Source organism: Anas platyrhynchos, chromosome 30, assembly GCF_047663525.1.
Source record: "Anas platyrhynchos isolate ZD024472 breed Pekin duck chromosome 30, IASCAAS_PekinDuck_T2T, whole genome shotgun sequence".
Taxonomy (NCBI): domain Eukaryota; kingdom Metazoa; phylum Chordata; class Aves; order Anseriformes; family Anatidae; genus Anas; species Anas platyrhynchos.
The window spans coordinates 4,238,864-4,309,250 of NC_092616.1; the positions used below are offsets into that span (position 1 = coordinate 4,238,864).

Consider the following 70,387-nt stretch of genomic DNA (forward strand, 5'->3'; position numbering starts at 1 on the left):
TTCTTATGACTTACCAACTTGATAGCCTTCTCCAATGAAAAGACTGCCTTGGTAAGTGAGGGGAGAGAAGGGGATATTGTCTGCCTTGTCTTCAGAAAGGCTCTTGAGATGTCTCTCATAAGATCCTGATAGAGAAGCTGATGACGTCTGAGTAGAATGAGGAAGCAGTGAGGTGAACTGAAAAGTGCCTGGACAGTTGGGCTCACAGCCCTGGGGCACACAGTCTAGGTGGAGGTCAGTCACGAGCAGAGCAATGTGGAGTCAATATTGCATCCTTCCAGACCTCAACCATTTTGTAATTTTGTGATCCTGTGATATCTTTTCTGGCAAATCAGAATTGCTGGGCATCTCCCTGAAGTGCCAGGGCACTGATGTGTACAGTGTGTAGAAGAGAAGGAGTAACCAGAGTTCTGTGTGTGGTTACAGAGGTCTCATTTTGGATAGCAGAGATGGTGTGACAGCCCACAAGAGGAGTGCAGACAGGAGTGGACAGGATTGTAAGGCACGGAGGGGGAGCAGACATTTCTATAGGAGAGCAGCAGCAATGCAAAGAGCTCTGCCATGGTGTTGTTGATGAATTCATGGCTTTGAATGAGCAGGCACACCAACATGGGTGACCTTGTAGTTGCTGTCACCTAGAGACCTCCTGTAAGGAAGAAGCAGCAGCTATGGCCTTCCTCAGAAAACTGGAAAATGTTTGCAGGTGCCATTCCTCACAGGGGAAGTTGAAACAACCAGATTTCTGCTAGAATACCAGCACAGCAGGGAACAAGCCATGTAACGGGTTTCTCTAGGTCATCAATGTTAAATTTATGAGCAGTGTTATTCTTAGGCCAGCCAAAGGCCTCCTGGAGTTGAATCTGGCAAGGGACATGAAGAACAACAAGAAAGACTTCTACAGGAAGTGAATCAGTACATCAGGAGTGAAAGCAAGGCTAGAGAAAAGGCAGACCCACTGCTAAATGAAGGGAGGGCCCTGGTGGCAAAGGCCATAGGGAGAGCTGAGGCACTGCTCACTGCCCTCTTTGCTGCACTCTTTCCAACCTTGCCTTCTGGAATGGCAAGCCCATGAGATCCGTGAGAGGGGTCTTATCCATATTAGATAAAGACAAGGCAGCCCAAGTCTTTTCTCTGGCACCCAGTGAGACAGTGGGCACCAAATGAAACATTGGTAATACCATGTGAACACAGGAAAGCACTTCTGTACTGTGACTTTGGTTGATGAGTGGCACGGGTTGCTCAGAGAAACTGTGGAAGCTACATCCCTGGAGGCAGTCAGAACCCATTTGGACATGGAGTTGGACAACCTGCTCAGGCTGATCCTGCTTGGGGTTGGCCTAGGAAACCTCCAGAGCTCCCTTCCAACCTCAAACGTTCTGTAGTTATGTGATACCTGGCAGTATTTCTGAGAATTTTTCTGTGGTACCTTAAATCAGTCTGAGTCCTCGTGTCCATGGAACAGAGCTTGTTTTTAGGATGACTTCACTCACTAGGTAACCCTGATGAGCAGAGGTTACAAAAGCAGGCAATGTCTCAACCCACAGCAGTGTCCCCAGCCACTGGGTCCACTGTGCAGCACCTTCTTCCTTGAGGGTTATGAGTTGGAAGGAACCTTTTGAGGTCTTGGCCTGCCCTCACATGGAGTAACTTGACGGTTAGATCACATTGGACTGTGCTTGGTTCAGCTCTCATGTTCAGAGGTGATATTTTTTCCTTAACATCATTTAAAATTTAAATTTTCCAGTGGTGAGCAGAGAAGTGCTCCATAAGCTCCTTTCCACACCCAGGAAGGGAATAATGCACCCAGCAGTGCTCCTGAGAGAGGTCGGGACACAGGACAGGAGGCACTGTGAGCTGCAGTTCCAGGCACTGATGCTGAGCCCTGGCTTTGGGGTCTCCCAGCAGGTGCTGCCAGTGCCTGCAGCCTCCAGAGTCCCCCAGCCCTGTGGGCGGCACTGGGTCTGGTCCTGACCTGTGGGAGCTGCTCTGGCTCCAGAGGGGCTGCCAGGAGCACTGGGGCTGGTGCTGCCCACCCTCACATCCTTCCCCACGTGTCTCTTGGTCCCTGGGATCATTGCTGTGACTGAGGGGAGAGGCCGGCCTGGCTGGGGCCTGGCAGTAGTTTTGGGGTGGTGGCCTTGTGGGAACTTGCTGCAGTGCTGTGGCTCCTGTCCACAGGCCTGACTCTGGGCTGGCCCAGCACCACTGCCCCACACACAGCCACAGATTCCAACAGGAGGAAGGAGCCAGACATCTCCAAGGCCAGCTCCCACTTGGGATTTTGTACTTTCCCTTTGGCTGATGCCACCAATACTGAGCTTTAAACAGAAAGCTCAGCCATCAAGAAGTGAAAAAGTCCCATTTAATTCATATACAGTTATTACTTTGCTACAAGAAAGTCCACATTGATACACACTTTTAAACAGGCTTGGACGGGCTTCATCTGACACAATGCATGTTCATTCCTTAATATCAGTGGTAGGAGTGAAAGGATTTGGGGAGGGGGGGGGGGAGGGGGGCTGAAAAGCAGAAGCACCAACAGTTAAAAATAATGAAATATGAAAACAAGACAAAATATAATAATGCAAAAGAAGGCAACACAAGGTTTGAATGGATACAGAGGGTCACCTGTGGAGAGATATGGGACATTTATGATTCCTGAAAAATGTCCATAAAAGCACTTTCACAATAGCATCCTTTAGTGCTTGCGTCCTCATGCTGTAGATGAGGGGGTTCAGTGCTGGGGGAACCACAGAGTAAAGAACTGCCACCACCAGGTCCAGGGCTGGAGAAAAGATAGAAGGGGGCTTCAGGTAGGCAAACGCACCAGTGGTGACTAACAAAGTGACCACGACCAAATGAGGGACACATGTGGAAAAGGCTTTGTGCCGTCCCTGCTCAGAGGGCATCCTCTGCACAGTCCTGAAGATCTGAACATAGGAGAGAACAATGAAAACAAAACAACCCAAGAACAGAAAACTACTAAATGTGAGAAGTCCAAGATCCCTATGGTAGGAATGTGAGCAGGAGAGCTTGAGGATCTTGGGGATTTCACAGAAGAACTGGTCCACAGCATTTTCTCCGCAGAGGGGCAGTGAAAATGTATTGGCAGTGTGCAGCAGAGCATAGAGAACCCCACTGCCCCAGGCAGCTGCTGCCATCTGGGCACAAGCTCTGCTGCTCAGGAGGATCCTATAGTGCAGGGACTTGCAGATGGCAATGTAGCGGTCATAGGCCATGACAGTGAGAAGAGAATAGTCCGATGACATCAAAAAGACAAACAGAAATTCCTGTGCAACACATCCTGCATAGGAGATGTCCCTTCAGAGGTCCCTTCTAACCTTAGCCATTCCAAGATTCTGTGAAACCTAAAGAAAACAGGGAGACAGGTAGCCTTGAGATATCAGAAGCAAAGGAGATAAGGGATGGAAGATAAAAAACAAAAAGGAGAAAAACAACTGCAGGTAGATTCCAGACTGACCTTTTGCTCATTAAGGGTCATTAACATATTACAAATCACACCAATGAAAATGGTAATGTATGCTAATGTGGAATATGGTGTTTTCCCCACCTGCCTCCCAATACCCCTCCTCCCCCTGCGCCTGGTCCTTTGTAATGCACAAACTCAGTAGAGGAAAGTTAGGAAAGCTGAAACAGCCAATTAAAAGTAGCCAGAGAGAGAGTTTCTCAAGTTTGCTGTGTGTAAAAAATGGTGATTCAAGCTAGATGTATGCTTGCTTTACAAAAGTTCACTAAGAAACCTGACTCTGCAGAGTTCTATAATTACTTATTTAATTAAAAGACCTTTGTGTGCATTCTGAGTGTACGTGCTTATTGGTGGGGCCAACGGGGCATGAACATACGGACAACAATTGCAGCCCATGGGTACCATGGCAGAGTAGATCTCCACACCACAGCCCGTGGAGGAGCCCCCGGTGGAGCAGGTGGATGTGGCCTGGAGGAGGCTGCAGCCCGTGGAGAGCCCCTACAGTAGCAGGGAATCTGGGGATCTGGGAGGAGCTGCTGCCTGTGGGACAGCAGTTTGCTCCTGACAGATGGACCCCATGGTTCGGACTCATGTAAGAGCAATTATTGAAGAGCTGCTGCCTGTGGGAAGTGCACACAGGATCTGTTTGGGTAGGACAGCATCCCATGGGAGGGATCCTATGCTGGAGCAGGGGCATAGAGTAACCCTGAAGGAGTGGTGGAGATGAAGCATCATGGACTAACTGCAGCCCCCATTCCCCATTCCCTATTCCCCTCAGCTACTTGGAGGGTCTAAGTAGAAGAGGATGTATGGAGGGCAAGGTGGGTTTTAGTTAGCTTGTAGCTCCTCATTATTCTAGTTTGCTGGTGATAGGCAACAAATTATATTAGTTTCCCTACGCTCATTCATTTTTGCCCATGACAATAACTGGTGACTGTGACAATACAGGGGGTTGCAGTTGGACCAAATGATCTTGGAGGTCTTTTCCAACCTTAATGATTCTATGACACTATGATTTTGTTACACTTGGTGGCTGATCTTCTGATCTTACTAGGAGAACAAACGCCGAGCTCTTTTCATCATATTTTCTCCCCCTTTTCCTTTGAGAAGAAGGCGTCAGAGAGAGGTTATGGTGGAGTTGAGCTGCTTAGCAGAGTAAAACAACCATAGAAGGCAAATGGGAGGGGTTCAGCACCAGAGCTGTGGCCATCCAAGGATGGCGTCTCAGCACCCAGGACATGATCTGATATCTCGCAGGGAAATCTGGCCCTGGATTTTCCATCTTTATGAGGATATGCAGAGCAGTGATTAAAACAGCCTTTGGGCTCAGAGCAGCCCTAGCATCAGGACTGTGAGGAATGTGTTAAAAATTCGTGTCCATAAAGAACAATTCTGTTTGAATCCTGTCTGCCTCTGGGTCCTGCACTGGCAATTTAATTCTTGAACCACAGATGCAGTGTGTCCCAGTCTCCCCCTCATTCTAGTCAATTTATCACGTCTTCAGAAAACACTCCTTAAATTTATGAACCTGTTTGCTTTTGTTATTCCGGACTTCTATTTCTAACAGTTACAGCCTTTTTTCCTGTCTTCTTTGAGATTAACTTAACACTGCTATAGATGTGTCTGTGAATGGCTGGGGAAGAATGTTTTAATTACTCGTGAAGCATCAGATAAGAAAGCTGTTTGTGTTTGATGTCTGGGAGTTTCAGAACAACTGGTAACAACTAGTGACTGTTATGGGATACTATGAGGATCCTTGGTATCTGGCCAGGGGGGCCAAGAGATTAAGAGGAAGAAAAAAGAAGCTGAAGGACGGTTGGGAGACAAGACCTGCAGAGAGTGTACAGAGAGTGTTCCATAAACTTGGAATAGTGCCGAGTGAGTACAAAGGGTGAGAGGAAGACTACAAGCCTTCAGCATGAAAGACCCCTAGAGACCCCCAGAGGAGACTGATGCGCATGCTCCAGTAGGAGGAACTGGACCCCGGAAGCTAATTATAATAATCTATTTTTTGAGAATTAGTAATGAATATGTATTAGTCTAGGAGCATAAAAATCAGCTGCTTGATGTAACTGGTGTGCATCCTGGTGGAGCAGAGACTCCCGGTGCACCCAGCGCTGTTTGCTTACCTCTATTCCTTTATATTCTTTTAATAAATCCTATTTTTTTTATTTAATCCTAATTTGAATCCTGAGCCATTTATAACAGGACCCAAGAGTCCTGGCCACCCCATTGTCCCCTGAGCCCAGTGGGACCCTCAGGAAGGGCTCTCAGAGCAGCCACCAGCCCTCTCCAGCCCCCCACTTCCTCCCTCCCTAAGCCCAGGACTTGCAGTTTTTGACAGCTGACAGCAGATAAAGGAGGAGAGAAGGGTGGATATCTTTTGAATCATTTTAGTTCACTTTTTATTTTTATTTTTTATTTTTTTTCTCACTGCTTCAGTCTGTTAATAAATGTTACCTTAATCTCCCTACAGGGCCTGCTTCCATGACTGCAATTGATGAGTCATCTCCCTGTCCCTTGTATAAACACAGCAGCCCTTTCCAACTCCATTTTCTTTGTCTGTACCTTTCAGGAGCAGGGGTGAAAGGGTGGTGTGGTGGAGTTCAGCTGTCCATCAGTGTGAAACCACTGCAATGCTCAGACCTATTGCTGACACCAGCTTTGAAAGAAGAGGCAGGATTTCAGGCAGTGCATTGGAGAGATGCTGTTTTATTAAGCAGATGCTAAAGGAGAGTTGATGCTGACATGCAAGGAGGGAAAAACTGTGCAGAGTAAACAGAGCAGATTAATACTTCAGGAGATGCTGGATGAATAATAACCCTTTTTTTTCTAAGAAAGTAATAAATGGAAATGAAACTAAGGATAAAGATAAAAATACCAATATTCTTAATGAAACAAGTACCAGGCATTCAAATTATATCCAGGAAGTCATTTGTGGAGAAAGAGGGGAAGTTTATCACCATTCAGAAATATCCATGATATTCCTTTCCTAATAGCACCCTTGAGCTCCTTGTTTCTCATGCTGTAAATGAGGGGATTGAATGTTGGGGGCACCACTGAGTACAGAACTGCCACCAAAAGATCCAAGGTTGGGGAGGAGATAGAAGGGGGCTTCAGATGCTCAGAGGGCATCCTCAGCACTGCCCTGAAGATCCACACATAGGAAAAAAGAATGAAAACAAAACAGATAGCAACCATAAGTACCCAAATTTCCCTGAGGTAGGAGTGTGAGCAAGAGATTTTGAGGATCTGGGGGATTTCACAGAAGAACTGGTCCACAGCATTGCCTTGGCAGAGGGGCAGTGAAAATGTATTGGCCGTGTACAGCAGAGCATAGAGAACCCCACTGCCCCAGGCAGCTGCTGCCATCTGGGCACAAGCTCTACTGCCCAGGAGGATCCCGTAGTGCAGGGGCTTGCAGATGGCAACGTAGCGGTCATAGGACATGACAGTGAGAACAGAAAGCTCTGTTGAAAACAAGACGACAATGAGAAAGACCTGTATAACACATCCTGAGTAGGAGATGGCCCTGGTGTCCCAGAGAGAATTGGCCATGGCTTTGGGGACAGTGGTGGAGATGCAGCCCAGGTCGAGGAGGGCGAGGTTGAGGAGTAAGAAGTACATGGGGGTGTGGAGGCGGTGGTCACAGGCTATGGCGGTGAGGATGAGGCCGTTGCCCAGGAGGGCAGCCAGGTAGATGCCCAGGAAGAGCACGAAGTGCAGAAGCTGCAGCTCCTGTGTGTCTGCAAATGGCAGGAGAAGGAACTTGGTGATGGAGCTGCTGTTGGACATCTGATGCCTCTTGGCCTTGGGGCCTGTCCAAAGAGAAAAGCACGTGGAAAACTTTGGGCAGACTTCTTTGAGCAAATCTCTGTCCTTTCAGCAACACCCTTCCCTTCTCACCCACCTCCACAAATATTCACTTTCTCAGCAGCATCTTCATTCTCCTTTCTGGATGAAGCTCTGGTTTGTGCTGGCTGAGCACTGTTTGGAGCCACGACCTCTGCACATGAGCTCCATCGGATTCAGCACTGCTGGGAAAGGTGGTGACCCATTCTTAAATTCATAGTTTCATTCAGATGCAGTGTACCTATAATTCAGAGGGGCTGTTCAACATCCTACAGCAGGATAACTCCAGGAAAACCTCTGCTGGACGTTCATAAACCACAGTGACCTGAACAGAGACAGATTATTTCCCAGCACTAGGCTGGGACCAGAGCCATTTTGGCTAGAACAGCTTGGGCACTCTGCTCCCAGGGATGCACATCCAGAGCAGGACTCAGTATTCTGGTGTTTGAGCTCTATCTTTAAACCCACTCCCCAGGGAATCTGAGGGGAATAGCAAGGGCAGGATGGATGGGAGGGGAAACAGAAAAATGGCCCAGGGTTCCTAGTGAGGGAGGCAGGAAATGGAGTGAGAGATCGGTACTTGGGAAGGGGTTCTTTGTTCTGAGGGTCCTGCTGCCAAGGAGACAACAAAGCATGAGATCCCATAGTTGTGGGGGCAGAGGCTTTGCTGGATGGCAGTCAAGGCAATGGACAGCGTCAGCAGTGCTGGGATGGAACGGAGGTGGCCAAATTCCCTTCTGCCATGGAGTTTCTGGGAGCAGCTCCCTCTCATTCCCTGCCTGTGGTTCTGCTGCCTGCAGCTATTCGTGCTTGCAGCTGCGTCTCTGTCCCCATGCCTCCTGCCTGCAGCTCACAGCCCCCATCCCACCCGCTGGGTGCTCAGCTCTGCCCTGCAGACACCTCCTGGCAGCAGGGCTCTGCCCAGGGGCAGCTCGCTGGGGGCACGTCCTAGAGCCCAGGTCACACAGACCCTGCTGACACTGCACGGGTGGTGGTGGAGCTTTCTATGGGCTGAGGGGCAGGAAAGGGACTTGCTGTGGTCTTTGTAAGGCTTAGATGTAAAAGCCTCTATCCTGAAATAGCAGACCTTATTTCTATTCTCACTGAGGCAAAGAGAAAAATGTAAGCAGAGAGTAAGAGTGAACGAGGAATTCTCAACATTATCCCTGCTCTTTTAAAGTCCCCTTGGATACATCCTGCTTGCACTGTGAAGCTGTGAGCAGGCTGCTCCAGGCAGCAGCCCCCCTCTAACAGCAGGACCCTACCCTGCCAGGGGGGACTCCTTCCACCCGCAGCTTCTCCCCGCAGCACCCTGGGCAGCTCCCCGGGCAGGCTGAGTGCTGAGCCTGGCAGGCGGCAGAGGCCCTGCCCCGGCACACAGCCCCTGGGCCACAGCAGGGACCCTGCTCTGCACCACAGCCCTGGACACCCCTGCCTGCACCCCCAGATTCTCCTGCCTCCACGAACTGCGGCTGCATTGCCCTCCAGCCAGACACTTACCGGGTGCAGGGCTGGGAAGTCTTCTCCCCCGGTGAGCTCTGGGCATCCTGCCACTTCTGCCTGCCTTTAAGCACTGTGTCTCTGCAGGCAGTGCCCCCAGCCCTGCTGCTGCTGCGCTGTGCAGAGGAGCTGCTCCTGGGCAGAGCTGTCTCTCTGCAGCGCTGTCCGCTTGCCAGGAGCTCCCCTTGGGCCCAGGAGCCCAGCCCAGCTCAGCAGCAGAGGCCCAGCCCAAGGCCACCCTTGCTCTGCCCCCAACCAGGCTCCCTGCACATGGCCCTGGGGCTGCAGGGGAACCTGCTGGGAAACAGCCTGAGGAGAGAACAATGAAAACAAAACAACCCAAGAACAGAAAACTACTAAATGTGAGAAGTCCAAGATCCCTATGGTAGGAATGTGAGCAGGAGAGCTTGAGGATCTGGGGGATTTCACAGAAGAACTGGTCCACAGCATTTTCTCCGCAGAGGGGCAGGGAAAATGTATTGGCAGTGTACAGGACAGCATTGAGAAAGCCACTGCCCCAGGCAGCTGCTGTCATCTGGGCACAAGCTCTCCTGTCCAGGAGGGTCCCGTAGTGCAGGGGCTTGCAGATGGCAACGTAGCGGTCATAGGCCATGATGGTAAGAAGGGAACAGTCCGATGACATCAAAAAGACAAACAGAAATTCCTGTGCAACGCATCCTGCATAGGAAATGGCCCTGGTGTCCCAGAGGGAATTGGCCATGGCTTTGGGGACAGTGGTGGAGATGCAGCCCAGGTCGAGAAGGGCAAGGTTGAGGAGAAAGAAGTACATGGGAGTGTGGAGGCGGTGGTCGCAGGCTATGGCTGTAAGGACGAGGCTGTTGCCCAGGATGGCAGCCAAGTAGATGCCCAGGAAGAGCACGAAGTGCAGGAGTTGCAGCTCTCGTGTGTCTGCAAATGGCAGGAGGAGGAACTCGGTGATGGAGCTGTTGTTGGACATGTGCTGCCTGTTGGGTATGGAGATCTGTACAGGTAGTAAAAGACAACGACATGTTAGGACAGGTTTCTCTGAGTGAAGCCTATGCCATTCCTTTTAGACCTCCCCTGCCATACTCAAATGCTTTTTGCTGCTCTGCTGGAATCTTTGGTTTAGCTCCATGACATGAGCTTCCTTTTTAAGGTTCAGTCTCCAATGAGGAACAGGGGGCTCTAGTTCTGCTCTCGCAAGGGAATCAGTCCTGACCAGTGCAGGGAGTACAAAGGAACATGGCAGGAGGGCAAGATTTTACTGTCAGATTTTGTCATATGAAATCCCTTCTTACACAAAAAGGAATAGAATCACAGAATGGCTCGGGTTGGAAGACCTTACAGATAATCTAGTTCCAGACACCTTGCCGTGGGCAGGGATGCTACCCACTAGATCACGATGCCCAGGACCTCATCCAGCCTGGTCCTGAACACCTCTAGGAACAGGACATTCACAGCCTATCTGGGCAATATGTTTCAGTACCTTGCCTCCCTCTGAGTGAAAAATTTCCTCCGAATCTCTAATATAAATCTCCCCTCTTTTAGTTTAAAGCCATTCCCCTGAACCTGTCATTATCTGATTGATCAAAAAGTAGATCTCCATCTTTTTTTATAAGACCCCTTTAAGTACGGAAAAGCTGCAGCAAGGTCACCCTGCTCAGCCCCAGCTCTCTCAGCCGTTCTTCGAAGGAGAGGTATGCTGATCATCTTCATGTCAGCATGTTAACATCTGCATTCCAGTGCTACATAATGTAGTTGGCAGAAAGGAGTTTTAGGGACAATTTTTAATACACATTCTCTTCCCACTCTTCATGCCCAAACAGTGTTCTCTGAAGTCAGAAATCCTAAGCATTTCTGCTGCACTCACAGTGAATGGCTGTGAGACCTGAGAGGCAAAGGGATTCCCTGTGGCTCAGAGCAGAGCAAGGGAGCTGGCTGGACTTGTCCCCAGCTGCCTGAGCTTTTGTAGATGGAGGGCAATCACATTTATGTTACCCTGAAAAGAAGCCAAATGCTGCTGAGACCAGATGAATCCACGGCCAATCTGTCAATGCCCAGCCTTTCTCAAGGTACCTGAACCACCAGCACCACACCTCTAGTCAAGGACACCAATCATTCATTTCACCAACCCAACAGTTGCCTGTAGCATCTCTCTGCTTCTTCCCCGGGTTTCACATAACACAGAGATGCTATGGAAAAGATTTGCAGCCTGCAGGACAGATCACAGATTGAAAGGACACCCAAGGAGATATCCAAATGACCTGGTGATGGTCTTTCATGAAGGGAAAGTCAACTCTCTCCCCAGCCTCACAGATTGCATTGCCCACAACCCCCAGGCAGCTGACCCCCTCTGCAGTTGCAGCACAGGTGGAAATGGGCAAGTGGCTGGAGAAATGCACCTCTGCTCTGCTGGAGCTCTGGCTGCAGAAGACATGCTCCATGTCTGGGACTCATGGCTGTGAGGGCAGAGGCTTTTCTGGGTGGCAGAGGAGGCAAGGGGGCATGCTCAGAGGAAGGGGCCTGCACTGAGTGGAAAAAAAATATGGAGTATTCTGATGAATTCTCAAGACTTCTTATTAACCGTCCCCTCATTCCCTGATCATATCCCTGATACCTAAAGGTTTTCTTTCTGGGAGCTGATTCCCTGTCTTATTCCTGTTTCTGCTCACAGCCTCATCCAAATTTGTGCACAGTAATCTTTGCCCTTCAGAAACTTACCAATATGCAAGAGACTGCTTAGCTGCTTGTGCATCTTTGCAGGTGGAAAAGGACCTGTCAGAAAGCCCAGATGGGGTCAGCAAAGTTGATGCTGTTTCTTTCAATATGAAGAGGAGAGACTGGAGGTACATTTGGGGCAGCTCACAAACATACCAATCATCAAAGTTCCAGTTCAGGAGTCTCAGCAATGCGCTCATATTTACAGCTCCTCTTCGATTTCTTCCTGCTTCCCATCCCTTCCAGTAGATTGGGTAACTGAAAAGAGGGCAGAAAATCCCTATTTTGACCTTGCTTTCTTAGAAAACTTGTTTGGGAAATGCCCTTGATGTACAACGGAGCTGTAAGCAGACTGCCCCAGGCAGCAGCCTCCCACCAGCAGCAGGACCCTGCCCTGCCGGGGGGGCTCCTTCCACCCGCAGCTTTTCCCCGCAGCGCCCTGGGCAGCTCCCCGGGCAGGCTGAGTGCTGAGCCTGGCAGGCAGCAGAGGCCCTGCCCCGCCACACAGCCCCTGGGCCACAGCAGGGACCCTGCTCTGCACCACAGCCCTGGACACCCCTGCCTGCACCCCCGGCTTCTCCTGCCTCCACGAACTGCGGCTGCATTGCCCTCCAGCCAGACACTTACCGGGTGCAGGGCTGGGAAGTCTTCTCCCGCAGGGAGCACTGGGCATGCTGCCACTTCTGCCTGCCTTTAAGCACTGTGTCTCTGCAGGCAGTGCCCCCAGCCCTGCTGTGCTGTGCACAGGAGCTGTTCCTGGGCAGAGCTGTCTCTCTGCAGCGCTGCCCACTTGCCAGGAGCTCCCCTTGGGCCCAGGAGCCCGGCCCAGCTCAGCAGCAGAGGCCCAGCCCAAGGCCTCCCTTGCTCTGCCCCCCACCAGGCTCCCTGCTCATGGCTCTGGGGCTCCAGGCTCACGGCTCCTGGAAGGCAGCAGGGTCTCTCCTGGGCAAAACACTTGGAAGCAGACAAAGCAAACACTGACTGGCCCTCTCTAAACACTGTGCTGACTGATTCCTGCAGCAGGAATTGCTCTACCTGTGTGCAGGGCTAAGGGACGTGCCAAAGTTCCTCTCTGTTGTTCAACTTATTTATCAGTGAAGTGGATGATGTAACAGAGTGTACCTTCAGCAGCTTTGCTGATGACACAAAGCTGGGAGGAGAGGCTGATACCCCAGAGGGCTGTGCTGGCATTCAGAGGGACCCTGACAGGCTGGAGAGATAGGTTGAGAGAAACCCCATGAAGTTCAATAAGGGCAAGTGCAGGGTCCTGTCTCCTTACTAGGGAGGAAAACCCCCAGCACAAATACAGGCTGGGAATGACCTGCTGGAGAGCAGTTTTGCAGAGAAGGACCTGGGATTCCTGGGGGACATCAGGCTGCGCACAAGTCAGCAGTGTGCCCTTGTGGCCAAGAAGGCCAATGGGATCCAGGGTGCATTCAGAAGAGTGTTGCCAGGAGGCCAAGGGAGCTGATCCTCCCCCTCTACTCAGCCTGTACTAGTGCTTGGGGTTATTCCTCGCTAGGAAGGAGACACCACCTTTTCTTTATGATGTCAAATGCATGAGAATCCCAACAGGGTCAGAAAAGTGGCCATTTAGTTGGAGAATAAGTAATAGGGCTGAATTCTCCTGAAACGCTGCTTGTTGCTTGACAGAGTGGCACACTGCCATAGTCATGGTGACAGCCTGGCAGCTTTGTGCCTGCGTATTACTGTGAGATCAGCCATGGGATGAAGGCTTTCTTCCTTGTCTCTTCCGTTGAGAGATGGGTTTTGCCTCTCAGCAGAAGCTATTGCTGCCACGTCACCTGGGCAACCTCTGTGAGTGGCATGCAGCCTTGGGGCCCAAACCTGTGCAAAGACTTGGTTCTCTTGCTTTCCAATATTCACTGGCATTCATTCCAATCCAAGCAACCTAAGGCCTTCACCAGAGCTGGTCATCAGGGAAAAGCACTTCCAGGACTCCTTGCAACAGGCTGCAATAATTCTGCTATAGCTTATGTCAATCGTGAGTCCCTGGAGTGCTTTGGACTCTTCTAGAGGTGACTTTGGAGTATGGGAATGCTCTATACAAACACAAAAGAGCTTTGATATTTTAGCTTGTGCTCAGTGACTTCTGTCCTAGAGCGTGGCAGGTTATTGAATGAAAGCCTAGAATATCTGGAGTGCATCCTTGTCCTAGAGCCACTCACACACTGGCTGACACTGACTGGGTTACTGAAAATACAGTCTGGTGGGGGACTTCAGCTTCCCGGATGTCTTCTGGAAAGACAATACAGCAGAGAGGAAACCGTCTAGGAGGTCTCTGGAGTGGGTGGAAATAACTTCCTGACGCAGCTTGTCAGTGAGGCAACCAGGGAAGGTGCCCTGCTAGAACTTTTTGCTTGTGAACAGAGAAGGACTTGGGAGGGATGTGGAGGTTGGAAGGCAAATCTTGGGCATAGCAATCACAAATTAACAGAGTTTTTGATTCTTGGAGAGGTAAGGAGCAGGGTTAGCAGTATTGCCTCCCTGTATTTCTGGAGGGTTGAATTTGGCTTGTTAAGGAGACTGTTTGGCAGAGTCCCTCGGGAGGCAGTCCAGAAGGGCAAAGGAGTCCAGGAAGGCTGGACACACTTCAAGAACAAAATCCTAAAGGCACAGGAAAAGGTCATCCCCATGTGCTGAAAGATGAGCCAGCAGAGGAGATCGTCCTGGCTGAACAGAGAGCTTTGGCTGAAGCTCAGTAAGAAAAAGAGAGTTTATAACCTTTGGAAGGAGGAGCAGGACACTCAGGAGGATTAACTACAAAGATGTTGTGAGGTTGTGCAGGGAGAAAATTCGATGGGCCAAAGCCCAACTGGAACTCAGTCTGGCCATAAAGGAGAATGAAAAATGATTTTCTAAATGACTTAGCAACAAAAGGAGGACTAAGGAGAATCTCCATCCTTAATAATATGTGGGGGGAAACACAGTTGAGAAGAGATGAGGAAAAGGCAGAGGTGCTTAATGCCGCCTTTGTCTTCTTTAGTAGGAAGTCCAGTTGTTCTCTGGCTGTCCAGCCCCCGGAGCTACTAGACAGGGGTAAGGAGCAGAATGAAGCCCTCCTAATCCAAGAGGAGATGTTTAATGACTTGCTACTCCACTTACACATACACAATGGGGCCAGATGGGATCCACCCAAGGGTAATGAAAGAGACGGCAGAAGTACTTACAAGTAACTTTCCAACATTTATCAGCAGTTCTGGCTGCCAGGGGAGGTCCCAGTCAACTCTCCCCTAGCAAATGTGATGCCCATCTACAGGAAAGGCCAGAAGGAGGACCCAGGGAACTACAGGCCTGTCAGTCTGACTTTGGTGCCGGGGAAGGACATGATGCAGATTATCCTGACTGCCATCATGCAGCACATACAGGATAACCAGGTGATCAGTCAGCCTGGATTTATGAAAGGCAGGTCCTGCTTGATGAACCTGTTCTTCTATGAAAAGATGATGTACTTAGCGGATGAGGGAAAGGCTGTGGATGTTGTCCTCCTAAGGTTTAGTAAAGGCTCTGACTGTTTCCCAGACTTCCAATTGGCAGCAGGTCACAAGTGGAGTCCCCCATGGCTCAGAACAGGGGCCAGCAAAAGTACAAGAGGAAATGGCCTCAAGTTGCACCAGGGGAGGTTTAGGTTGGATATTGGGGAAAATGTCTTCCCTGAAAGGGTTGTGATGCATTGGAACAGGCTGCACAGGGATGTGGTGGAGTGGTCATCCCTGGAGGTATTCCCAAGACATGTAGATGCGATGCTTAGGGACATGGTTTAGTGGTAGATGTGGCAGAGTTAGGTTAACGGACTTGATGATTTACGATGTTTTTTCCAATCTACATGGCCCTATGGTTCTATGCTTCTATGAGTCTCACAAAAGTCACAATCATTGGAAGGCAGCCACTGCAGTCTGGGAACTCGAGACTATGGCCTGGACAAGACAATTGTTTCTGCAAGGGATTCCTGTGGGCTGGCACCACGCATTCTGGAAGACTTGCCAGTGGATTGCTGGAGTTCACTACACTTGAAATTGCCATGAAGATATTCGTGTTGGGTCACGTGTGATAAACTCAGGTGGAAAGACTCAAGAGCAGGTGACTTTGAGTGGCTGCTGCAGAGCTCAGCAGCTTGCCCCAGTGTGGGAATATGTCCCCTTCTACCTAGGGGAATTAAAAAGGATTAGTATGACCAGAATCATCAGGTCAATCTGTACAGTAAGAGAAAGTAATAGTTATTCTGCTGTAGGTACAGCAGGCAATAGGCCTTGGATTGGGCCTCAGAAGACCCAGCAGATGTAATCCAGCTGAGCTAAGACAAACACTGTGAGCAGAGTGAAGTACACTTCGAGCAGAGGAGCTGGGTGACCGGCATGGCTGAGCAAGGACCTGCTGCTTAAACTGAGGGAAAAATAGGAAAATGTACAGAAGCAGAAGCAGGGTTGTATAGCCTGGGAGGAATACAGGGGTGTCATCTAGATGTGTAGAGATGGGATCAGGAAAACCAAGGCAGAGACGGAGCTGAACTTGGCAAGGGACATGAAGAATAACAAGAAGGGGTTCTACAGATACATAGGCAGGAGGAGACAGGCCAAGGAGAGTGTTCCCCCTCTGATAAACGAGATGGGAGAACTGGCTTCCTCAGACATGGAAAAAGCTGAGGTACTCAATAAGTGCTTTGCCTCAGTCTTCACTCGTGGTCAAGTTTCCTGTGTCTGTCAGGACCCTGAACCTCAAGGAGAGGGTGAGAGGAGTGGATTCTGTCCCACTGTGACAGTGGAACAAGTCTGGGACTGCCTAATGAAAGTGGATGTGTACCAGTCCATGGGGCCAGAGGGTATACATCCCAGGGTGCTGAGAGAGATGGCTGATGTGGTTGTTGAGCCGCTCGCCATCATATTTGAAAAATCATGGCTGTTGGGTGAAGCACGAAGTGACTGGAAAAAGGGAAACATGACTCCCATTTTTAAGAAAGGGAGAACAGAAGAGCTGGGGAACTACAGGCTGGTGAGCCTCAACTCTGTGCCTGGGAAGATCATGGAGCAGGTCCTCCTGGAAGACAGATTAAGGCATGTATGAGATACAGAGGTGATCTGAGACAGGCAGTATGGCTTCACCAAAGGCAGATTTTGCCTAACCAATCTGGTAGCCTTCTATGATGGAGTGATGGCATCAGTGGACAAAGGAAGGGCTATGAATATCACCTACCTGGACTTGAGCAAAGCCTTTGATATGGTCCCTCACCACGTTCGACTCTCTAAATTGGAGAGGAATGGATTTGAAGGATGGACTGTTAGGTGGATCAAGAATTGGTTGGCTGGTCACAGCCAAAGGGTTGTGGTCAATAGTTCTATGTCTGGGTGGAGGCCGGTCACAAGTGGTGTACCTCAGGGGTCAGTATTTGGACGGGTACTATTCAACATCTTTATCAATGACATAGGTGATGGAATCCAGTGAATCCTCAGCAAGTTTGCAGATGACACCAAGCTGAGTGGTGCAGTTTATACAATAGAGGGAAGGGATGCCATCCAGAAGGACATGGACAGGCTGGAGTACTGGGCACATGAGAACCTAATGAGGTTCAACAAGGCCAAGTGTAAGACGTTGCATTTGGCTTGGGCAATCCCAGGTCTTTATATAGACTGGGCAAAGAAGAACTTGAGAGCAGCCCTGTGGAGAAGGACAAGGGGACCCTGCCGGACAAGAAGCTGCACATGAGCCAGCGCCAGCAGTGTGCACTTGCAGCCCGGAAGGCCAACTGTGTCCTGGGCTGCATTGTAAATGGCCAGGAGGGAGAGGGAGGTGATTGTCACCCTCTGCTCTCCTCTTGTGAGATCCCACCTGGAATACTGCATACAAGTCATAGGACCCCAGCACAAGAAGGATGTGGAGCGCTTGGAACGGGTCCAGAGGAGGGCCACACAGATGATCAGAGGGCTGGAGCACCTCTCCTATGCAGAAAGGTTCAGGGAACTGGTCTTGTTTAGCTTGGTGTCGTGGTTTAACCCGGCCGGCAGCTAAACACCACGCAGCCGTTCGCTCACCCTCCCCCCTCCCTCTCTGGGACAGGGGAGAGAAATGGAAAGTGAAGCCCGTGAGTTGAGATAAAGACAGTTTAATAAGACAGGAAAATAATAATAACAAAAATAATAATAACAATAATAATAATAATAATACAATGGTGATAATAGTACTACTACTAATAATATGTACAAACAAGTGATGCACAATGCAATTGCTCACCACTCGCTGACCGATGCCCAGCCTAACCCCGAGCAGTCCCGCCCCCTCCCCCCGGCTAGCCACCCCTATATATTGTTTAGCATGACGTCAGATGGTATGGAATACCCCTTTGGCTAGTTTGGGTCACCTGTCCTGGGTCTGTCCCCTCCCAGCTCTTACTGCACCCCCAGCCTGCCCGTTGGCAGGACAGAGCAAAAGGCTGAGATGTCCTTGGCTTAGTATAAGCACTGCTCTGCAACAATTAAAGCATTGGGGTGTTATCAGCACTCTTCTCATCCCAAGCCAAAACACAGCATTCCACCAGCTACTAGGAAGAAAATTCTGTTCTAACTGAAACAAGGACATCTATGACATGCATTTTGCAGGAGGAGTGTCAAGACACGGGTTTTCCTGTTTGCAAGTCCCAGATCCTGGTGAACATCACCTAGGTCAGCCCATCTGGCAGCTGTGCACAGAAGCTGTCTCCAAGAACCCACAGAAACCTCGGGAATGTTTGCACTCAGCAGTGTCCCTTTCCTGTGACCGTCCAAGTGATTAAAGGCCCCCAGGGTGACATGGAGTCATTGAATTCATCTTAGTCCAGTGGCTTCCATGAGACTTTGACTGCTTCTTCCGCCTGACAGGCATTTACCTCTGACCACAAGGTCACCCTGACTGGCTCTTCTCTGACCCTTACGGTACTTGTTGGCTATCGGTCTCGTGCCCGTATTTAGCCTTAGATGGAGTTTACCACCCGCTTTGGGCTGCATTCCCAAGCAACCCGACTCCGAGGAGCCCCGGGCCCGCGACGGCCGGGTATGGGCCCAACGCTCCAGCGCCATCCATTTTCAGGGCTGGTTGATTCGGCAGGTGGGTTGTTACGCACTCCTTAGTGGCTTCCGACTTCCATGGCCACCGTGCCAGGGGAGTTTTAGGTTAGATGTTAGGAAGAACTTCTTTACTGAAAGGGTTGTTAGGCACTGGAACAGGCTGCCCAGGGAGGTGGTGGAGTCACCATCCCTGGAAGTCTTAAAAAGACGTTTAGATGTAGAGCTTAGGGATATGGTTTAGAGGGGACTGTTAGTGTTAGGTCAGAGGTTGGACTCGATGATCTTGAGGTCTCTTCCAACCTAGAAATTCTGTGATGCTGTGATTCTGTGATTCTGTGACCCTCACCCACAAGGGCTCCCCCACTCTGCTGCCCATCCCATAGAGGAGCTCCATGCATCCAGACAGATCCTTCACATGGAGGGCAACCCCCTGTTGATCATCCCCGCCTGTCTCTTCTGAAGAATCTGCCCCCTCCCAGCACAGCACCCCAAACTGAGGGACCTGTCCCCCCACACCTCAGCAGCTCTTCCATCAATGTCCCAGCCCTGTGACAGCAGGCGGGGATCCAGCTCCTCCTGCCTGTGCCCCAGGCTGAGGGCATTGGGGCACATCTGGGCTGCAGCACCTCAGCTGTGGCACAAGGGCCAAACTCAGACTTGTCCCAGATCTTGTGCCCAAGAGCCTGGGCTTGAAAACGCTCATCTGAATGGCTTCCTCCTGAAGGGATAGAGGACCTCAGCTCTCCCCCTCCCATCCATCTCTTGCTGTCCTTCCTAATGATGGTATATGGAGAGGTGATTCTCTCCTTCTGCATGCTTATTTCCAATAGGAGAAACGACACTGCTGGTGAGAAGTGTGTGTGCCCAGGGGAGGGAGGGAAGCCCAGGGATGCCTTCAGGCTGTTTGCCAGCAGGTTCCCCTGCAGCCCCAGGGCCATGTGCTGGGAGCCCGGTGGAGGGCAGAGCAAGGGAGGCCTTGGGCTGGGCCTCTGCTGCTGAGCTGGGCCGGGCTCCTGGGCCCAAGGGGAGCTCCTGGCAAGCGGGCAGCGCTGCAGAGAGACAGCTCTGCCCAGGAGCAGCTCCTGTGCACAGCGCAGCAGGGCTGGGGGCACTGCCTGCAGAGACACAGTGCTTAAAGGCAGGCAGAAGTGGCAGCATGCCCAGAGCTCCCTGCGGGAGAAGACTTCCCAGCCCTGCACCCGGTAAGTCTCTGGCTGGAGGGCAATGCAGCCGCAGTTCGTGGAGGCAGGAGAAGCCGGGGGTGCAGGCAGGGGTGTCCAGGGCTGTGGTGCAGAGCAGGGTCCCTGCTGTGGCCCAGGGGCTGTGTGCCGGGGCAGGGCCTCTGCCGCCTGCCAGGCTCAGCACTCAGCCTGCCCGGGGAGCTGCCCAGGGCGCTGCAGGGAGAAGCTGTGGGTGGAAGGAGCCCCCCCGGCAGGGCAGGGTCCTGCTGCTGGTGGGAGGCTGCTGCCTGGGGCAGAGTATTCACAGCTCCACAGCACACCAAGGCAATTTCAAAGGGAACTTCTCTCTCATCTTTCCTTAGCCTCTGCTTTCAGTTTTCTCTTCTTTTAGCTCACTGGGAATAGAAATAGAAGCTGTTATTTCCAAGAAGAGACTGAGACTTACTCGACATAAGAAGGAAGTTTACAAGGACCCCCAGCAAGTCCCTTTCCTGCCCCTCAGCCCATAGAAAGCTCCAACACCCCTTGCACAGTGTCAGCAGGGTCTGTGTGCCCTGGGCTCTAGGACGTGACCCCAGCGAGCTGCCCCTGGGCAGAGCCCTGCTGCCAGGAGGTGTCTGCAGGGCAGAGCTGAGCACCCAGTGGGTGGGATGGGGGCTGTGAGCTGCAGGCAGGAGGCGTGGGGACAGAGACCCAGCTGCAGGCAGGCACAGCTGCAGGCAGGAATTAGCAAGAGAGCATTAACAGAATAGTCTGGCACCTCACAGTCCACCCTCAAGCCCAACAGATTCAGGATGTGCCTCATAAACTCAGCAGCAGGAAGTCCAGCAGAGCACACTCTCCTGAGTTCCTGTCTGTCCGTCCCTGGCAGAAGCCTTGTCGTATTTCTCTCTGTTCCTGCACCTTCTGCTGCTGTTCTTTATGCTCTCCCATCTCCATGGAGCTTTATGGCTCCCTGTAGATGGGGTGTTCAGCTGCAGCTCAAGCACTGACCCTCTAGGACCCACTAGGTAGATATGCCTGTAGAAGGAAGGTGCCCAAAACCTCTTCTAACCTGTGGGGCTTGGTGCAATGCAGTGTATGCAGCAGAATTAAGATGGATCTCCTTCCAGGGAGTTTCTGAGGCTACAATAATTGAGTGGCTCTATGGGGGCCATTGGACTGAGCCTAAGAGGACTCTGGCTGAGACCAGGGAAGATAGACAGACTGGCTGTCTGCACTGCACTAAGGACAGTCACTTTGCCTCCTGGCACTTACAAAATCTCAACTGGAATACATTACAAATGCCAGGGTTTACTTCCCTCAAAAAAATCTCCTAAGAGTAACACAGGAAGTTGGAACAAAGCAAACCACAAATGCCGTTTGGCTGTCAAGAATGTTGACAGTAGTTATGCTGTGAAGTCAACATATGTGAGAGTTAGATTTAATCAGAGATCACTCACGGTTCGTATTTCACTAGAATTGTAGGGCAGGCAGAACCCACAGCGGAATCCTGGAATCCCAGTGAAAATGTATTCTACACCAATCAGAGCTCAAACGAGGGAGCAGCAGAAAGGTCTCAGCAGAAAGTCACTTAATGAGAAGTGTAGCAGGTTTTTCTCAGAGAACACTGTCCCTATTTGTCACTACATTTTCCTATTTGGCAGGTCTCTATGCACAGAGATGTCAAATGTCCAACAGCAGCTTTGTGAGTGAGTTCCTTCTGCTGTCATTCTCATATACGCAGGAGCTGCAGCTCCTGCACTTTGTGCTCTTCCTGGGCATCTACCTGGCTGCCCTCCTGGGCAACGGCCTCATCCTCACCGCTGTAGCCTGCGACCACCGCCTCCACACTCCCATGTACATCTTCCTCCTCAACCTTGGCCTCCTCGACCTGGGCTGCATCTCCACCATTCTCCCCAAAGACATGGCCAATTCCCTCTGGGACACCAAGGCCATCTCCTATTCAGGATATGCTGCACAGTTCTTTTTCTTGCTCTTCTTGATATCAGCAGAGTTTTATCTCCTCACAGTTATGTCCTATGACCCCTACGTTACCATCTGCAAGCCCCTGCACTACAGGACCCTCCTGGCAGGAGAGCTTGTGCCCAGATGGCAGCAGCTGCCTGGGGCAGTGGGATTCTCACTGCTCTGCTGCACACTGCCAATACATTTTCCCTGCCCCTCTGCCAAGGCAATGCTTTGAACCAGTTCTTCTGTGAACTTCCCCAGATTCTCAAGCTTTCCTGCTCAAAATCATACGTCAGGGAAGTTGGTCTCCTTGTAGGTGGCGTCTCTTTAGCATTTGGTTGTTTTGTTTTCGTTGTGGTTTCCTATGTGCAGATCTTCAGGGCTGTGCTGAGTATGCCCTCTGAGCAGGGCCGACACAAAGCCTTTTCTACGTGCTTTCCTCACCTGGCCTTGGTCTCCCTCTTTACTGGCACTGGCATGTTTGCCTACCTGAAGCCCCCCTCCACCTTCTCCCAGTCTCTGCACCTGGTGGTGGCAGTTGTTTACTCAGTGATGCCTCCAACACTGAACCCTTTTATCTACAGCTTGAGGAACCAGGAACTCAGGGATTGTGCTAGGAAAGTCATTTCAGAGAAATTTCTTAATAGTAAGTTTTCTCTCCTTCTTCACAAAGAATTTGCATCATATTCCCTTGCAGGCCTGGTGCTTCTTACATTACTATTATTGCTATGTTTATCTTTAGTGTCATTTACATCAGTAGCTTTCTCATAAACAATGTTTTATTCATCCTACTTCTGTTGAAAAATTAAACTGCTTTGTTTACTCTGTTAAGTTTTGTCTACATTAACGAAAGTGCTGACACTCCCGTAGCATCTTTGTAATAACAGCATGTCCCCAATTCACTGCCTTTAAACCCAAGTCTTCTTTCAAAGGTGGAGCCAATAATTTGGCTGAAAATTGTGGTGGTTTCACACTGACGGGCAGCTGAAGTCCACCACACCGATCTTTTAAGTCTTCATCCTCAGAGGAAGAGGGGAAAAATATAGAATGGAAAAGGGCTCCAGGGCTGATTTAAGGACAGGGAGGTTGCTCAACAATTGCAGTGATGGACAAGACAGATTGCATGTAAGGAGATTACAAAAATGCATTATCTGGAGGAGTGAGAATAAACTAAAAAATACCTTCCCTCCCATCCATCCACTTCTACCTCCTCTCACCAAGTAACACAGGGGAAGAGGGAATGGGGGCTGTGATCAGTCTGTGATATTTCTTCCCCACCACTCCTTCACGGTCACTCTCTGTCCCTGCTCCAGGGTGGGGGCCCTCCCACGGATTCCTCCCATGGGATGCCATCCTTCCCAAACTGATCCTGCATGGGCTTCCCACAGTCCTTCAGGAACTGCTTCAGCATGGATCAGTACCAAGCTGGGAGAAGTGCTTCAGGAATTGAATGCTCCAGAGTGGGCTCCTCTCCAGGGGCCTCAGCCTCCTCCAGGTCACATCCTCCTGCTCCACCAGGGGCCTCTCCATGGGCTGCAGGGAATCTTCTAGTCTGACATCTGGGGCACCTCCTGACCTCCTTCTGCACTTACCTTGCTGTCTGCAGGGCTGTTCCTTACATTTTCTCACTCCTCTGCTAGCTGTTGCTGCACAAACATTGTTATGCTTTATCCTTTCTTAAAAATGTTATCAAAGCTGTGCAACCATCGTTGCTTATTGGGTCAGCTTTGACCAGAAGCCAGAGGATCCCTTTTTGAGAGCGAAGAACTGGTTCTGATCAGAACTAGGGCAGCTTCTTTAGTCTCAATAAGCCACCTCCAGCAATTATTCCACACCTGGTGCAGCTCCTGGTCCCTTCTCACAGAAGCCACCCATGCAGCCTGCCCCTCTACCAAAACATTCTGACCTAAACCCAATACATTTGTTAGGGAGGAAAAGTATGTTACGGAACTCCTAAGGAGGGTCCTTCAACAAGGGAAATGCCCTTGCAGGAACGGCTGATTTGAAGTAGCAGGTCCCATCACTGCAGCCTGGGAAGCATTACTCATTACAACTGGAAAACTGAAAAGGCAGTAAGAAGGAAGCTTGTGCCATTTGAACCATGTGGTCTGCCTGATGTGATTCACAGGATCACCTAGAGAAACAGATGAGAAGGTATTGAATGCACAAAAGGACATTCAGAAAGTAGAGGAGGAGGAAATTCCCAAGTTAAGAGAACTGTTGTAACCAGAAGAGAGGAAGATGGGGCCCTACTTTTGCTGGGAGCCCCAGCACAGGAAAGATGTGGACCTGTTAGAGTGAGTCCAGAGGAGGACCATAAAGGTGATCGGGGGCTGGAGCACCTCTCCTGTGAACAGAGGCTGAGAGAGGTGGGGCTATTGAGTCTAGAGAAGGCCCCAGGCAGACCCTACTGCAGCCTTTCAATACTTAAAGAGATCTAATAAAAAGGTAGGAGAAAGACTCTTTACTCGAGTAGATAATGATAGGACAAGGGGGAAAGGTCATAAACTAAAACAAGATAGATTTAGATTAGACATTAGGAAGAAATTCTTCCTTCTAAGGGTAGTGAGGCACTGGAACAGGTTGCCAAGAGAAGTTGTGGATGCCCCATTCCTGGAGGTGTTTAAGACAAGTTGGAAGGGGCCTTGGCCAACCTGATCCAGTGGGTGGCATCCATGCCTGTGGTAGGGGGGTTGGAGTTAGATGATCTTAAAGGTTCCTTACAACCCAAGCCATTCTATGATTCTATGATATGATTCCATGAAGATCTTAGAGACCACAGACATAGTGTCTGGTTACAAATCAAACAGCTGTAGTTCGAAGTCATAGAAACACAAGTCCTAGAAACAGAAGTTTTACAAAATAAGGTAAAAGAAGCCAGAACAGCTCAGTTTCTAGCAGAGCTATGGAAAGTCAATAACAATCATTAGGATTGTAATGTCCTAATGGTCCCCTCCTGCCATGGCCCTCCTTCCTTTACAGCCTCCTCCAGCCCACGGCTCTGCCCTGACCCAGCCATGTCCCATGGGGGCATCTGCAGACAGCCCGGCTCCAGGTCTGCAGGGCTCTGGGCCAGGACCAAGACTGGCACGGTTGGCCATTCCCCTGACACAGGTCGTGAGTGCCAGCTCTTGACCTCCCTGCCCCCTGCCCACCTCCCTGCCCTCTGCTCACCTCCCTGCCTTTTGCCCAGCCCAGTGGCACTAGCCCCTTGGCAGTGCCCACTGTAGGTTGCTGCACGGCTCTGGGCACTGCCACCACAGCCACAGCCCTTCTGAAGGCCACAGCAGCTCCTGAGGCACAGAGGGCTCAGCCCCACAGATGCGGACATCCATGGCACAAGCGTACAGAGGTCAGTGTCCCCTGCTGTGCCCCCTGCTCTCTTCTGCAGAAGATCCTCAGAGGCTTGCAGCCCCTCCGTGCCATCCCTGGAGGTCCTCAAGCATCTCCTACTGCCCCAGGGCCAGGGCAGCCTGCCCCGAGCTGCTGCAGCCAGAAGGGTGTTTGCTATTCCCATTACTTCCTGATCAGCTGAGAGCCGGTCTCAGACAAAGAAGTTGTTTTGGTTTCATTTATTTTGTTTAAATACACAAAGACTCTGGCTCCTTATTTATGCAAAGCCTCAGGGTCACACAAGATATCCATCAGGCTGGATGCGGCTCCACGCTGCCTGCTTTAGTGCTTGGCAACCCTGCCCAGAAGAGAGGGGCTGAAATTACATGACCTTTAGGGTCCTTTTCATGGTTCTCTTACATGTTGGTAATTGAGTACAACAGGATGAAAAACAGCATTTCTTTGTGGAAAACATTATCACACAGGGAAATAGAAAAACAAAACCAAACAAATCCCTCCAGAAGTTAAGACAGGCTTTCCATGTCTTTTCATAAACTGTAATTCATCTGAAGAAGAAAAGAAGCAGTTTATAGCTGTGGAAAGGCACAATGAGTTTCCTCAGCATATCCTGAAAAACATCCATGACATCACTTTCCTAATGGCATTCTTGAGCTCCTGGTTTCTAATGCTGTAGATGAGGGGGTTAATTGCTGGGGGCATCACCGAGTACAGGAAAGACATCACCAGGTTCAGGGATGGGGAGGAGATGGAAGGGGGCTTCAGATAGGCAAACATGGCAGTGGTGAGAAACAGAAAGACCACAGCCAGGTGGGGGAGGCATGTGGAGAAGAGTTTGTGCCGTCCCTGCTCAGAGGGCATCCTCTGCACAGCCATGAAAATCTGTACATAGGAGAAAAGAATGAAAGCAAAACACCCCCAGAACAGAAAACAAGTAACTGTGAGAAGCCCAATTCCCCTGCGGTAAGAGTGTGAGCAGGAGAGCTTGAGGATCTGGGGGATTTCACAGAAGAACTGTTTCACAACATTGCCTTGGCAGAGGGGCAGGGAAAATGTATTGGCAGTGTGCAGCACAGCATAGAGAAAGCCACTGCCCCAGGCAGCTGCTGCCATCTGGGCACAAGCTCTGCTGCCCAGGAGGGTCCCATAGTGCAGGGGCTTGCAGATGGCAACGTAGCGGTCATAGGCCATGATGGTGAGAATAAAATACTCTGCTCCAATCAAGAAAACAAAAAAGAAGACCTGAGCAGCACACCCTGCATAGGAAATGACCCTGGTATCCCAGACGGAATTGGCCATGGCTTTGGGCAGAGTGGTGGAGATGCAGCCCAGGTCGAGGAGGGCAAGGTTGAGGAGGAAGAAGTACATGGGGGTGTGGAGGTGGTGGTCGCAGGCTACGGCAGTGAGGATAAGGCCGTTGCCCAGGAGGGCAGCCAGGTAGATGCCCAGGAAGAGCGCGAAGTGCAGGAGCTGCTGCTCCCATATGTCTGCGAATGCCAGGAGGAGGAACTCAGTGATGGAGCTGCTGTTGGACATCTGATCTTCCTGGACCAGGGGGACTACGCAAGGAAGAAAAGACAGTGATCATTAGGAGAGAAAACCTATTTATCTTCCCGTCCAAATACCCCTACAGTGACTTTCCCCTTTCTGAGGCGTTTCTTTTGGTCCCTTGCCTGATATCTGGTTGGTGCTGGAGGAATGTGGCCCTGGGAGCAGCGGTCTCTGCTGTGTGTGCTGGAGGATTCAGACCTGTCCTACAGCTCTACAGAAAAAGAAACCAGGAGTGATCTCTGATTAAATCTACCTCTGATGTATTGGACTTCACAGCATTACCACTCTCAACACTCTTTACTGATGTACTTGTGATTTACTTTGTTCTATCTGCATCACACTCAGGAGCATTTTTAGAGGGTAGAAAACCGTGGCAGCTGTAAGGTATACCAGGTGAGCTTTTGTGAGTCCCAGAAGGCAAAGTGACTGTCCTTAGTGCAGTGAGGATAGCCTGTCTGTCCATCAACCCTGGTCTCTAGGGCTCAGTCAAGTTACCCACATTGAGCTACTCAATGATTGTGGCCTCAGAAAAGTCCCTAGAAGGAGATACAGCTTTGTCCCTGCCCCACAGACTGCAATGCCGAGAGCCCCACAGGTTAGAAGGGGAATTCTGGGTATCTTCCTCCTATGGACACATCTGTGTGGTGGGACCCAGAGGGTCAGTGCTTGAGCTGCAGCTGAAAGCCCCATCTCCCCATCTGCAGGGAGCCATAAAGCAAGAACAGCAGCTGCAGCTCCAAGAAGAGAGAGGAAGAGCACAGGGCTCCTGCCAGGGGAGGCAAGGCGAGGCACCAACAGGAACTCAGAAGGGCCTGCTCTGAGTGAGGTCCTGGTACTGAAGTTATAAATCATGTCCTTAATCTTGTGGGCTAGAGGGCAGAGAGGTGCCAGACTAGTCTGTTAGCAGTGTCCTGCCATTCCCTGCCCATGGCTGTGCTGCCTGCAGCTGTCCCTGCCTGCAGCTGGGTCTCTGTCCCCACGCGTCCTGCCTGCAGCTCACAGCCCCCATCCCACCCACTGGGTGCTCAGCTCTGCCCTGCAGACACCTCCTGGCAGCAGGGCTCTGCCCAGGGGCAGCTCGCTGGGGGCATGTCCTAGAAACCAGGTCACACAGACCCTGCTGACACTATGCAAGGGGTGGTGCTTTCTATGGGCTAAGGGGCAGGAAAGGGACTTTCTGGGGGTACATGTAAACTTCCTTCTTGTAAACATATAAGCCTCAGTCTCTTCTTGGAAATAACAGCTTCTATTTCTATTCCCAGTGAGCTAAAAGAAGAGAAAACTGAAAGCAGAGGCTAAGGAAAGATGAGAGTGAAGTTCCCTTTGAAATTGCCTTGGTGTGCTGTGGAGCTGTGAGCAGGCTGCCCCAGGAAGCAGCCTCCCACCAGCAGCAGGACCCTGCCCTGCCGGGGCGGGGCTCCTTCCACCCGCAGCTTCTCCCCGCAGGGCCCTGGGCAGCTCCCCGGGCAGGCTGAGTGCTGAGCCTGGCAAGCGACAGAGGCCCTGCCCCGGCACACAGCCCCTGGGGCACAGCAGGGACCCTGCTCTGCACCACAGCCCTGGACACCCCTGCCTGCACCCCCGGCTTCACAACCTGCAGCTGGCCTGTGACAAGGGAGCCCTCGGGGCCTGGACAATGACCGTATGGCAGGGAACCGCTGCGCTGGAGCATGTTCTTCTCTACAAGAAATAAATATGCTCTGCCTACAGCCTCATCTGCTCTGGAACAATCCAGGTCTAGGACACATCCAGGATACTCCAGTGCATTACAATGCACTTCGACTTACCGTGTTAAGGGTTGCAAGCATTGCTTTTCCATATACTCTCAGATTTCTAACACTCCACACAGTCTTTAACAACTCTCCCTTCTCTGTCCTCACAGTGCCAGCTGCAGGCAGTGCCCCCAGCCCTGCTGTGCTGTGCAGAGGAGCTGCTCCTGGGCAGAGCTGTCTCTCTGCAGCGCTGCCCGCTTGCCAGGAGCTCCCCTTGGGCCCAGGAGCCCGGCCCAGCTCAGCAGCAGAGGCCCAGCCCAAGGCCTCCCTTGCTCTGCCCCCCACCGGGCTCCCTGCACATGGCCCTGGGGCTGCAGGGGAACCTGCTGGGAAACAGCCTGAAGGGATCCCTGGGGTTCCTTCTCTCACTTGGCATACACACTTCTTGACAGCAGAATCACCTCTCCTAAAATAAACATAAAGTTAATAAAATCTGTATAAGATTCACCTTCCTTTTTCCTGTCCATGGAATTGGCAGCAGGCTGGGAGAGCCCTTGTGTGTGAAGGTCAGAGGAGAGCCAGTCAGGGGTACAGCATGATCATGCTGAATGGGTGCAGCTTCTTCAGAAGACACAATTGGGCATGATCCAATTCTTCACATGGAGAGGTTGCTCCATGTGAAGAATCTGTCTGGATGCATGGATCTCTTCTATGGACTGGGCAGCAGACTGGGGGAGCCCTTATGGTTTGAGTACAAAAGCCGGTCAGGGTGACAGCATGGCAGGAGGAACATGTCTGCAGCCAGGCTGAAGAAGTGGGCAAAGTCTTGTGGAAGCCATTGGAGTAAGTTGAGTTCAATGACTCCATGTCAATGTGGGGGACTTTATTCACTCTGACAACCACAGGAAAGGGACACTGCTTGGTTCAAACATTCCCCATGGTTTCTATGGGTTCTTGGAGAAAGCTTCTGTGCACAGGTGTCAGATGGGCCAACCTAGGTGATGTTCACCAGGATCTGGCACTTGCAAACAGGAAAACCTGTGTCTTGACACTCCTCTTGCACAAGGCATGTGGTAGTCCAGTTGCTTTTCAGCACATGGAAAGAGATGAGCTGCACAGGCTCAGCCTTATGTTTCCCTGCAGCCCACTTGACATGGTCCAGCTGACACGGGACCACGTACATCTGTGTGCAGTACGGTCAGGGGCTGTAGTCCTGCCTTCAGCGTGCCACAGGTCTCCTGAAATGAGAGACCTTAGATCCTAAATCAGGATGGGTTCCTCCTCCACTGTGGACACACAGACACAAGTGGTCTCCTGCAGGCAGATCTGGCAGCCCAGCTGCAAGGGGCAGGCTGCCCCCCCACCTCAGCCTCTTCTGGGGTCTCCACCTCCTCTGAAGGCCCAAAGCTGTGGGCCATGGGGAGGCTGTGGCAGCCTACAGGAGAGCACGGCATCCATCCTAGACCATTCTCCCCACTCCCCTTTTTGTCTGCAGCACTTCCCTACTCATGAAATGGTGAGGGTACGTCTGCCCTTCCCTCGTGTACCACCTCTGCCTCCTGCATGGCAGACTGGAGGATGGTGCTGAGGCCCTGGCATGTACTCCAATTCACTCTGTAAAACACATCCTTCTTTCAGAAGTGAGTTACATGCAGTGAGGAGTTCAGGCACACCAAGGGGCTGTTCCAACCCAGGTGCCTTTGCTCCCATCTTTTGAAAAATCCAAGCCCCAGGACAAGCCTCAAACCCAAACATCGTGGGAGGGCTCCCAACAGCAGAAGCATGTTGGTATAAGGGGGCAATGGTGATACCTCCAGCGCTCCACTTCCTTTACTCCATGGCCTTTGCTACCATTTGGAGATGTCCCTGATCTGTTTCTGATCCTGAAAAGAACTGGGCAGATAGGAAGTGACTGTTTCTCTACACAAGAAGGGAAATCTCTCGTCTCTCTCCTGAGCTGTGCCATGTCCTTGCTGCTGACCTCACAGGCCTTCTAATGACACAGGCTGATGTCACAGGGGGTGCACTGCATCACCAGGATATCGTCACTGGAGCAGCGGCAGTGCCAGCACTTCCCTGCAAGGCTTTGTCCGTGCTGGGCACTGCTTGGGTGCTCCCCAGCGCTGTCCTTCTGTGGCCAGGAGTGGGGTCAGCAGGCAGCAAGCTTGCACTGGGCGACCCTCGCTGACGGGCGGAGGAGCAGGGGCACCTTGCAGAGGATCTGTGGTTGAGGAGCCAGGGCGGGCATCCCTTGTCCTGAGCTGAGGGCCAGCAGCAAGTGAGATGGAGGGCTGCTGGTGGGTGACCGTTGCCTCTGTCCTGACTTCCCTGTTTCCAGTGTTCCTGCAGCTGTCCTCCAAAGGTGAGGGTGTCAGGAGCCCCTTTCCAAGATATGTCACAGGGGCTGTCAGCTGTTCAAAGCTGCAAGTCCTGGGCTTTGGGGGGAGGCTGGACAATGCTGGTGGCTGCTGTTTTGAGACTCCTGCCTGAGTTTCCCTCTGAGCTCAGGGGACAATGTGGCAGCCAGGACTCCTGTGTCCTGATGGTAGGGATGCCCTTACCCCTGGGGCTTCTCTAGGCATGCCTCCTTGCTATTAGGGGCAATCCAGGGCCAGGTGCACCTGGGAGCTGCTGCCTCTTTGGGATCTGACTCTGGGAGGAAAAATATTATAGAATCATGGAATGTCCTGGGTTTAACAGGACCTTAAAAATCATTTACTTTCAATCCCCCTGCTCTGAGCAGGGTTGCCAACCACTAGAGCAGGATGCCCAGAGCCACATCCAGGTGGCCTTGAATGCCTCCAGGGATGGGGCATCCACAACCTCTCTGGGCAACATGTTCCAGTGCCTCACCACCCTCTGAGTGAAACAAGATCTCCTAATTTCTAGTCTAAACCTCCCGTCTTACTTTAAAACCATTCCCCCTTGTCCTATCACGACCAACACATATGAACAGGCATTTGCCCCTCCTGTTTATACACTCCCTTCACGTACTGGAAGGCCACAATGAGGTCTCGGCAGAGCCTTCTCTTCTCCAAGCTAAACAAGACCAGTTCCTTCGACCTTTCTGCATAGGGGAGATGCTTTAGCCCTCTGATCATCTGAGTGGCCCTCCTCTGGAATCCATTCCAAGAGCTCCACATCCTTCTTGTGCTGGGGGCCTCAGGCCTGTACGCAGTATTCCAGGTGGGGTCTCAAAAGAACAGAGCAGAGGGCGACAATCACCTCCCTCTCCCTCCTGGCCACTCCTTTTCAATGCAGCCCAGGACAGAGTTGGCCTTCCGGGATTCAAGCGCACACTGCTGGCTCATGTGCAGCTTCTTGTCCAGCAGGGCCCTCAAGTTCTCCTCCACAGGGCTGCACACAAGTTCTTCTTTGCCCAGTCTATATAAAGACCTGGGATTGCCCTAGTCCAAGTGCAACGTCTTGCACTTGGCCTTGTTGAACCTCATTAGGTTCTCATGGGCCCAGTACTCCAGTCTGTCCAGGTCCCTCTGGATGGCATCCCTTATATCTATTGTATCGACTGCACCGCTCAGCTTGGTGTCATCTGCAAACTTGCGCTCAATTCCATCATCAATGTCATTGATAAGGATGTTGAAGAGTACCCGTCCAAATACTGACCCCTGAGGTACACCACTTGTGACTGGCCTCCACCCAGACATATAACCATTGACCACAACCCTTTGGCTGCGACCAGCCAACCAATTCTTGTTTCAACTAACAGCTCATCCTTCAAAACTATACCTCTCCAATTTAGAGAGTCGAATGTGGTGAGGGACCATATCAAAGGCTTTGTTCAAGTCCAGGTAGATGATATTCGTAGCCCTTCCTTTGTCCACTGATGCTGTCACTCCATCATAGAAGGCCACCAGATTGGTTAGGCAAGATCTGCCTTTGGTGAAGCCATACTGGCTGTCTCAAATCACCTCTTTATCTCATGCATGCCTTAAGATGTGTTCCAGGAGAGACTGCTCCATGATCATCTCAGGCACAGAGGTGAGGATCACCAGCCTGCAGTTCCCCAGCTCTTCCTTTCTCCCTTTCTTAAAACTGAGTAATGTTTCCCTTTATCCAGTCCCTGGGGGCTTCACCCAGCAGCCATGATTTTTCAAATATGATGGAGAGCGGCTCAGCAACCACATCAGCCATCTCTCTCAGCACCCTGGGATGTATACCCTCTGGCCCCATGGACTGGTACACATCCACTTTCATTAGGCAGTCCCAGACTTGTTCCACTGTCACAGTGGGACAGAATCCACTCCTCTCACCCTCTCCTTGAGGTTCAGGGTCCTGACAGACACAGGAAACTTGACCACGAGTGAAGACTGAGGCAAAGCACTTATTGAGTACCTCAGCTTTTTCCATGTCTGAGGAAGCCAGTTCTCCCATCTCGTTTATCAGAGGGGGAACACTCTCCTTGGGCTGTCTCCTGCCTATGTATCCGTAGAACCCCTTCGTGTTATTCTTCATGTCCCTTGCCAAGTTCAGCTCCATCTGTACCTTGGCTTTCCTGATCCCATCTCTACACCTCCAGATGACACCCCTGTATTCCTCCCAGGCTATACAACCCTGCTTCTGCTTCTGTACATTTCCCTCTTTTCTGTCAGTTTAAGCAGTAGGTCCTTGCTCAGCCATGCCGGTCGCCCACCTCCTCTGCTCAAAGTGTCCTTCACTCTGCTCACAGTGTTTGTCTTAGTTCATGGATGAACTGGATTAGATCTGCTTGAGTCTTCTGGTGCTCAGTCCAAGGCCTATTGCCTGCTGCACCTACAGCACAATAACTATTACTTTCCCTTACTGTGCAGATTGACCTGATGAGTCTGGTCATATTAATCCCTTTTAATTCCCCTAGTTAGAAGGGGACATATTCCCAGACTGGGGCCAGCTGCTGAGCTCTGCAGCAGCCACTCAAACTCACCTGCTCTTGAGTCTTTCCACCTGAGTTTATCACACGTGACCCAACACAAATATCTTCAGGTTTCAGTGGACATTTCAAGTGTAGTGAACTCCAGCAATCCACTGGCAAGTCTTCCAGGATGTGTGGTACCAGCACACAGGAATCCCTTGCAGAACCTATGGTCTTGTCCAGGCCACAGTCTCGAGTTTCCAGACTGCAGTGGCTGCCTTCCAATGATTGTGACTTTTGTTAGACTCATAAAAGCATAGAACCATAGAGCCATGTAGATTGGAAAAACATCACAAATCATCAAGTCCGTTAACCTAACACTGCCACATCTACCACTAAACCATGTCCCTAGGCACCACATCTACATGTCTTGGGAATACCTCCAGGGATGACCACTCCACCACATCCCTGTGCAGCCTGTTCCAATGCATCACAACCCTTTCAGGGAAGACATTTTCCCCAATATCCAGCCTAAACCTCCCCTGGTGCAACTTGAGGCCATTTCCTCATGTACTTTTCCTGGCCCCTGTACTGAGCCATGGGGGACTCCACTTGTGACCTGCTGCCAGTTGGATTTAACTGGACTTTCTACTAAAGACTGAGGCAAAGAAGGCATTATGTACCTCTGTCTTTTCATCATCTCTTGTCACGATGTTTCCCCCCGCATACAATTAAGGATGGAGATTCTCCTTAGTCCTCCTTTTCTTGATAAGGCATTTATAAAAACATTTTTTTATTCTCCATTATGGCTGTAGCCAGACTGAGTTCCAGCTGAGCTTTGAACCTTCTAATTTTCTGCCCACGCAACCTCAAAACATCTTTGTAGTTCTCCTGAATGTCCTGCTCCTTCTTCCAAAGGTTATAAACTCTCTTTTTCTTCCTCAGCTCTAGCCAAATCTCTTTGTTCAGCCAGGCCAATCTTTTCCGCTGGCTCATCTTTCAGCACATGGGGATGACCTTTTCCTGTGCCTTTAGGATTTTGTTCTTGAAGTGTGTCCAGCCTTCCTGGACTCCTTTACCCTTCTGGACTGCCTCCCGAGGGTCTCTGCCAATCAGTCTCCTTAACAAGCCAAATTCAACCCTCCTGAAATACAGGGAGGCAATACTGCTAACCCTGCTCCTTACCTCTCCATGACTCAAAAACTTTATTAATTTGTGACTGCTATGCCCAAGATTTGCCTTCCAACCTTCACATCCCTCCCAAGTCCTTCTCTGTTCACAAGCAAAAGTTCCATCAGGGCACCATCCCTGCTTGCCTCGCTCACCAGCTGTGTCAGGAAGTTATCTTCCACCCACTCCAGAGACCTCCTAGACTGTTTCCTCTCTGTTGTGTTGTCTTTCCAGCAGATATCTCAAAAGTTGAAGTCCCCCACCAGACTATTTTAACTAACCAACTCAGTATAGGCCAGTGTGTGAGTGGCTCTAGGATATTCCAGGCTTTGATTCAATAACCTGCCATGCTCTAGGACAGAAGTCACTGAGCACAAGCTAATATGTCAAAGCCCTTTTGTGTTTGTATAGAGCATTCCCATACACCAAAGTCACCTCTAGAAGAGTCCGAAATAATGTAGGCAATCATGATTCAAATAAGCAATGGTAGAATTACTGAAGCCAGTTTCAAGGAGTCCCAGAAGCGCCTTTCCATGATGACCAGCTGTGGTGAAGATCTTGGGTTGCTTTGCATTGACTGAATGCCAGAGGATTTTGGAAAGCAAGAGAACCAAGACTTTGCACATCTCTGGGCCCCAATGGCAGATGCCACTCACAGAAGGAGCCCAGGCAACAGTGATATGCTTTGCTGAGAGGCAAAATCCCTCTGTCAAGAGAAGGGACAAGGAACAAAGCCTTCATCCTATTTGGATGATCTCACAGGAATATCAAGGCACAAGGCTGCCAGGCTGTCACCATGACTGTGGCAGTGTGCTGCTCTGTCAAGCACCAAGTAGCATTTCTGGAGAATCCATCCTTATTGCTTCTCCTGCAAATAAATGGCCACTTTTCTGCCCCTGTCGGGCTTCTCATGCATTTGACATCACAAAGAAAAGGTGGTGTCACCTTCCTAGGGATATTGAGGAATAACCCCAAGCACCTGTGTAGGCTGAGTAGAGGGGGAGGATCACCTCTCTTGGCCTCCCGGCAACACTTTTCCGAATGCACCCAGGATCCCATTGACCTTCTTGGTCACAAGGGCACATTGCTGGCTCACACTCAGCATACTGTCCCCCAGGACTCCCAGGTCTCTCTCTGCAGAGCTGCTCTCCTGCTGGTCCGTGCCCAGCCTCATCTCTCCACCCTGCTGAGGACCCTCTGAATGGCAGCACAGGCCTCTGGGGTATCAGCCACTCCTCCCAGCTTTGTGTCATCAGCAAAGTTGCTGAGGGAGCACATCATCCATTTCACTGATGAATAAGTTGAACAGAAAGAGGTAATTTGGCACGTCCTGTAGCTCTGCACACTCAAGTAGGGCAATTACTGCCTCAGTAGTAAGTCAGCACAGTATTTAGAGAGGGCCAGTCAGTGTTTTGTGTGGTCTACTTCCAAGTATGTTTCCCAGGAGACATCCTGCTGCCATCCAGGAGCTGTGAGCCCTGGAGCCCAGGGCCACGTGCAGGGAGCCTGGTGGGGGGCAGAGCAAGGGAGGCCTTGGGCTGGGCCGGGCTCCTGGGCCCAAGGGAAGCTCCTGGTAAGCGGGCAGCGCTGCAGAGAGACAGCTCTGCCCAGGAGCAGCTCCTCTGCACAGCGCAGCAGGGCTGGGGGCACTGCCTGCAGAGACACAGTGCTTAAAGGCAGGCACAAGTGGCAGCATGCCCAGAGCTCACTGGGGGAGAAGACTTCCCAGCCCTGCACCCAGTAAGTGTCTGGCTGGAGGGCAATGCAGCCGCAGTTTGTGGAGGCAGGAGAAGCCGGGAGTGCAGGCAGGGGTGTCCAGGGCTGTGGTGCAGAACAGGGTCCCTGCTGTGCCCCAGGGGCTGTGTGCCGGGGCAGGGCCTCTGCCGCCTGCCAGGCTCAGCACTCAGCCTGCCCGGGGAGCTGCCCAGGGCACTGCGGGGAGAAGCTGTGGGTGAAAGGAGCCCCCCCGGCAGGGCAGGATCCTGCTGCTGGTGGGAGGCTGCTGCCTTCAGCATGCTGCTTACAGATCCACAGCACACCAAGGAGACTTCCAAGAGGGTGTTACTAAGAATACAGGCAAGGGATGACAGCTTTTAGATGAGGACCTTGGAAAGTCAGTCGTTTTTGTTTCCTCCGAAGGGAAAATGAACTGGCACTGTCAGGTGTAAATACAGCACTAAGATCCTCATCAGGAGAAATCAGCACATCTGCCAGGTACCTCATAATGTTCTACTATGCACTGCTCTGCCTAAAGACCTCACAAGCATCACCTTTGCTGGACACATCTGGGTTTGTCTGAGCTGCTCTTGTGCACCTGCAAGCAGGGAGATGCTTTTGTTCACTCCCCTGCTGCCAGGGGGTGTCTGCAGGGCAAAGCTGTGTGAGCAGGGGCTGGGCGGGGTCTGTGAGTGATGACAAGAAGGAGATGTGGGAAGCAGCTACTGGAAGGGACAGCTGCGGGTAGCAGAGACACTGGCAGAGAAGGAGAGGGATGTTGTAACAGAAATGCTGTGGTGGGTGAACTTTGGCTGCTCCCTGTCTGTCCCTCCCATGCAGATGCTGTCCTCTGAGCAAGCCCCCTCATTCTCCTCTCCCCCCAAGCAGAGCCTCTGCCTTCAAGGCCGTGGGGCCCAGGCCATGAGCCGCCTCCTCTACAGCCACAGCTCCCGCAGAGCTAAGCTCCATCTCCCCTGACATGGGCTGGTTTCACTCTGTGGATCAAAGAGGCTCGGAGTTACAGCCCTGTGACTTTGCTGTCTGGGGGTGGCGTGAACAGCTGCAGAGGGAGAAGGCTTTCTTGAGTGTCTGGCTGTCTCCTCTCAGCAGGAGGAAGACGGTACATTTCCTTCTTTCTGCATTTGTGTGCACTGCTCCTGTTCTCGCTGTGGCACGCTCTGGCAGTAACAGTGCTGATGGGGGATGGTAAGCTCCTGTTCTGGCACTGCCCCTGTCCCGGAGGTGTTTTACTTGGACACAGGTGCTCAAGTCCCCTTTGAACATTTCACGTTCTGTGCAATGCAGTCCTTTCATTTTGGGCAATGAGGTCACTCTCCTGAGGAGATGTCAGCTTGAGGTTAGTGCTATGAAGATATCCCTGGAAAGCTGCTACAAACCCGAAGAAGGGCACAAATTCTTTGTGCCCTTTTGCATTTCTCAGAGCCTTTATTTCAGCCACATGAATCAGGAGCCTCGTCCTGAGCATTTTGCCTCCAAGCACTGGCTTGTGTTGACACTGAGAACAACAGAAAAAGGTTTTTACTGTTTCCCAGAAGCTAAAGGGAAATCTAAATCCTAAAAAGGTACAGAAGCAGACACTTCTGTTGCACCTTGTCTTGCGGAGAACAGAGTGTGAAGTTTTACTTTCATCTAAGGGTACTTCCAAGTATTTAAAATTCCATTACCCATACAGTACCTGGATAAAGGGTGTAATAAAGAGAAACTGATTTGAAGACAGAGTCTACCTTGTCAAAACAAAGAGGTATGCAGATGAGTGGGCCAATTGTGCCTTCGTGAGTTTGTTTCTGATTCTGATATCACCTGTGAAGAAGGGTAAAGAGGATGCGATGAATCTATCTTTCTTCCCTTACACAGGCTGATGGCCAATATGCCATCATCTCTCATGGTGGTAAATAGGGAAAACCCTCACTGGACCAAATGCCACTCATGCAATGCAGGGACCCAACCACTGAAAACATCTCCTTTCACATAGAGGAGATTATCAGAAAGCTCCATGAGTCCAGTGTGAGCAGGAATGTGTCCTCTAAAGTCTGTCTTAATATCTCCTTGTCTTTTCTTCCTTGGGTAATCCCATTTATTCAGGAGGATGAGATGCCCAACAGCAGCTCCATCAAGGAGTTCCTCCTCCTGCCATTCGGAGACACGTGGGAGCTGCAGCTCCTGCACTTCGCACTCTTCCTGGGCATCTACCTGGCTGCCCTCCTGGGCAACGGCCTCATCCTCACCGCCATAGCCTGTGACCACCGCCTCCACACCCCCATGTACTTCTTCCTCCTCAACCTCGCCCTCCTCGATCTGGGCTGCATCTCCACCACTCTCCCCAAAGCCATGGCCAATTCCCTCTGGGACAGTAGGGCCATCTCCTACTCAGGATGTGCTGCACAGCTCTTTTTCTTCTTCTTTTTCTTTTCAGCAGAGTATTCTCTTCTCACCATCATGGCCTATGACCGCTATGTTGCCATCTGCAAGCCCTTGCACTACGGAAGCCTCCTGGGCAGCAGAGCTTGTACCCAGATGGCAGCAGCTGCCTGGGGCAGTGGGGTTCACAATGCTGTGCTGCACACTGCCAGTACATTTTCCCTGCCCCTCTGCCAAGGCAATGCTGTGGACCAGTTCTTCTGTGAAATTCCCCAGATCCTGAAGATCTGTTGCTCTGAGTCCTACCTAAGGGAAATCGGGCTCCTCATGTTTAGTGTTTTTGGTTTTTTTTGTGTGTTTTGTATTCATCATGTTGTCCTATGTACAGATCTTCAGGGCCATGCAGAGGATGCCCTCTAAGCAGGGGCAGCACAAAGCCTTTTCCACATGCCTCTCTCACCTGGCCGTGGTCTCTCTGGTTATTAGCACTGGCATGTTTGCCTACCTGAAGCCCCCCTCCACCACTTTCTCATCCCTGGATCTGATGGTGGCAGTTCTGTATTCAATAGTGCCCCCAGCAGTGAACCCCCTCATCTACAGCATGAGGAACCAGGAGCTCAAGGGTGCTCTTAGGAAAGTGTTTTCAAGGATATTTCTGAATAGTGATAAATTTCCCTTCATTCTCCACAAATGACTTCCCTTGCATGCCTGTTCTTTGATTCATTTTCCATATTGTTGTGGTTATTTTCAGTATTAATTGCATATATCATGTTATTAAAGATATGCCTTATATTCATTGCTGTTCTCCCTTCATGCTGTCTTTATAGTAAAGTTCCTCCAGACCTTTGTTCATCTTTGTGGCCCTCCTCTGGACTCCTTCTAATAGGTCCATGCCCTTGTTGTGTTCTGGGGCCCAGAGCTGAATGCAGTACCCCAGATGGTCTCCAAAAAGCAGATTGGAGGAAGAGAGTCACCTCCCTTGCCCTGATAGGCACACTTCCTGCAGCCCAGGATACAGCTGGCTTTCTGGGCTGAAATAAGATAAAAATCTGGGTAAGGATCAAGGGACAAACGAATAAAGGGGATGTCGTTGTGGGAATCTATTACAGACCGCCTGGCCAGGACGATAGCACCGATAACTTATTCTTTACAGAACTAAGAGAGGCCTTGAGATTAACTCCCCTTGTCCTTATGGGGGACTTCAACTTGCCAGACGTTAACTGGGAGTGCCACACGGCTGACACGAGCAAGTCCAGGAGGTTCATGAAGCACCTAGATGATAACTTCTTGGTGCAGGTGCTAACGGAGCCAACTAGGAAAGGTGCCCTCCTAGACCTGTTGCTAGAAAACAGAGAGGGTCTGGTGGGAGATGTGGTGATTGGTGGCCGCCTCGGTCATAGTGACCATGAAGTGGTTGAGTTCAAAATTTACAGTGACAGAAGGAGAAGTGCCACCAAAACCTCATCCCTAGATATGGGGAAGGCGGACTTCAGGCTGCTCGGGGAACTAGTCAGCAAGGTCCCCTGGGAAGCTGCTCTTGAAGGCCTTGATGTCCACCAGTGCTGGTCACTCTTTAAGCGATGCCTCCTAGAAGCACAAGATCAGGCAATTCCTAAATATCGCAAGTCAGGCAGGCGTGGCAGGAGGCCGGCGTGGCTGACCAGGAACATTCTTATGGAGATTAGGCGGAAACAGAGAGTGTTTCGCTGCTGGAAGGAGGGCCAGGTGACATGGAAAGAATACAGGGATGCTGTTCGTGTCTGTAGGAAGAAAATTCGTGTGGCTAAAGCACACCTAGAGTTGAAGCTGGCTGTGTCTGTGAGAGAAAATAAAAAGGGTTTTTTTAGATATGTGAATGGAAAAAGGAGAACTAAAGAATACATAGGGCCGCTCCTTGATAGGGAAGGTCTCCTCACAGACAATGACATAGGCAAAGCAGAGACGCTTAACGCCTTCTTTGCCTCTGTCTTCAATGCCGATGATGGGCTTCGGGACCCAGGGTGCCCCGAGCTGGAGGACCGGGACGGTGGGGATGACAAACTCCCAACCGACCCTGAACGTGTGCGGGATCTGCTACTCCACCTGGATCCCTACAAGTCCATGGGTCCGGATGGGATTCATCCCCGGGTGCTGAAGGAGATGGCGGACGTCATCGCGGAACCTCTCTCAATTATTTTTCAACGATCCTGGGAGTCTGGAGAGGTCCCGGTAGACTGGAAGCTGGCAAATGTTGTGCCGATTTTCAAGAAGGGTCAGAAAGAAGACCCTAGCAATTACAGGCCTGTCAGTCTCACGTCAGTGCCTGGTAAAATCATGGAGAAGATGGTTCTCGAACTTATTGAGGAGCACCTGGGGGACAAAGCAGTCATTGGTCCCAGCCAGCATGGGTTTGTGAAGGGTAGGTCCTGCCTAACTAACCTGATTTCCTTTTATGATAAGATCACCCGTATGGTGGACCAAGGGAAACCAGCGGATGTGATTTTTTTGGACTTCAGCAAGGCTTTTGACACGGTTTCCCATAGGATCCTACTGGACAAAATGTCCAGTATACAGCTAAATAAAAACATCATACGATGGGTGAGCAATTGGCTAACGGGCAGGGCCCAAAGGGTTATGGTAAATGGGGCTGCGTCAGGCTGGCGGGCGGTCACCAGTGGGGTCCCTCAAGGCTCCATTTTAGGGCTGGTACTTTTCAATATTTTTATAAACGATCTGGATGTAGGAATAGAAGGCATTTTGAGCAAGTTTGCTGATGACACCAAACTTGGAGGAGTTGTGGACTCTGTTGAGGGTGGAAAGGCCTTGCAGAGGGATCTGGATAGGTTGGAGAGCTGGGCGATCGCCAACCGCATGAAGTTCAATAAGAGCAAGTGCCGGGTCCTGCACCTGGGACGGGGAAACCCTGGCTGCACGTACAGACTGGGCGATGAGACGCTGGAGAGCAGCCTAGAAGAGAGGGATCTGGGGGTGGTGGTAGACAGCAAGTTGAATATGAGCCAGCAGTGTGCCCTGGCAGCCAGGAGGGCCAACCGTGTCCTGGGGTGCATCAAGCACGGCATCGCTAGTAGGTCAAGGGAGGTGATTGTCCCGCTCTACTCTGCGCTGGTGCGGCCTCACCTCGAGTACTGTGTGCAGTTCTGGGCACCACAGTATAAAAAGGACATGAAACTGTTGGAGAGTGTCCAGAGGAGGGCTACGAAGATGGTGAAAGGCCTGGAGGGGAAGACGTACGAGGACCGGCTGAGGGCACTGGGCCTGTTCAGCCTGAAGAAGAGGAGGCTGAGGGGAGACCTCATCACAGTCTACAACTTCCTCGTAAGGGGGTGTCGAGAGGCAGGAGACCTTTTCTCCATTAACACCAGCGACAGGACCCGCGGGAACGGAGTTAAGCTGAGGCAGGGGAAGTTTAGGCTTGACATCAGGAGGGGGTTCTTTACGGCGAGGGTGTTTGCACACTGGAACAGGCTCCCCAGGGAAGTGGTCACTGCACCGAGCCTCTCTGAATTTAAGAAGAGATTGGACTGTGCACTTAGTCACATGGTCTGAACTTGGGTAGACCTGTGTGGTGTCAAGAGTTGGACTTGATGATCCTTAAGGGTCCCTTCCAACTCAGGATATTCTATGATTCTATGATTCTATGATTCTATGAAATGTTCCCTAGGAATTCTAGGTACGTGCCACAGCCACTGAACCCAACGAGGGGCATTAGCAGCAGGGATCCCAACGCAGCTGGGTCTGCTTCCCTGCCTGTGCAGCACAACCAGTGTGCAGTCACTTCTTGGGCACCACAGCCTGCTTGGTCTACTCATGGCACAACCAGCTCAGGGCCCTGTGGGGAACATGGGGAGATGGCCAGAAACATCTGGAGAGGTGAGAGGAAGGATGGGGAGAGATCAGATGGGAGCTGAGCTTGGCTGGAAGGTGCCTCAAATACTGGTGCCTACCTAATCCAAGACAAGGTCTGACTGTGGGTACCCTAACTTGTACTCATCATGCAGAGCCACATATCCATGGTTTCCTGGTGCATCACCTGGCCTGGGCAGTGGCTGAAGAAAGAAAAGTGCCCCCTGTTGTTCCTGAAGCCTGGCATCAAAAGCAAGGCTGTGACCCTGTGTCAGGATTACAGTGTGGTGGTTCTCACCTGCTACACAGCTGAACTCTACCACCACCCCTCTCCCACTCCCCCTCCTGAAAGGAAAAGGAGGAGAAAATATGATGAAAAAGACTCAAGGTTGAGACAAGGACATGGAGATCACCCACCAGTTACTGTCACAGGCAAAACAGACCCAGCATAGGGAGACCAATAGAATTTATTGCCTATCACCAGTAGAGTAGAACAGTGAGAAACTAAAAGCAAAATAAAACTGCCTTCCCCCATCCACCCTCTTTTACCTCCTCCTCCCCAAGTGGTGCATGGGAATGGGGAATGTTGGCTGTGGTCAGTCCATAACGCTTCATCTTCACTGCTCCTTCATGGGCACTCTCTGCCCCTGCTCTGGCTCTCTCCCCTCTCTCCCCGCTGCTGATGGGGAAAGAAAGGGAAAGGTTTTTTTCACCTTAAAGCTGCTCTCACAGAGGCAGAAACAACATCACTCATGGGCTTGGCTCTGGACAGCAGCAGGTCCATTTTGGAGCCATCTGGAACTGGCTCTGATCTGACATGGGTCAGCTTCCTGACTCTTCTCACAGAGCCCAACCCTGCAGTCCCCCTGCTACCAAACCCTTGCCATGTAAATCCAGTACACAGTGAGGGAAGCTTGACCCATGTCAGATTGCTAATGTTCCTGAATCCATGTCCAGCACATGTCTGTGACACAGTCTCCTCCAACCCGTGTGCTGAACATGAGGCCAAAAGTCCTCAGCAAGTCCTCAGTTTGGGTCCACCTGGAGGACTGGAGTGAAGCCATAACCGTGGGAAGGATGAGCCCTCTCTTTGGACTGCTGCATGGGTGGAAGCCTCTGCATGCTCCATGTGAGGTGGGAGATTATATAAGAGATCCTGATGCCCTGTTCACCATCTCCATGTCCATGGGGCCCTCAGAAATGAACCTCAGTCCTAATATACAGCTTAGCTTCTTCTTACATCAGGAACCTGGAGAAATTGCCCTAGAAGTCTCAACACTGGTGCACCCAGGCAAATACAAACAAATATGCATGTCCAAACACACAAAGCCACAAGCTCATCCACACACACACATATGCACACAAGGCATGGACACAACCAACCAGACACAGACCAACTCCAACAGGGAACAACACCTTCACAGCCACCACACCATCAGCAGCACACACACAGCCATGAGCAACACACTTGGCCCCATCCCATTCCCCACCTCAGCCTGCTCTGCTGTGAAGGTCACCAGTGCTCCATGCACCCCTGCAGCACTAAACATGTACAAGTCTATGGGGCCTGATGACTTGCATCCCAGGGTCCAGAGGGAACTGGCTGACATAGTTGCCAAGCCACTCTCCATCATCTTTGGAAAGCCCTGGCAGTTGGGTGAAGTCCCTAGTGACTGGAAAAAGGAAAACATCACTCCCATTTTTAAAAAGGGTAGAAAGGAGGACCCAGGGAACTACAGAATGGTGAGCCTCACCTCTGTGCCTAGCAAGATCATGGAAAAGATCATCCTGGAATCCGTGTCAAGGCATATGCAAGACAAAGAGGTGATCGAAGACAGCCAGCATGGCTCCACCAAAGGGTAGATCATGCCTGATGAATATGGTGGCTTTCTACAATGGAGTGACCACATCAGATGACCAGGGAAGACCGACTGATGTCATCTACTTGGAATTCTGTAAGACCTTTGACACAGTCCCACATGGCATCCTGGTCTCCGGAATGGAGAGATATGCATTTGATGGACCATTTGGTGGATAAGGAGTTGGTTTGAAGGTCACATCCAGTTAGTGGTGGTCAACGGTTCTATGTCCAAGTGGAGCTGGTGACAAGTGGTATACCTCACGGGTCTTCCTAGGTAGGATGTTAGGAAGAACTTGTTTACCAAAAAGGTTGTTAGACATTGGAACAGGCTGCCCAGGGAAGTGGTGGAGTCACCATCCCTGGAAGTCTTTAAAAGACGTTTAGATGTAGAGCTTAGGGATATAGTTTAGTGGGGACTGTAAGTGTTAGGTCAGAGGTTGGACTCGATGATCTTGAGGTCTCTTCCAACCTAGAAAAATTCTGTCTGTCCTCGGACCAGCATTGTTTAATATCTTTATCAGTGTCATAGACAGTGGGATCGAGTGTACCCTCAGCAAGTGTGCAGATAACACCAAGCTGAGTGGTGTGGTTGATGCAACAGATGAAGGGATGCTGCATGAGGTTCAAGTGCAAGGTGCTGCACATAGGCCATGGAAATCCCAGGCAGGAGGATAGGCTGGGAGAAGAACTCATTGAGAGCAGCCCTGCAGAGAAGGACTTGGGGCTTCTGCTGGACGAAAAGCTCAACATGAGCCAGAAATGTGCACTTGTAGCCCAGGAAGCCAACTGTATCCTGGGCTGCATCAAAAGAAGAATGCCAGCAGGTGGAGGTAGATGATTGTCACCCTCTCCCCTGCCCTCCTGAGGCCCTGCTTGGAGTCCTGCGTCCAAGTCTGGGGCCCCCGGCACAAGAAGGATGTGGATCTGTTAGAACAGGTCCAGAGGAGGGCCACAAAGATGACCAAGGGGCTGGAGCACCTCTCCTATGAAGAAAGGCTGAGAGAGCTGGGGCTGTTTAGCCTGAAGAAGAGAAGGCTCCTGGGTGACCTCATCATAGCCTTTCAGTACTTAAAGGGGGCTTATGAAAAAGGTAGACCATGACTCTTTGTTCAATCAGATAATGATAGGACAAGGGGGGATGGTTTAAACTAAATGAGGGCAGATTTAGCGTAAAGGTTAGGAGGGAATTCTTCACTCAGAGGCAGGTGAGGCACTGGAACAAGTTGCCAAGAGACCTTATAGATGCCCCATTCCTGGAGATGTTCAAAAGCAGCTTGAGCAAGGCCCTGGGCAACCTGATCTCACGGGTGGCATCCCTGCTTATGGCCAGTGGGTTGGAACTAGATGATCTTTAAGATCCCTTCCAACATGAACCATTCTGTGGTTCTATGGTCTCACAAACTATACCTCAAGCGCAACTCCCAACCCATCAGCCTTCTGGTGGTCTGTCACCTGACCAGAACAGAAGTTGCCTCGCCATCCTCTTCAATGCCATGTGCATGCTTCTGGCCTTTGCAGTCCCTATCTGTGCCATGTTCCTCCTGCTGGTCAGTCAGCTCCAGAGACAGAAGTGACCTCCCAGCCTCCTTCACAGCCATGTGCCTCCTGAAGGCCCAGCAGGTCCTGAGGCACACCTGATCCCATCAGAGCATCCCAAGCCAGCTCCACCTTGTGACCTTTGATCTGATCAGATACTTGTCACCCATGCCTCTTCCAATGCCATGCACTGCTCCAGGACCTCACAGTCCCTGCCCTGCCCCAAGGGGACAAATGGCTTAAGTTAGGGATAGGAGTGGGGTTAAAGCTGAGATGTGCTGTGTGCATTCTGGAGGGCTTTGGGAGTTAGGTGTTCAGGTTAATATTTAGGAATAACAGATCACATTCCAGGGTTAAGAGAACAGCAAGGGCAGCAAGGGAGGGATTGATGTTCTGCTCAAGGTGTCTGTTCAAGGTTTGGGATAAGGGTAAGATCTGATGCTTTTAGTTTAGGTCTGTGTTGAGGGCTAAGGCTGGCATTTTACTCCTTGGTAAGGCTTAATCATCTTTCTGTTTGCCCTTCTAGTAGAAGATGGTTTTGGTGTCTGCTTTTTCCAAGTCCCAAGGAACGTCTCTGATCAATCAGTCCTTTCCAAGGTCTTTGAGATAAGTCTTATGATGACGTCTGCAGCTCCACCAGCACCCCTCTCAGCATTCCCACACTACTGCTAAGCAACCTGGGGTCTGACCAGGCGGATGATGAGGGCTTGGGAAAGGGCTTGATCGAGATCTGTGAGGAGGACTGTTCTGCACTTCACATGGACAGTGATGATAATGTCATAAAGAACAGTGACACTCCTGAGGACAGAAGAGCACGTGGATAAGGCCTTGGGGTTGCCAACACAGGATGAACACACATGAACACTACATGAGAGGAAAGAGGAAGACTCAATCCAAAATAGAGATTCTGAAAGCAAAGACCATGAGTATCACCATGTCACTGCAGGAGAGCTCCAGCAATGGGGCAAAAGCATAGAAGGGGTCCACAACAGTGGGGCCACAGAACTGTAGCTGGGAGGAGGAGAAATGATTCCTGTACATGAGAGAAATTCCCCTGATTTACTAACAGCTGCCTTCTGGAGTCAGACCTTCTACTTCACAGCTCTTCAGGGAACAGAGATGGCATACAGCCCAGGACTGACCATAGGACATGGCCCCCAGCAGGAAGCACTCACTTCATGCAGAAGGTGCAGCTGATAGCGCTACCACCTCTGTGAGCAAAAGAGGTGCAGTCTCCAGCCAGGAAGCTGGCCAGCATCTGGCACAGGGTGGTGGAGCTGTACAAGGTCTGCAAGGAGGACAAATCTTCCCCAGGAAGAAAGCCAAAGGCATCTACAGGTGTTTGCTTGTAGGCACCAGCACAACGATGAGGGTGTTCCACATCCCAGTCACCATGCTGCTCGTGCAAGTGAGAGGAAGAAGAGGTTTGTCTATGTGTAGAGGTCCTTCCATATGGACAGCAGGGGAAACTCAACCAATGATGTCTTTGTGTCCCATTCCGTTCATAGAAACCATTTGAGAGCATTCTGGTCCCCCCTGTCTTGTTAGGACACCAATGAGCAAGATGTTTCTTTCTCGGTTTCTAAAAGACATGGTAAAGGGTGTTCAGAAGGGTGAAATGATCCCTGGCTGTCATGCCTGAGGTGACCTGTCACACAGTGAGAACACAACAGGGGTTAAATGAGGAAATCATTTGTGCTCGTGTTTGACAAACACACTTTAATAGTACTAATCTCACTTCTAAAATGCATCTCTTCTGTGTTCAGAGAGGAGCAGTCAGTGATGACTTCAGTCTGCTTCAAACACCACGCCCCAGCAGAAACCCTGCTGCTTTCAGGAGCTGCCAGCACTGAGGCCTTGGGGACACCTGGAGGGAGCCCAAGGGCACAGAGCAAGTGATGCCATGGTCAGATGCTGTGCTGCTGAGCTGGGCTGGGCTCCTGGGCCCAATGGGAGCTCCTGGCAAGCAGGCAGTGTGGCAAAGAGAAGCTCTGCCCAGGAACAGATCCTCTGCACAGCGCAGCAGTGCTGGGGGCTCTGACCGCAGGTGGCACTGGGAGAGGAGAGAAGGGAGAGAGAGGTTATGGGCTGAGTGGACTGAGCGTATAGTAAGAGATCATTGGAGATTTAATGACTAAAGCACATAATATGGTAAGTTTCTAGCAGAAGGAAAATGCAGAGAGGCCAGGCCCCAAGGGCTTCCTTGTTGTGGGTTGGCTGCAGGCTGTGAAGGCAGGGTGCAGGCAGGAGTGGGCAGGGCTGTGGTGCAGAGCAGGGTCCCTGCTGTGCCCCAGGGGCTGTGTGCCGGGGCAGGGCCTCTGCCGCCTGCCAGGCTCAGCACTCAACCTGCCCGGGGAGCTGCCCAGGGCGCTGCGGGGAGAAGCTGCGGGTGGAAGGAGCCCGCCCGGCAGGGCAGGGTCCCGCTGCCGGCGGGAGGCTGCTGCCTGGGGCAGCCTGCTCACAGTTCCATAGCACAACCAGGGTGTATTCAATCCGCCTTGCAAGAGAGGAGAGAAGGCAGGAGTTAGCTCCTTGGATCTCTGCTTTCCTGTTCCTTTTCTTTCAGTCTTCTGTTCTTTGGATGAGTGGGAATAGAAATAGACACTGTTATTTCCTAGAAAAGGCTATCATTTCTAAGCCATCACAAGGAGCTTACAAGGATCCCCATCAAGTCCCTTTCTTGCCCCTCAACCCATAGAAAGCTCCAACACCACATGTGCAGGGGCAGCAGGGTCTGAGTAACCAGGGTTCTAGGATGTGCCCCCAGTGAGCTGCCCCTGGGCAGAGCCCTGCTGCCAAGAGGTGTCTGAAGGGCATAGCTGAGCATCCAGCGGGTGGAATGGGGCTTTGAGCTGAAGGCAGGTGTGGGGACAGGGAACCAGCTGCAGGCAGGGACAGCTGCAGGCAGCACAGAAGCTCTCTGTGGGAGTGAGAGGGAGCTGCTCCTAGAAACACCATGGCAGGGGAGATTTGGACATCTCTCTGACATCTATGCACTGCAGACACCTTCCCTGGAGCAACCCCCTTCTCATCCAGTATAGTACTTCAGACATAATGTCTTGGGAACTTGGTCATGAGTTTCCTTTGGATTTGCTGGGGTGGTGGTGTGAGAATTCACACAAATTCAAACCTGAAATAGGTTTCTCAAGTGAAAGTTCAAGCTATGGTCTACCTCCAGGGTAGAGGCACTCAATCCTCTATTTGATGCCCGACAGGCAAGCCAGACTGTTGGTAATGCAGGAATAGTGTTTTTATTACAGATTGAGGCTCCTAGAGCATTGCTCTGGAAAAGGTCTGCATGTCTTTAAAGAACCTCAACGAGTTCTTTCATAGCCCTCAGCCTACAGCCAGTGCCACCATCAATTTTATTGTTTCTTGAGGGATTATCTGACCTGCTCTTCGGGATCTGCAAAGAGGGAGATGCCCCTCGCCAGCAGGCATCTGAGGTTGCACCCAGTTCCTATGCCTTTGGCTGCAGAGCAGAACTGACTCTCCCCGTGCCAAATGGCAGTTTCTCCTGCTCACAGAAGGAACATCACCAACAGAACCCAGCCAGAACTCTGGCCAGGGAGTTGCACAGAGGCCTTCCAGAAAGGAGTAAAGCAGTGCAAGTCTGTTCTGTGTTGGTGAGAGAGAAGTAACTTAAGCGACCTATGCAATAGATTTTGTAGATGTTTGACTTTTCACTTGTTTTTCCTTCCTTGGACAGAACCCAATGTCCACAGGCAGCACATGTCCAACAGTAGCTCCATCACCGAGTTCCTCCTCCTGCCATTTGCAGACACACGGGAGCTGCAGCTCCTGCACTTCGTGCTCTTCCTGGGCATCTACCTGGCTGCCCTCCTGGGCAACGGCTTCATCCTCACCGCTGTAGCCTGTGACCACCACCTCCACACCCCAATGTACTTCTTCCTCCTCAACCTTGCCCTCCTCGACCTGGGCTGCATCTCCACCACTCTGCCAAAAGCCATGGCCAATTCCCTCTGGGACACCAGGACCATCTCCTATGCAGGATGTGCTGCACAGGTCTTTTTCTTCTTCTTTCTGATGTCAGCAGAGTATTATTTTCTCACCATCATGGCCTATGACCGCTACATTGCCATCTGCAAGCCCCTGCACTACGGGAGCCTCCTGGGCAGCAGAGCTTGTGCCCAGATGGCAGCAGCTGCCTGGGGCAGTGGGGTTCTCTATGCTCTGCTGCACACAGCCAATACATTTTCACTGCCACTCTGTGGAGGAAATACCCTGGACCAGTTCTTCTGTGAAATCCCCCAGATCCTCAAGCTCTCTTGCTCTGACTCCTACCTAAGGGAAATTGGGCTTCTCACATTTAGTGTTTTTGTGTTTTGGGGGTGTTTTGTATTCATCGTACTGTCCTATGTGCAGATCTTCAGGGCTGTGCTGAGGATGCCCTCTAAGCAGGGGCAGCACAAAGCGTTTTCCACGTGCCTCCCTCACCTGGCTGTGGTCTCCCTCTTTCTCAGCACTGCCTTTTTTGCCTACCTGAAGCCCCCCTCGCTCTCCTCTCCATCCCTGGACCTGGTGGTGGCAGTTCTGTACTCGGTGGTTCCTCCAGCAGTGAACCCCCTCATCTACAGCATGAGAAACCAGGAGCTCAAGGATGCACTGCGCAAAGTCATGAGTGGGTGTACATCAGAAGTAATGCACTGCCTGTCTTCTGCAAAGCACTCATAATATAACTCATGATATGCCAAGCTTGTCTTTTGTTCTTTGGTGGGTTTTGTTTGTTATTAATGAGGGCAACAATGTTTTCCATATAAATTGTCATTATTGATCCTACTCATGTGTTTAAACAAAATAAAGGAACCTGCACTGAAGAGTGTTTCTGAGGTGCTTTTTCTGAGAATTTTGCTGGGGGTTCCAGGGTAATGCCCATGGGTGGAAATGAAGAGGAATATAGAGACCCACGATAGCAGCACTGCCAAGAAGCAGAAGGGTTTTGTCTGCTCAGAGCTACTTTCATTGCACTTCCACACTCTCCTTCTGAGCCTTTTCTGTTGGCATAAGCCTGATTGTTCCTGCAGCTTGGTCACAGTACTGCTGTGTGGCAATCCTGTGACCACAGGCAGGGACTGGCAACGGGCATTTTTGTGGCACAGCTGGCCTCCAGAACAGCATTGCCATCCCATAAAGTGATTCAGCTCAGGGTAGTGCCTGGGGGCTCAGGTCTTCCTTCACAGTTGCTGTCAAGAATGTTGCAGTCCAGAAATGGACTCCAAAGAGGGACCTGGCTTTGCCTGTTTCTCCATGGGCTCAGGGTGAAGTGATCAGAGCCCCAGCTGGGTGTTTGAGGGTACGGGGGCTGGCTCAGGTGTTGCTTGTTGGTGTCCAGCACTCAGGCAGATGGTGAGGAGTCTCCAATTAACCTGCCTGGCACTACAACATGTGCTGGGGCTGGTGGCAGGTGAGCAGTTTTTGGAAGGAATCAGGAGAGCCCAGAGGAGATGCAGGGACAGTGTGTCCCAGGGGGTCAGCAGTAAATGGAGCCCACAGAGCATGAGCCTCTTCCAGGTGGAGTCCCCCTGCAATGAAGTGTTAAATCTGGATGTGAGCAGGAAAAGAAGAGCCCCATGACCCAGGGGACATAGCAGGAACAGGGAAAGAAGTCTGGTGAGCGAATGTGGAATGTGAATAGTGGAATGCCATAGGGTGCAGCACCCAAACACTTCTTGTGGCACTGGAAAGAAGGCAGGCTACCTCTGAGCACCCTCAACAGCCACAGAAGAGCTGGTGTGGGAAGCAGTCAGTGGAAGAGCCTCATGAGCTGTCTCTGCCTCCCAGCCTGCCCAGCACAGCCCTGCGAGTGCCCCTGTGTCCTGGACACCACAGCCCCCTTGCTCTGCAGAGCATCACCGCCGGTTGGGACTGTGGGGAGCATGGGGAGAGGGTGCAGGAATGGCTGGCCAGGCCAGCGCAAGCATGCTCCTTCCTGGGAAAGGCTCTCTGTTGATGTGGAAAGTCCTGGGAGGAGAGTGGGGCCGTGTGTGTGCAGGGGATCCCTAGAAAGATAAACCCCTCGGTACTTATGGATCTTGGGGCAGGCTGCTAGGGCTCAGCAACAGCAGAAGTTATGTGAGGAGTCCTGGGACTTGGGCTCTCAGCCCAGCTCAGAGAGGTGGTTTATTCCTCCATATTGGGACACAGAATGGCTCAGTCAGAAGTCCAGATGTGCCTGGTACAGTTGAGGCTTCAGCATGCACAGTGTACATGTGCTGAGGTGAACCTGAGTGAGCACAAATGCCCTCAGCCAGTGTACATTCCTTATGCCGTGGAGGATTGGGAGAATTAAGGCTGGTCAGCCTCACCTCAGTCCCTGCGAAGGTGATGGGGCAAGCTTTTCCACAGCCACCTTCAGGCACTTGAAGGAAAAAAAACAAACAGGATTTCTGAACCCATAGGGGAGGGGAAGGAAATAGTAGCAAAGGGAAGAGAAGGTGCCTACCTGTCTTTAGCAAGGCCTTAGGCTTTGTCTCAAAGAATTCTTATAGCCAGAATGGTGCTATGTGGATTTAACAAATGAATGAGGCTGTGGGTGGGGCACTTTGCTGGACAATCAGGCCCAGATATCATCCATGACACATAGTGTTGTCAGCCAGTTCTTAGCATCATCCCTCAGTGATCAGCACTTGGGCCAGCACTGCTGAATGTCGTTATGAACTCTCTGAATTACCAGATGGAGCACACTTTCAGATCTTTTCTGGATGCTGTCCAGCTCGGAGAAGCCCTTGAGCAATCTTATCTATATAGTCTACCTCGATCAGAAGAGTTGAAGAAGATAAAAATAAGAGTTCTTTTGGAACATTTATTTAGTTGTTTATTGTGATTCAATGACCTTTCCTTCAGAGAGCTCTCTGAAGACATAACAGGCAGAGGAAGAAGAAATGAGAGAGATTGAGAGGCAGAGATATGTCTTGTGTTACTATGACCACAGTAGATCCTGCATAGAATTATTCTATATTTGAAGCAGTGATAGAAAATTCAATTCATAAAGTAAGGATAGAAAATTTACTTGATAAGCTTACTTTTTTATCTCCTCAGGTCCTGGCAGACACTGACAGTGCCAGGTGAATAAGTTGAGGTCTGTGGTGCCTCAGAAACTTAACAACCAGTAGGAAGCCTCTGGTCACCTCAGTCTCTGGAGCTGACAGGCCAGCAGCAGTAACAGGGCTGGGGAAAGGGCCTGTGAGGTGACTTCTTCCTGAAGCAGCTGATGTCTCAGCCCTTGCCTCCTGGTTGACATCTGTGCTTTCCCACTTACACCTGCCAACATCCCTGATAAGCCGGCAGAACACACCTGCTTGGCACACAGGTTGTGAGATGCCCTCTGTCTGAGAGCCTGACAGGCCCCATGCAGGAAGAGGCCTTGGGTGTGGGTTTTCACATCCCTTCTGCCTGAGCACATGGTGGGACAGCAATGGGCACACAACTTGGTCACATATACATGAGAAGCTGGAAGGCCAGCAGGAGGCATGTGACGTCGAAGATCCTGGTGAGGATTCTCTGGTGGTAGGAAATAGCAGGAGAGAGTCAAAAGTGGGACAAAGTGCTGCTTGGAAGGTGAAGAGTGGGAATGAGGAGGACGAAATGTCACTGAAAGGGTAGTGCTGTGGGACCTGAATTCACCCAGAAGGAGTCTATGGTCAGCCCATGCCATTTTGTTTCAAAGGACAGCCAGGGAGGGTGGGGAGACCTCAGTGAAAGTAAGGAAATGCCAGGGTGAGAGCAAAGTGGAAAAGTGAAGTGCATGCCTATAGCCTGCAGGGAGAATAGGGCAAGAATTGGACAGTGCAGGATAGCCTGTGGTGATGAAGACCACATCTTTGTCCCCTTGGCTATGGCAGTTGTCTCTGCTACTGAGGCTCACGAGGACACATGCTGTGCTCATGACAATGGGGCCTTGTGGCCTCCTTGAAACCCAGTGGGGAGGCCAGCAGGTGTCGTAGCATTGTCCTTCACACAGCATCACACACCCCACATGCCACTGCCCCAGGAAGAGCCCTGAGCCATGGGTGAGGAACAGGACCTCCCTGCCCAGGGCCTGGGGACCAGGGCTTGGCCTTTCTGCTTCACCAAACAAACCAAGGCCTTTACTCAGCATCAGAGTCTCCTGCCCAGTGCCTTTGCCTACCTGCAATCATGGCCTCCAATTGTCTGTTCTAACAAGCCCATGGGGAGGCTTTGTCAGTAATGACCCTTACTGGGGCCTATTAATACTCTCAAACATTTCAAAGTTTCCTTCTGACTTTAACTTCTCCTGCAGTTACATCATTCTCTTCTTACTACCTGAGGTTTATGGACTCAGCACCAAATGCATCATGGGGCTCATTACAGTTCAGCCATTTTCATCCAGTCTTCCAGACTTGTACAGTTAATTAGTGAGGTTTCAAGAGTGCAGTTTAAAGAGAAAGTATTCAATGACCAGATTTCTAAGAGCATTTTCCTTATTTAAGATTATTTTCCATTAGTTTGGAGTTTTCAGAAGAACTGATAGCATCATTATCTAGATGTCATGGATTAAATGTACCTCCAATGGAGGTCTGTATAGGTGGAAAGGCAGTCCCTTGCAGTCCTAGACTGTATGGACAACCTTGCTGCTCAGCTCTCCATCCCCACCACTTCTCTCATCAGCCACCTGGGACTTGAATCACTTTTACTTACACCAGTCTTCTTCACTGAAGTCCACAGAGGGATGTTACAGCATCTTTTCACCAAGTCCCACCTCCTTTCTTCAGACAACTGGCTGCACACAGGCAGTTTTGGATGTTGTTATTAACATTTAACAACAAACAAGCAAACCCCAATGTCCTCAACAGGGAGCCAAATTCAAGTTGCCTCCAATGAGGTGCACCTTCCACAAGGGATGACTATACAAGAAATGTTTGACATAGATAGGAAATGATGAATAGAAATGCAATTGCAGAGTTGGGTATTGGGATGATGTGATAGAAAAGTGAAATATGGGCATGGTTGAAGATCCCCCAGGTTCTGAGAACCAACTGTGCAGGTGAGAGGTATCTGAATGATCTAAGAGTGAGGGGAGGGGAATCTGGAGAAGAATGTGGAGTGCATATGTCCAGAGAGTATGCTGGAAAAGAGACTTCCAACATGGTTTGTTTCATAAAGCCAGGTGGAAATACCAGAAAGACTAGGGAGATGACGTGCAGTGCATAAGAGACAGAGTTCTGGCAATGCTAGTACAGGGGAAGATTGGTATTTTTTCTCTTGCTGTAATAAACATCCAAGAGAAAAAAAAATGTCATGGGACAACTCAAATATTGTATTAGGAGTGTTCAATCATTTCAGCTGATTGAAGTGTGCTGATTGAAGTGAAATGTTTGAAATGGTTAAAAAAAATTGGAGGCAGTGGGCCTACAGCCCAGCTCAGGTCTTTAGCCTAACTTGGGTCTACAGCCATAAAATGACGATTTTCTGTCCTGCATGGAGCCCAGTTACCACAAAACACTCCCTGCCCTGGAGTTTTCATGCCACCCCTCACTCCTTGCACAGAGCAAATCTGTGACATGTCGACCTCTCCTGCCTGTTAAAGGACCAGATGATGTAGGCAATGGTATCTGAATTACCAAATGGCAAAGGCCTCACTGAAATCTAGGTAGACTATGTCAACAGGCTTTCCCTCATCCCCCAGACACGTCACTGTGGTGGTTTTACCGTGCTGGGCAGCTAAACCCCACAACCGCTCTCTCACTCCCCCTCCTTTAGATGAGGGGGAGAAGTAAAGCAAAGAACAACTCATGGGTTGAGATAAGGATAATTTAATTAAAGGGAAATAATTATAATAATTAAATAAAGACTACCATGAACTAAACAATTTAACTAAGGGGAAATAAAAAGGGAAAGGGAAAAAGGGAGGGGAAAAGGAAAAATAAAAAGAAGGGAGGAAAACAAACAAACAAAATAAATGAAGGCTATATGGAAGTGCAGAGGAAAGAAATTACTCTCTACTTCCCACAAATGAGCAATGATTGACCACGTCCTTGAAGCAAGGCCTCAACACACACAGCCGGTGTTCAAGAGGAGGACCGACGTTTTCCCAACGAGAGCCCACCCCTCCCCTCTTCTTCCTGTTTCCACCTTTTATTGCTGAGTGTGACATCACATGGTATGGAATATCCCTTTGATTGGTTTAGGCCAGCTGCCCTAGTGATGTTTCTCTCCTCACTTTTTGCCCACCCCCTAGGAGGGTTAGAGAAAGGCCTAATACTGTGCCACTGCTGCTCAGCAGCAGACACAACACTGGTGTGATAACACTGCTGTTCCAGCGACAAGTACAGAGTACGGCACTGTACGGGCTGCTGCCGGGAAAGTTAACATTCCAGCCAGACCCAGTACAGTCACTGGTCATAAAAGGAGATGAGGTTGGTCAGGCAGGACTTGCCTTTCCTGAACCCATACTGACTGGGCCTGATCCCTTGGTGGTCCCGCATATGCTACATGATTGCATTCAAGATGACCTGTCCCATCACCTTTCCTGGCACCGAGGTCAGGCTGACAGGCCTGTAGTTTCCTGGGTCTTCCTTATGACGTTTCTTAGAGATGGACATCACATTTGCAAGTCTCTACTCACCCAGAACCTCGTTGGAGGACTATGACCACTGACACATGATGGAAAGCATCTGATAGGTGACGGAAAGTGGCACAAGCTTCTGGAAAGCTTGGTAACAACCTTGAAAAAACAGCCAAGCCTTCAGACAGTGCACTGTGGAGATCCCATTTTATTTTGCAGATGCTATGTAAGAGTCAGCTCTGACCTTCTGTTGGACACATATTTGTAGAGCCTCAAGAGCAAACAGAGAAGTGTCAATCCTCAGCAGAAGTAGGGTGAAAAAGAGATATTACTCTAAGAGCATAATAAATCAAATGATACCAAAGAGAACAATGACAATATTGACAATGAAAGATGGACCAGGATTGAGGGGAGGTACCAAGTTAAGTCATTTCTGGAAAAAGAGGGGAAATTTGTCTGTATTCAGAAGCATCCATGAAATCACTTTCCTAATAGCCCACTTGAGCTCCCTGTTTCTCATGCTGTAGATGAGGGGGTTCAATGTTGGAGGCATCACTGAGTACAGAACGGCCACTACCAGGTTCAGGGATGGAGAGGAGATGGAGGGGGGCTTCAGGTAAGCAAAAAAGCCAGTGCTGATAAACAAGGAGACCACGAACAGGTGAGGGAGGCATGTGGAAAAGGCTTTGTGTCGCCCCTGCTCTGAGGGCATCCTCAGCACAGCCCTGAAGATCTGCACATAAGAAAAAAGAATGAAAACAAAGCACACGGACGCTAACCAGACACCAACCACAAGCACCCAAAAACTCCTCAGGTAGGAGCGTGAGCAGGACATCTTCAGGATCTGGGGGATCTCACAGAAGAACTGGTCCACAGCATTGCCTCGGCAGAGGGGCAGGGAAAATGTATTGGCTGTGTGCAGCAGAGCATAGAGAACCCCACTGCCCCAGGCAGCTGCTGCCATCTGGGCACAAGCTCTGCTGCCCAGGAGGGTCCCATAGTGCAGGGGCTTGCAGATGGCAGCATAGCGGTCATAGGCCATGATGGTGAGAATAAAATACTCTGCTGACATCAGAAAGGGAAAAAGAAAGACCTGTGCAGCACATCCTGCATAGGAAATGGCCCTAGTATCATGAAGGGAATTGGCCATGGCTTTGGGGACAGTGGTGGAGATGCAGCCCATGTCGAGGAGGGCGAGGTTGAGGAGGAAGAAGTACATGGGGGTGTGGAGGCTGTGGTCATAGGCTACAGCAGTGAGGATGAGGCCATTGCCCAGGAGGGCAGCCAGGTAGATGCCCAGGAAGAGCGCGAAGTGCAGGAGCTGCAGCTCCCTCATGTCTGCGAATGGCAGGAGGAGGAACTCGGTGATGAAGCTGCTGTTGGACATCTGAACCTCCTGGACAAAGGGGACTACCCAAGGAAGAAAAGACAGTGATCATTAGGAGAGAAAACCTATTTATCTTCCCGTCCAAATACCCCTACAGTGACTTTCCCCTTTCTGAGGCATTTCTTTTGCTCCCTTCCCTGAGGTCTGGTTGGTGCCGGAGGAATGTGGCCCTGGGAGCAGCGGTCTCTGCTGTGGGTGCTGGAGGATTCAGATCTGTCCTACAGCTCTACATGAAAAGAAACCAGGAGTGATCTCTGATTAAATCTCTCTCTCTGTTGTATGTGGACTTCACAACATTACCACTGTCAACACTCTTTACTGATGAACAGTACTTGTGATTTACTTTGGTCCAGTTGTGTCTCCCTCAGAAGCATTTTTAGAGGGTAGAAAACACTGGCATTTGTAAGGTGTACCAGGTGAGCTCTTGACAGGCAAAGTGACTGTCCTTATTGCAGTGAGGATAGCCAGTCTGCTATCTACCCTGGTCTCAGACAGACTCTTCTAGGGCTCAGTCGAGTTGCCCACATTGAGCTGCTCAATGATTGTGAAATTGGAACAAAATTCCCTGGAAGGAGATGCAGCTCTCTCCCTGCCTCATTGCCCAGAGCCCCACAGGTTAGAAGGGGAACTCTGGGCACCTTCCTCCTACAGACACATCTGCATGGTGGGACCCAAAGGGTCAGTTCTTGAGCTGCAACTGAAAGCCCCATCTCCTCATCTGCAGGGAGCCATAAAGCAAGAACAGCAGCTGCAGGTCTAAGAAGAGAGAGGAATAGCACAGGGCTTCTGCCAGGGAAGGCAAGGCGAGGGACCAACACGAACTCAGAGGGGTCTGCTGTGAGTGAGGTTCTGCTACTGAGGTTATGAGTCACGTCCTGAATCCTGTGGGCTAGAGGGCAGACAGAGAGGTGCCAGACTATTCTGTTAGCACTGTCCTGCCATTCCCTGCCCATGGCTGTAAAGCCTGCAGATGTCCTTGCCTGCAGCTGGGTCTCTGTCCCCACGCCTCCTGCCTGCAGCTCACAGCCCCCATCCCACCTGCTGGGTGCTCAGCTCTGCCCTGCAGACACCTCCTGGCAGCAGGGCTCTGCCCAGGGGCAGCTCGCTGGGGACATGTCCTAGAGCCCAGGTCACACAGACCCTACTGACATTGCAAGGGTGGTGGTGGTTACAAGGAAAGTGTCCTTGTAACCCTCACTCTGACAGATTGTGAGTCTCAGACTCTTCTTAGAAATAACAGCATCTATTTCTACACTCATTGAGCCAAAGCAGAGAAGACTGAAATCTCATAAAGCTCAGGAAAGAAAAGACTGAAGCCAAAATCCCCTTCCTTCTCTCAGTTCTTTTAAAGTCCCCTTGGATACACTCTGGTTGTGCTGTGGAGCTGTGAGCAAGCTGCCCCAGGCAGCAGCCTCCCACCAGCAGCAGGACCCTGCCCTGCCAGGGGGCTCCTTCCACCCGCAGCTTCTCCCCGCAGCGCCCTGGGCAGCTCCCCGGGCAGGCTGAGTGCTGAGCCTGGCAGGCGGCAGAGGCCCTGCCCCGGCACACAGCCCCTGGGCCACAGCAGGGACCCTGCTCTGCACCACAGCCCTGGACACCCCTGCCTGCACCCCTGGCTTCTCCTGCCTCCACGAACTGCGGCTGCATTGCCCTCCAGCCAGAGACTTACCGGGTGCAGGGCTGGGAAGTCTTCTCCCGCAGGGAGCTCTGGGCATGCTGCCACTTCTGCCTGCCTTTAAGCACTGTGTCTCTGCAGGCAGGGCTCACAACTCCTGGAAGGCAGTAGGATCTCTCCTGGGGAACACACTTGGATGCAGACCACACAAAATCTAATTGGCCCTCTCTGAACACTGTATTGACTGATTCCTTAGGCAGCAATTGCCCTACTTAGGTGTGCAGATCTACAGGATGTGCCAAATTCCCTCTTTCTTGTTCAAATTATTCATCAATGCAATGGATGATATGCACCCTCACAAACTTTGCTGATGACACAAAGCTGGGAGGAGTGGCTGATACCCCAGAGGGCTGTGCTGCTATTCAGAGGGACCTTGGCAGGGTGGAGAGATCACAGAATCACAGAATTTCTAGGTTGGAAGAGACGTCAAGATCATCGAGTCCAACCTCTGACCTAACACTAACAAGTCCTCCACTAAACCATATCACTAAGCTCTACATCTAGACGTCTTTTAAAGACCTCGAGGGATGGTGACTCAACCACTTCCCTGGGCAGCCCATTCCAATGCCTAACAACACTTTTGGTAAAGAAGTTCTTCCTAACATCCAACCAAAAACTGCCCTGGCACAATTTTTGAAGTTGAGGCTGGGGACTAACCAGCAGGAGAGCAACTCTGCAGAGAGAGACCTGGGAGTCCTGGTGGACAGTACGCTGAGCATGAGCCAGCAATGTGCCCTTGTGGCCAAGAAGGCCAACGGGATCCTGGACTGCATTTGGAAAAGTGTTGCCAGCAGGCTGAAGAGAGGTGATCCTCCCCCTCTCCTCAGCCTGTATTGGTGCTCGGAGTTATTCCTCCCTAGGAAGGAGACACCACCTTTTCTTTGTGATGTCAAATGCATGAGAAGCCTGACAGGGTCAGAAAAGTGGCCATTTATTTGCAGAAGAAGCAATAGGGATGGATTCTCCAGAAATGCAACTTGGTGCTTGACAGAGCGGCACACTGCCACAGTCATGGTGACAGCCTGGCAGCCTTGTGTCTGGGTATTCCTGTGAGATCAGCCAAATGGGATGAAGGATTTGTTCCCTGACCCTTCTGTTGTGAGAGGGGTTTTGCCTCTCAGCAAAGCATATCGCTGTTGCCTGGACTCCTTCTGTGAGTGGCATCTGCCATTGGGGCCCAGAGATGTGCAAAGTCTTGGTTCTCTTGCTTTCCAACATCCTCTGGCATTCAGTCAACACAAAGCAACCCACGGTCTTCACCACAGCTGGTCATCATGGAAAGGCACCTCTGGGACTCCTTGCAACTGGCTTCAGTAATTCTGCCTTTGCTTATGTCAATCGTGATTGCCTACATTATTACGGACTCTTCTAGAGGTGACTTTGGAGTATGGGAATTCTCTATACAAATACAAAAGAGCTTTGATATTTTAGCTTGTGCTCAATGACTTTGGTCCTAGAACATTGCAGGTTATTGAATCAACGCCTGGAATATCTTAGAGCCAATCACACACTGGCCTATAGTGTGTTGGTTATGGAAAATACTCTGGTGGGGGACTTCAGCTTCCCAAATGTCTGGTGGAAAGACAACACAGACAACACCCGAAAATTTGTGTTGGGCCACGTGTGATAAACTCAGGTGGAAAGACTCAAGAACAGGTAACTCTAAATGGCTGTGGCACAGCCCAGAAGCTTGCTCCAGTCTGGGAATATGCCCCTGTCCAACTATGGAAATTATAAGGCATTAATATGAACAGACCCATCAGGTCAGTCAGCATAGTAAGGGGAAGTAATAGTTATTGTGCTGTAGGTGCAGAAGGCAATAAGCCTTGGATTGAGCCTCAGAAGACTCAAGGACATCTAATGCAGTTCATCCATGAGCTAAGACAAACACTGTGAGCAGAGTGAAGGACACTTCGAGCAGAGGAGATGGGCAACTGGCATGGCTGAGCAAGGACCTGCTGCTTAAACTGAGGGAAAAATAGGAAAATGTACAAGAAGTGGAAGGAGGGTTGTATTGCCTGGGAGGAATACGGGGTGTGAACTAGATGTGTAGAGACGGGACCAGGAAAGCCAAGCCACAGACGGAGCTGAACTTGGCAAGGGATGTGAAGAAGAACAAGAAGGGGTTCTACGGATACATAGGCAGGAGACAGCCAAAAGAGAGTGTTCCCCCTCTGATAAACAAGGTGGGAGAACTGGCTTCCTCAGACATGGAAAAAGCTGAGGTACTCAGTAAGTGCTTTGCCTCAGTCTTCACTCGTGGTCAAGTTTCCTGTGTCTGTCAGGACCCTGAAACTCAAGGAGAGGGTGAGAGGAGCAGATTTTGTCCCACTGTGACAGTGGAACAAATCCAGGACTGCCTAATGAAACTGGATGTATACAAGTCCATGGGACCAGAGGGTATACATCCCAGGATGCTGAGAGAGATGGCTGATGCGGTTGCTGAGCCGCTCTCCATCATATTCGAAAAATCATGGCTGTTGGGTGAAGCCCCCAGTGACTGGAAAAAGGGAAACATGACTCTCATTTTTAAGAAAGGGAGAACAGAAGAGCTGGGGAGCTATAGGCTGGTGATCCTCACCTCTGTGCCTGAGATGATCATGGAGCAGTCCCTCCTGGAACACATCTTAAGGCATGCATGAGATAAAGAGGTGATTTGAGACAGCCAGTATGGCTTCACCAAAGGCAGATCTTGCCTAACCAATCTGGTGGCCTTCTATGATGGAGTGATGACATCAGTGGACAAAGGAAGGGCTACGAATATCATCTACCTGGACTTGGGCAAAGCCTTTGATATGGTCCCTCACCACATTTGTCTCTCTAAATTGGAGAAGTATGGATTTGAAGGATGGCCTGTTAGGTGGATCAAGAATTGGTTGGCTGGTCGCAGCCAAAGTGTTGTGGTCAATGGTTCTATGTCTGGGTGGAGTCTGGTCACAAGTGGTGTCCCTCAGGGGTCAGTATTTGGACGGGTACTCTTCAACATCTTTATCAATGACATAGGTGATGGAATCCAGTGAATCCTCAGCAAGTTTGGAGATGACACCAGGCTGAGTGGTGCAGTCGATACAATAGAGGGAAGGGATGCCATCCAGAGGGACCTGGACAGGCTGGAGTACTGGGTCCATGAGAACCTAATGAGGCTCAACAAGGCCAAGTGCAAGACGTTGCACTTGGACTTGGTCAATCCCACATATTTATACAGACTGGACAAAGAAGAAATTGAGAGTAGCCTTGTGGAGAAGGACTTTGGGGTCCTGCTGGACGAGAAGCTGCACATGAGCCAGCAGCATGCGCTTGTTGCCTGGAAGGCCAACTGTGTCCTGGGCTGCATTAAAAAGGAGTGGCCAGGAGGGAGAGGGAAGTGACTGTACCCCTCTACTCTGTTATTGTGAGACCCCACCTGGAATACTGTGTACAGGCCTGAAGCCCCCAGCACAAGAAGGACGTGGAGCTCTTGGAACGGATCCAGAGGAGGGCACTCAGATGATCAGAGGGCTGGAGCACCTCTCCTATGCAGAAAGGTTCAGGGAACTGGTCTTGTTTAGCTTGGAGAAGAGAAGGCTCTGCCGAGACCTCATTGTGGCCTTCCAGTACGTGAAGGGAGTGTATAAACAGGACAGGGAAATGCCTGTTCATATGTGTTGGTAGTAACTGAACAAGGGGGAATGGTTTTAAAGTAAGACAGGGAAGGTTTAGACTAGAAATTAGGAGAGCTTTTTTCACTCAGAGGGTGGTGAGGCACTGGAACATGTTGCCCAGAGAGGTTGTGGATGCCCCATCCCTGGAGGCATTCAAGGCCACCTGGATGCAGCTCTGGGCATCCTGCTCTAGTGGTTGGCAACCCTGCCCAGAGCAGGGGGATTGAAAGTAGGTCCTGTTCAACCCAGGAGGTTGACAGTAGGACCTTTTTAAGGTCCTGTTCAACCCAGGACATCCCATGATTCTATAATGTTTTTCCTCCCAGCGTCACATCCCAGAGAGGAGTCAGCTTCCAGGGACAGCTGGCCCTGGATTGTCCCCCATAGCAAGGAGGCATGCCTAGAGAAGCCCTAGGGATAAGGGCATCCCTAGCATCAGGACCCAGGAGTCCTTACTGCCACATTATCCCCTGAGCTCAGAGGAACACTCAGGCAGGGCTCTCACAGCAGCCAACAGCCTTGTCCAACCTCCCTCCAAAGCCCAGGACTTGCAGCTTTGGACAGCTGACAGCCCCTGTGATACGTCTTGGGAAGGGGCTCCTGACACGCTCACCTTTGGAGGAGAGCTGAAAGAGCACTGGAAACAGGGAAGTAAGGCCAGAGGTGATGGTCACCCTCCAGCAGCACTCTATCTCGTTTGCTGCTGGCCCTCAGCTCAGGACAAGGGATGCCTGCCCTGGCTCCTCAACCTCAGCTCCTCTGCAAGGTGCCCCTGCTCCTCCCTCCGCCCGTCAGCGAGGGTCGCCCAGTGCAAGCTTGCTGCCTGCTGACCCCACTCCTGGCCACAGAAGGACAGCGCTGGGGAGCACCCAAGCAGGGACCAGCAGGGACCAGGCCTTGCAGGGAAGGGGAGCACTGCCGCTGCTCCAGTGACGATATCCTGGTGATGCAGTGCCCCCTCTGTGACATCAGCCTGTGACATTTGAAGGCCTGTGAGGTCAGCAGCATGGAGATGGCACAGCTCAGGAGAGAGATAAGAGATGCACTTCCCTTCTGCCCAGTTCTTTTCGGGATCAGGAACAGATCAGGGACATCTCCAAATGGTGGCAAAGGCCATGGAATAAAGGAAGTGGAGCCCTGGAGATACCACTACTGCCCCCTTTTACCAACATGCTTCTGCTGTTGGGAGCCCTCCCACACTGGTTGGGTTTGAGGCTTGTCCTGGGGCTTGGATTTTTCAAAAGATGGGAGCAAAGGCACCTGGGATGGAACAGCCCCTCGGTGTGCCTGAACTCTTCACTGCATGTAACTCACTTCTGAAAGAAGGATGGGTTTTACAGAGTGAATTGGAGTACATGCCAGGGCCTCGGCACCATCCCCCAGTCTGCCATGCAGGAGGCAGAGGTGGTACACGAGGGAAGGGCAGACGTACCCTCAAAATGTCATGATGAGAGAGAGGAGTAGGGCAGCGCTGAAGACAAAAAGGGGAGTGGGGAGAATGGTCTAGGATGGATGCCATGCTCCCCTGTAGGCTGCCACAGCCTCCCCATGGCCCACGGCTTTGGACCTTCAGAGGAGGTCGAGACCATAGAAGGGGCTGAGGTGGGGGGGCAGCCTGCCCCTTGCAGCTGGGCTGCCAGATCTGCCTGCAGGAGACCACTTGTGTCTGTGTCCACAATGGAGGAGGAACCCATCCTGATTTAGGATCTAAACTCTCTCATTTCAGGAGACCTGTGGCATGCTGAAGGCAGGACTACAGCCCCTGACCGTACTGCACACAGATGTACCTGGTCCCGTGTCAGCTGGACCATGTCAAGTGGGCTGCAGGGAAACATAAGGCTGAGCCTGTGCAATGCTGGGTATAGGTCTGTCCCCTAAACCTCATCTCTTTCCATGTGCTGAAAAGCAGCTGGACTACATCATGCCTTGTGCATGAGGAGTGTCAAGACACAAGTTTTCCTGTTTGCAAGTGCCAGATCCTGGTGAACATCACCTAGGTTGGCCCATCTGGCAGCTGTGCACAGAAGCTCTCTGTAAGAACCCATAGAAACCATGGGGAATGTTTGAACCCTGCAGTGTCCCTTTCCTGTGGTTGGCAGAGTGAATAAATTCCCTCACAGTGACATGGAGTCATTGAACTCAACTTACTCCAACGCTTTCCACAAGACTTTGCCCACTTCTTCATCCTGGCTGCAGACATTTACCTCCTGCCATGCTGTCACCCTGACTGGCTTTAGGCCCTAAACCATAAGGGCTCCCCCAGTCTGCTGCCCAGTCCATAGAAGAGATCCATGCATCCAGACAGATTCTTCACATGGAGCAACCTCTCCATGTGAAGAATTGGATCATGCCCAATTGTCTCTTCTGAAGAAGCTGCACCCATTCAGCATGATCATGCTGTGCCCCTGACTGGCTCTCCTCTGACCTTCACACACAAGGGCCCTCCCAGCCTGCTGCCAATTCCGTGGACAGGACAAAGGAAGGTGAATCTTATACAGATTTTTATTAACTTTATTTTTATTTTAGGAGAGGTGATTCTGCTGTCAAGAAATGTGTCTGCCCAGGGGAGGGAGGGAAGCCCAGGGATTCCTTCAGGATGTTTCCCAGCAGGTTCCCCTGCAGCCCCAGGGCCGTGTGCAGGGAGCCTGGTGGGGGGCAGAGCAAGGGAGGCCTTGCGCTGGGCCTCTGCTGCTGAGCTGGGCCGGGCTCCTGGGCCCAAGGGGAGCTCCTGGCAAGCGGGCAGCGCTGCAGAGAGACAGCTCTGCCCAGGAGCAGCTCCTCTGCACAGCGCAGCAGGGCTGGGGGCACTGCCTGCAGAGACACAGTGCTTAAAGGCAGGCAGAAGTGGCAGCATGCCCAGAGCTCCCTGCGGGAGAAGACTTCCCAGCCCTGCACCCGGTAAGTCTCTGGCTGGAGGGCAATGCAGCCGCAGTTCGTGGAGGCAGGAGAAGCCGGGGGTGCAGGCAGGGCTGTCCAGTGCTGTGGTGCAGAGCAGGGTCCCTGCTGTGGCCCAGGGGCTGTGTGGCGGGGCAGGGCCTCTGCCGCCTGCCAGGCTCAGCACTCAGCCTGCCCGGGGAGCTGCCCAGGGCGCTGCGGGGAGAAGCTGCGGGTGGAAGGAACCCCCCCTGGCAGGGCAGGGTCCTGCTGCTGGTGGGAGGCTGCTGCCTGGGGCAGCCTGCTCACAGCTCCACAGCACAACCAGGGTGTATCCTAGAGGATATTGCAAGAATAAGGATGAGAGAGGGGTTTTTGGCTTCACTCTCAGATTTCCTGAGCCTTTTGAGCTTTCAGTTTTCTTTTCTTTGGCTCAGTGATAAGAGCAATAGATCTGATATTTCCAAGGAGATTCTGAGAGTCCTAAGACAAGGAGAGACTTGCAGTCCTAAGCCAACACGAGGAGGGTTACATGGACCCCCAGCAAGTCCGGTTCCTGTGGTAGACTGCTGCCTGTGGCAGGCTGCTCACAGCTCCACAGCACCACCAGTGGTTTCCGAGGGGACTTTGCAAGAGGAGAGTCAGGGCAGGTGTTAGCTGCTTCAGGCTCAGCTTTCCTGCGTTACTGCTTTCCTCTTTTTTTCTTCTTTGGCTTAGTGGGAGTAGAAATAGACTCTGCTATTTCCAAGAGAAATCTGAGTCTCCTCAGCCTTCAAAAATAGCATTACATGGACTGCACAAGTCCCCTTCCTATCCAACTGCTCATAATAAGCTTCGCCACCACATGGGCAGTGCCAAAAGGGTCTGTGTGACCCGGAGCTAGCGAGCTGCCCCTGGGCAGAGCCCTGCTGCCAGGAGGTGTCTGCAGGGCAGAGCTGAGCACCCAGCGGATGGGATGGGGGCTGTGAGCTGCAGGCAGGAGGTGGGGGGCACTTCCCTACCATCCGTGCCCTGCTGATGCCTTCCCCATAAAAACTCTTTGGCTTTTTTTCTCATCTAACAATAATGTCATGAGTTTCTTTGGACTCACTAGAGTTTTGGGGATGAGAATTCAGATACAGATCAAAAACTGATGATGATGTTCTCTCAGATACGTCCATGAATAAAAGGCATCCATGTTCCCTCCTAACTCTTGGGTCTTGGGGGAAATGCTGTGTGTGGAGAAGAAGCTGACTCTGCTTTCAGGACATCAATCTAAGGAAATTTAACTCTTTACATGGGGTTTCTTCCGGGCTGCAGGCTGCCCTCCACAAGAGCACAGCTCTGCCCTAGCAGCTCTGTGTTATCTAGCAGCCCCATGGAGAAGACATATCAGTCCTAAGGCCATACAAATGCCGCTGAATCATTGTATATGGGCAGCTGCTATGATCTCTCTGTGACAGTCATGAAGAGCAGAGACCTGAGATCCTCCTCAGATACGATGAGATGGGTGAGGGGTTAAGAGATCTGCACTTTGAACCTGGATTCCTCTGCTCTCAGCAGCATCCAGGTTCTTTTCAGGGAAACACCTGATTGTGACCATCCTCCAGAGGTGCCCTCACAGGGCAGCTGGGAATAGGACTGATGGATACCCCAGCTGTCCTCACTCTGCCCTGAAGGACAGTCCCTTTGCCTTGCAGGACCCCAAGATTTTACTTGGTGAGCAGTACAAGCGCCAAGCATTTGTGCCTTAAATACACTCCTCAGGTGTAGGGCGGGGGCAAGTGTACAACTGCAAGTTACAACTGCAGAGCAGGGCTTTGTGCATAGTGCTTTGGTTTGTTACTTTACACTTGCCTCTGGGGGTCTTTCATGCTGAAGGCTCATAGTCTTCCTCTCAGTTTTTTTTTCTTGTCCTTCCCCTTTGTACTCCTTGGCTGCATGTCAAAAGCTTACACAGAGTCTCCTGCAAGTTTTGTCTCCTAGCCGTCCTTCAGCTTCTCTCTTCTCCTTAATCTCCTGGCCAGATATCAGGGGCTTGCACAGTGTCCCATTCAGAAGTCATAACAGTTACTAGTTGTTAACAGTTGTTCTGAAACCCCCAGACATCAGAGACTTCAAAGAAAGAACATACAAATACGAATAGCTCTCTATTGACACAAATTGTTAAAACATTCCTTACAAAACCAAAGCATTATGCACAAAGCCCTGCTCTGCAGTTGCATGAATTTTGAGAAAAATGCTCCAAAACTCCTTTTTACATCAAACACAGTTCATTTGAGACCACCTCATGTTCCATTTACTTACTGTTCTAGTACAGACTTGTCTGCTGCAGAGTCTCTTGTCCCCCATAGAACCATCAGGCAGCATCACTTTGAGATCAAGTAGAGGACCAGTCTTCCCAAAAGCAGAGGCAGTTTTTTATGGTTTCTACAAAACAATAGGCTAGGTTTACCTCACAGAGGTCCACCCTAACATTTCAATTCTCTTTCCTCCTTGAACAGGCCTCCCTATCTAGAGGAGCAGATTCCTATTTCCAGGAGGATCAGATGTCCAACAGCAGCTCTATTACCGGGTTCCTCCTCCTGGCATTTGCAGACACACGGGAGCTGCAGCTCCTGCACTTTGCGCTCTTCCTGGGCATCTACCTGGCTGCCCTCCTGGGCAACGGCCTCATCCTCACCGCCATAGCCTATGACCACCACCTCCACACCCCCATGTACTTCTTCCTCCTCAACCTCGCCCTCCTTGACCTGGGCTGCATCTCCACCACTCTGCCCAAAGCCATGGCCCTCTGGGACATGAGCACCATTTCATACTCAGGATGTGTTGCACAGGTCTTTTTCTTCTTCTTTTTACTGTCAACAGAGTATTATGTTCTCACTGTCATGTCCTATGACCGCTACGTTGCCATCTGCAAACCCCTGCACTACGGAAGCCTCCTGGGCAGCAGAGCTTGTGCCCAGATGGCAGCAGCTGCCTGGGGCAGTGGGGTTCTCTATGCTGTGCTGCACACTGCCAGTACATTTTCCCTGCCCCTCTGCCAAGGCAATGCTGTGGACCAGTTCTTCTGTGAAATCCCCTCCATCCTCAAGCTCTCCTGCTCAGACTCCTACCTCAGGGAAATTGGGCTTCTCACATTTAGTGGTTTTCTCTTTCTGGGGTGTTTTGTTTTCATTCTTTTTTCCTATGTGCAAATTTTCAGGGCTGTGCTGAGGATTCCCTCTGAGCAGGGACAGCACAAAACCTTTTCCACATGCCTCCCTCACCTGGCTGTGGTCTTCCTGTTTCTTAGCACAGGCATGTTTGCCTACCTGAAGCCCCCCTCCATCTCCTTGACATCCCTGAACCTGGTGTTGACTGTCCTGTACTCGGTGATGCCCCCAGCAGTGAACACCCTCATCTACAGCATGCGGAACCAGGAGCTCAGGAATGCCATTAGGAAAGTGATTTCATGGAGATATTTAAGGATGTGCCGAGGAAACTGACTGGACCTTTCCTCAGCTATAAACTGCTTCTTTTCTTCTTCCTCAGATGAATTAGAGTTTATGTAATGATAGGGCAAGCTGTCTTAACTTCTGGATGGATTTGATTTGTTTTTTCATTTTCCCTTGTGATATTGTTTTCCACAAAGAAATGCTGTTCTTCATCCCCTTGTACCAACATATCTTTTGTAACCCTGAGGCTTTGCATAAACGAGGAGCCAGACTCTCTGTGTATTTAAACAAAATAAATGAAGCCACAACTTCTTTGTCTGAGACACACTCTCAGCTGATCAGGAAGTAATGGGACGAGCAAACCCTTTCTGGCTGCAGCAGCTTGGGGCAGGATGCCCTGGCCCTGATGCAGCAGGAGCTGCCTAAGAAACCCCAGGGATGGCACGGAGGGGCTGCAGGCCTCTGAGGATCCGCTGCTGAAGAGAGCAGGGGACACAGCAGGGGACACTGACCTCTGTATGCTTCTGCCTTGGATGCTCCCCTCTGTGGCACTGAGCCCTCTGTGCCCCAGGAGCTGCTGTGGCCTTCAGAGGGGCTGTGGCTGTGGTGGCAGTGCCCAGAGCCCTGCAGCAACCTGTGGTGAGCACTGTCTTGGGGTCACCCCAGCCTGGGCTGCTGGGCTGGGCTGGGATGAGGGCAGGGAGGTGGGCAGAGAGCAGGGAGTTCGGAGAATTGGGGGGAAGCTGGGAAAGGCTGGAATGGGCGTTTGACCATTGCTCACATCTCTGCCCACCAAGGGCACATGAAGTGCTGCTGTTCCTCACAGCCCTGCCTGTACTCTCTCCCTTCTCACACTGTGCTCTGTCATATCCAGCACTTTCCCAGGCCTTGTCCCACAGGCTCCCACCCCATGTCCAGCTGGCATCACTGCAGGGCAGCCCTCTCCAGGGGCCCAGGCACCTGCCTGCAGCTTCCACAGCTGCTGCTCTTGATGGCCTCCTGAGGCCTGCCTGCTCCTGGCCCATCACAGTGTTGTGAGGAGGTGACCTCAGCAGCAGCAGCCCAGCCATGGTGGCTCAACAGAGCTGTCCCCTGCCTGAGGTGCCCCCTATGTCCCATGGGGTTTGTGATGCACTCAATGACATCGCCGTGTCT

At 51.1% G+C, this 70,387-nt stretch overlaps 4 protein-coding genes across 4 annotated transcripts; 2 read left to right on the forward strand and 2 right to left on the reverse strand.

Moving 5' to 3' along the window:
• Nucleotides 1–25,676: 25,676 nt before the first annotated feature.
• On the reverse strand, nt 25,677–26,267 carry LOC139999848 (olfactory receptor 14C36-like). The gene has a single exon (XM_072029474.1). It carries the CDS (start codon nt 26,265–26,267, stop codon nt 25,677–25,679), a length of 591 nt encoding a protein of 196 aa, XP_071885575.1.
• A 23,158-nt stretch (nt 26,268–49,425) lies between these two features.
• On the forward strand, nt 49,426–50,388 carry LOC139999929 (olfactory receptor 14A16-like). Its single transcript, XM_072029591.1, has one exon. The coding sequence runs from the start codon at nt 49,426–49,428 to the stop codon at nt 50,386–50,388; it is 963 nt and encodes a 320-aa protein (XP_071885692.1).
• A 6,278-nt stretch (nt 50,389–56,666) lies between these two features.
• Nucleotides 56,667–57,626, reverse strand: LOC139999849 (olfactory receptor 14C36-like). The gene has a single exon (XM_072029475.1). It carries the CDS (start codon nt 57,624–57,626, stop codon nt 56,667–56,669), a length of 960 nt encoding a protein of 319 aa, XP_071885576.1.
• Nucleotides 57,627–68,344: 10,718 nt separating this feature from the next.
• On the forward strand, nt 68,345–69,283 carry LOC139999850 (olfactory receptor 14A16-like). Its single transcript, XM_072029476.1, has one exon. The coding sequence runs from the start codon at nt 68,345–68,347 to the stop codon at nt 69,281–69,283; it is 939 nt and encodes a 312-aa protein (XP_071885577.1).
• Nucleotides 69,284–70,387: the final 1,104 nt, after the last annotated feature.

Coding starts and splice junctions, on each gene's coding strand:
- LOC139999848 (XM_072029474.1), bottom strand. CDS start 26,267: ATGGCCTATGACCGCTACGTTGCCATCTGCAAGCCCCTGCACTATGGG.
- LOC139999929 (XM_072029591.1), top strand. CDS start 49,426: ATGTCCAACAGTAGCTCCATCACCGAGTTCCTCCTCCTGCCATTTGCA.
- LOC139999849 (XM_072029475.1), bottom strand. CDS start 57,626: ATGTCCAACAGCAGCTTCATCACCGAGTTCCTCCTCCTGCCATTCGCA.
- LOC139999850 (XM_072029476.1), top strand. CDS start 68,345: ATGTCCAACAGCAGCTCTATTACCGGGTTCCTCCTCCTGGCATTTGCA.